General features: G+C 41.2%; 1 protein-coding gene and 1 pseudogene across 3 annotated transcripts; one reads left to right on the top strand and one right to left on the bottom strand.

Moving 5' to 3' along the window:
• The first annotated feature begins 1966 nt into the window (after positions 1-1966).
• Positions 1967-3160, top strand: LOC307049869 (small ribosomal subunit protein uS10-like; annotated as a pseudogene). Its single transcript has one exon. The product of its transcript is annotated as a small ribosomal subunit protein uS10-like (transcript).
• A 5825-nt stretch (positions 3161-8985) lies between these two features.
• Positions 8986-32187, bottom strand: MORF4L1 (mortality factor 4 like 1). 2 transcript variants are annotated; one of them, XM_079699494.1, is made up of 12 exons: positions 32107-32187; positions 27431-27477; positions 25659-25726; positions 20693-20779; positions 19805-19885; positions 16622-16647; positions 16052-16140; positions 14678-14779; positions 13423-13511; positions 11474-11646; positions 11113-11197; positions 8986-9727 (listed from the first exon to the last, which is right to left on the bottom strand). In XM_079699494.1, the coding sequence occupies exons 1-12, from the start codon at positions 32144-32146 to the stop codon at positions 9643-9645; spliced, it is 972 nt and encodes a 323-aa protein (XP_079555620.1). In that variant the 5' UTR covers positions 32147-32187; the 3' UTR covers positions 8986-9642. The 2 variants fall into 2 exon arrangements, with proteins under 2 accessions (XP_079555620.1, XP_079555621.1); XM_079699495.1 differs by lacking the exon at positions 25659-25726 and having other exon boundaries at positions 32107-32178.
• Positions 32188-50687: the final 18500 nt, after the last annotated feature.

Here is a 50687-nt window from a genome sequence, read left to right as displayed (position 1 = left end):
AAACCCAGGGCAGTGGTATAAAAGGAGTTCCATTAAAGGCAGACATGGAACAAATAGGCCCAAGATCAGTACAGTTGCTTAACATTAATCTGGAAGGTCTGGCTGCTGTGATAAGGAATAAACCACATTAACATGTGCAGACAGTATACTAATGTGGCTAAAAACATTCAAGAGGATATACATTAAAACTCAGAACTAATGAAAGGAGTTCAGAGAGTGGCTGCTTACCAGATACAGATACAAAAAAATCAAAATCCTTCGACAAAACTCAGAAGAAAAATATTTTACACTGTAGCAACAAAACTAGTAGCCAGGAATAACCACACACACATATACACAAAAGTCCTACATGAAGAAAATGATTAAATTACTAAAAACTGTAAAGGAAGACTTGAATAAATTGAGAAGCACACCATATTCTTGAATTTGAAAGATTAACAAATAAAGTGATTCTAGCCCAAAATAAAAATACAGGTTTGATACATTTCCATCTAAAATCCCAATATAATTTTTTGATACTTTCTATTTACCTGGGGGAGAAAAAGCCCAAGATGGATTTTATAACTGAGTAATGAAAATGGATTTTTTCACATATCAAAATGTATAAAATGTCAACACTTAAAAGAGTGTATCAGTTAAGAGTAGACTAACACCCAGATTATGAGAATATGAGAATTCTATACATAAGTAGCAGACAGACAAATCAATTTTTACTATTCAATAAAAGGAGCTAAGAAATTGGATAGCTATTTGGAAAAACAGTTTAACCTGAATCTTCACTCAGCATTATATCCTTTAAGTAAACTTTAAAAATTTTTTAAGTTTTAGATTTACAGAATTACTGTGAAGATAATACAAAGAGCTTCCATATATCCCACACCCAGTTTTCTCTTATTACTATCTTGCAATAGTATGTAATATTTGTTGAAATTAATGAACCAATATAACCAATGTTATTAATAATCATTTGTATTAAGTCATTCATTTTAGAGAAAGATTCTGGATGAGGTTTCAGAGAAATTCAAATTACCACAGAAAAGCAAATAACCATTTTCAAAATTAACCTCATCTGGGGGGTTTCCTAGCTCATTACAGATTATGGGCTTGGACTTGGATGCAGGCTCTCTCTCCACAAGCTCCCAGGATGTCTGCAGCCCTCAAACCACAAGGTGATCACGGATCTCCTATAAAGGGGGCTTGCAAAGGCCAATTCCCACCCTCTCCTTCAGTTACCAAACAACTACTGAGTGTCAGCTATTTGCAACTCCCGTCTTACACCAGGCTCCTGGGAGAATACAAAGATGCTCCCGGCATCCCCGCAGGCAAGACTGTTGTGAAACAGGAAAAATGACCCATGCCTTGGTGCTGTTTGGATTTAAAGAGAGCAGCAGGAAAGGTTCTATCTAACTGGGATAAAAACATTCCAAACGCACTTGAACTCCAAGGATCCAGAAGACAGTCTGGTACAGGGCAGAAGCTGCCTCATTTGTCTCAGTCACCATCTCCTTACCCCTCCACATAGGCCCTGTGCTGAGGTCTAGAGATCTGAGGTTTACGGTACTCATCTTTGGCCCTAAGGAGCTCCCATGCTGGGGGAAAAGACAGCAAAGTAAAAAATAAAACAACAACAAAATATAAGGTCCAAAGATTAAAAAGAAATGTATCACAGGAAAACCACAGATCAATGTTCCTTATCAATACAGATGCAGAAATCCTCAATAAAATGCTGCATGCAAACCAAATCCAGCAACATATAAAGATTACACACCGTCGGTTTATCCCAGGAATAAAAATTTGGTTCCACATAAGAAAATCAATGTAATATACCATATTAATAGAATATGGTATATTAATAAAGGACAAAAACTGCATCTCAACAGACACAGAAAAAGCATTTGGAAAAAAAAAACACCACCCCCCCCTTCATGATAAAATAGTCAACAAACTAGGAATAGAAGGGAACAACTTCAACCTGATAAAGGGCAGCTATGAAAAACCCACAGGATCACTCCTATGCAAGGCTGTATCGGAAGTCCTACCTGGGGCATTTAGGCTAAAAAAAGAAATCAAAGCATCCAGAATGGAAAGGAAGAAGTAAAACCATCTGTTTGCAGATGACATGATCTTGTATCTAGAAAATCCTGCTCTTTGAGGAAGATGCAGACACAGCTGCAGCCCCAGTGGAGCCCTGGACTGCCCACTTCTGCTCCTGATTCACAGCTGTGCTGTTCCATCTCCCTGAGGAGCAGTCTTTCAGGAAGCCATGACGCAGCCACGGCTTTTAAAGATACCGGAAAGACACCCACGGAACCAGAGGTGGCAATTCACCGAATCAGAATTACCCTGACCAGCCACAGTGTAAAATCTTTGGAGAAGGTGTGTGCTGTCTTGATCAGTGGTGCAAAGGCAAAGAATCTCAAAGTGAAAGGACCAGTTCAGATGCCTACCAAGACTCTTAAGAATCACTACAAGAAAAACTCCTTGTGGTGAAGTTTCTAAGATATGGGACTGTTTTCAGATGAGGATCCACAAGCAGCTGACTTGGCACAGTCCTTCTGAGATGGTTAAGCTGATTACTTTCACCAGTACTGAGCCAGGAGTCAAGGGTTGAAGTCACCACTGCAGATGCTTAAATCAATTATTTTGAGAAATTATGTTGTTTAAAAAAAGAAGAAAAAAAATCCTATGGAATTCACATACACAACACACAGAAACTACTGAATAAACAACTTCAGCAATTTTGAAGGATACAGGATGAACACACAAAGCCAACTGCATTTCTATACGCTAGCAATGAACAATTTACAACAGAATCAACAAGAATAAAAAACTTAGGAAAGAATTTAACAAAAGATGTGTAAGACTTGTACAATGAAAACTATAAAACATTATTGAAAGAAATTAAAAATGATCTAAATAAATTGAAAAACATCCTATGTTCGTGGATTGAAAGACTTAATACTGTTCAGATGGCAATACTCCCAAAACTGACCTACAGATTCAACACAATCCCTATTAAAATCCCACCTGGAAAAAAAAAAAAAAAAATCCCACCTGGCTTCTTTGCAGAAATTGACAAGCTAAAATTCACATGGAAATGCTAGAGACCCAGAATAGCCAAAACAATCCTAAAAAGGAAAAGCAAATTTGGAGGTCTCACTTATCCCAACTTTGAAACTTACTACAAAGCTACAATAATAAAGACATTGTCGTACTGACATAAGGATAGGCACAGATCAATGGGACAGACCTGAGAGTCCAGAAAGAGACCTATACATTTGTGGCTAATTTTCAACAAGGGTGCCAAGACAGTTTAATGGGAAAAAAATAATCTTTTTAACAAATGGTGCTGGGACAACTGGATATCCTCAGGCAAAATAATGAAGTTGGACCCTTACCTAACACCACATATAAAAATGAACTGAAAATGGTTCATAGACCTAAATGTAGGAGCTAAACTATAAAACTCTTAGAAGGGGCAAATCTTCATGATCTTGGATTTGGCAATGGTTTCTTAAATATGATACTAAAAGCACAGGCAACAGAAGGAAAAACAGATAAACTGGACTTTATTAAAGACTTTTGTGCTTCAAAGGACACCATGAAGAAAATGAAAAGACAGCCCACAGAATAGGAGAAAATATTTGCAAATCAAGTATCTGATAGGGATTGAGTATTAAGACTAAAGAACTACGTCTCAACAATAAAAACACAAATAACCCATTTTTAAAATGGTTAAAATATTTGGACATTTCTCCAGAGAAGATGTACAAATCACCAGTAAGTACATGAAAAGACATTCAACGCCATGAGTCAATAGGGAAATGCCAATCAAAACCACACTGAGATACCACTTCACAGCCACTGGGATGGCTATAATCAAAAGGAGGGACAATATAGTAAGTGTTGGAGGATGTGGAGAAACTGGAGCCCTCATCCACTAGTGATGAGAATGTAAAATGCTGCAGTCACTTTGGAATAGTTTGGCGGTTCCTCCAAACAGCATTATTCATAATTACCAAAGTGTGGAAATATTCATAATTACCAAAATTATTCTGGCAACAGAATAAGTAAACACATGAGTTTAGCTGAAGGCTGTGTCTGCAGGGACTGACTAGGAAACAGCCACCCTGGAGGACAGAGAGGGAGGGATTCTGCTGGCTGGTTACCAATGAGTCAGGGCTGCAGGCCAAGTCCCCTAAAGGGGATGCCCACCAAGGGTGCCCTGGCCTGCCAAGTCCAAGGCACCTGTGCCTGGCACCAAGGGAGCACAGGTGGTAAGAAAGGAAGTCTTTCCCTACAGTCCTGTGGGGCTTGAGCGTCCAAGGACAATGCTGCTCTGCTGCCTGCGACAAGGGGCAAGGTAAAAGGCCCACCCGTCTTGGGAGTCAGCAGGTTACATCAGCTTGTTGCATATACAGTGACATTTTTTTATTGGTTTTATTTCACAAGCTCCATTTGCCAGGCAATGCACCTGGGTCATGTACAGCATTCAGTCCTCACAGCACCCTATGAGGTAGACACTATTATAACCCCCACTTGCAAGTGAGGACACTGAGGCACAAGACTGGCTAAGCAACGTGCCCTGCATCACAAAATCAGTAAGTGGCCGGGTCAGGATTCGCACCCAAGTCTGTGCTCTCAGCCCCTCCACTCTGCTGCCTCTTCAAAGAGAATTTAGAATCCTTGGGATTCTTAAAACCTTTGATAGTAATTTGAATATGCTCTTAGGAGACCTGGCCTTGCCCCTGCAGGCCCATGGGTGGTAGCTGGGCACTATCCATGTCTGCCTGGGGTTTCCCTCCTCCTTGGCAGACAAGCCCTTTCTTAAACTCTCCTCAAACTACCCCACTGAGGTGTCCTTTCTCTTGCACCCTGGCTGATACAAGGGGGTATCTGAAGGGTAATATCTACTTTCTTTTTATAGTTCTTGGTATATATATTTTTAAACATTTTAAACTAAGTATTCTAATGCAGAGTGATAGAGAATTTGAGTCTTAAGCTAGAAACAGAGAATGGATGTTTATTATTATGGGAAAAATCCTTTGACTAGGCTTCCATGGTTATGTGAATCTAAAAGCAGCAAGTTGTTCTGGGGAAAGGTGATAAACATAAACAAGCCGCCTGGTTTGCTGTGTGTGGTTCAGCAAAGATTGCCTCTCCCCGGATTCCACAGTTCAGGGCGGACGTTTGCACAGGAACCCAGAGGATGAAGTTGGGGCAGCCATTGGGGTAGTCTGGGGTGGCCCTGAAGCAGGCACATGGCAGGAAAGGCCCTTAAGGTGACTCCCCCTGGAGACGGGCAGAGGCCCTGGAGGCTGACCCAAATTCAGGATCAAAAGGTTCATGGAACAGCTGAGGGAAGCCACTGAGGACTTAGGGACCCTGGCAGATGTCCTGCTCTGAGGAAGGAAGACTGAACATGTGACAGCCAAGAGAAGTTGTTCTAGGGCACCAGAGTGGGCTGCCACCACAACCCTATGCATGTGTCCCCAGAGAGTGGGCAGGCCCATGGACCATGGGGAGACCTTCACTTACACCAGCGACACCTGGGGTCACCACAGTCAATTAGTGTGCACATCTAATTTTCTGGTGTCCCAGTCCAGCTTAGGAAGGAGGACTGACCCCTGGAATTCTTTGACATCCAGGGGAAGGGTGATCTAGAGGGAGGTACAAGAATTGCTGCTTATGGACATCATAAAGGCTTGAGCATCACCTGGAAAAGTAAAAGTGAACGAGTCTGTCCCAAGTTGGTGACACAGATCATACCAGGAACCTCCAGGGTCCCAGACCAACCCGCCCATGGGGGCATCTTTGTGTCTCCAGCTCTGGGACCAGGAAAGGTAGGATGATGTCATCCTTGAATAAAAACACAGAGCTATCACCTATGCCATGAACATCATGGAGAGCATGTTGCCCTTCCTGTGCATGTTCACCAAGGCGGGTAGGGTGGGGTAAGGGTGTCAATGCTGGTACCACTGCTAGACTCACAGGATGATGAGCTCAGATCAGAGCCACAGCTCTGCCCATGGTTAACTTCATGCCAGAGAACATCAGATAAAGGAGCACCAAACCCTCAAGAGGTTTGTCTAACCTTGATCACTCCCAGGCACACCACCCGTGAATCCCACCCCCCAACCCTTCCCAAGGGCAGGAGACATCCTCGAAGGCTCAGCTGCCCTCCAGTCTCTCCCAAGGCTGCATCACAAAATACATCGATCTGTTCTTCTGAAACCACCCACATCACCTGTCATTTCTTCCTCATTTTCAATTCCTACTTTTCTAATTATTCTCAGTATCTAAATGTTGCAATATAAATAAGCAATACTTAAAAAGACTATTTTACTTTGGTTTCTTTTCTGCAGCTTTCCCCAACCTGATTCTCCCCAAAGGCTGCTGGGACCAGCCCAGCCTGGCTACCCCACTGCACGGCAATCTGACAATTGGCTCATCAAGACAGCAGGACGGTTGAAGGTGCTGTCCTCCTTCCTCTGGGTCCCCACGGGGCTGAGTTTCTGTTTCCTCTGCCCTGGCCCCAGTGAAACTCAGACATGTCCATCTGTCCATAGGGAAAGGTGTGGAAGGACCTGCACCACAAGGCTAACAGTATTTAACTTGGAATGTATGTGAGGAAGAAGAATCAACAGACTTCTGGGTTATTTTGACTTTCTTTCAACAAAGCACATACATCTTTTGTAACAAGAGTTCTGGGGCTGTTAATCTGGGGCTGTTAATCACACCCCTCTGCTTTACTGCTGGATCTCACAGCCAAGGGGCGCTTCCTGTCACCCCACCTCCACTGGCCTGCCCCACCGCACCCCTAGTCTGGACATTCCAGCCTGCATTACAAATGCAGAGGAGCAGGGGTCAGGAGCAGGGAACACGGTGAACTTGAGACCCACCCGAACTCTACAGGTGGGTCTGAGAGAGGGCCAAAGCCAGCTAGAATAACCACCTCCCTGCCATTTTAGAGAAATCAAGACAAATGTGAAAGAAGCTACCTTGTGTCATGTGGGAGTGAGGGAGGGGTGAGGGAGGCACAACTTTCCTTCCCCAAACTGCTTAAGAAGGTCAACCAGTTGGCAACACCTATTACTATCCTATGGATAAAGACAGCGAACGGGAGAAGGAAGCTTCTCCTTAAAGTCATATTCAAGGAGTTGTTTTTTTTTTTAAAGCTGTTTAAGAAATCAACATAATTATCTGTGTATATATCTGTCCCCTCTCACTTATTCTTAGGGTTTGCCACAGAGGAGTAAGGGAGGGAGGGAAGCTCTCAATATTTTTACCTGCAAACAAGCCATTCAAAACCCTTTCTTGAGTTCAATCAGTTAGCTTAATATTTGGCTCCTAGATCAGTTTGATCCTGACCTGGTTTATCTTTCTCAAAGGTAACAGTGCCCTAATTTCCAGACAGAAAATATTGTTAACCCCTCTCCTTCTCTTCCCCTGCCCCCAATAAATTACTATACAGTGAATCTCTAGTTTTTCTCAAATAGGATCTTGCACTGAGATTGTTAAAAATGCAATTACATTCTTACTTTCAAATGATTCAGAGAAATAAAAGTGTGTGGAGAGAGAGCACGTGTGTACACAAACATGGCAAAAATATTAACAAAAGGTAAATCTTATAGGTGAAGAGTATACAACTAAGTATTCATCCTACTATTCTTGCAACTTTTCTGTGGGATTGAATTTGAAATAAAAAGTTGAGAAAATTTTAAAATAAAATCGGCAGTTTTATGAACCCCATGTTGAGCCTGCTGACCCAGCATCTCTGGGAGGCAGGGCCGAGAATCTCACCACTGCCCTGGATAATGCAGTCTCAAATGGTTAAAAGAAAATATGAGGTTAAAGAGCAAGCAACAGTTAGAAAGCTCACATCATACAGAGGGGTTCTGGACTCCCACACACATCACTAACCCACTCGAGTTACTGGGAGAAAACCTAGAACTAGCAGAGGTGCCAACCCTGTAAGCTCTCCTGACCCACCAGGAGTGGCGCTGAGGGTGGCCACAGCGGGGCCAGACACAGGACCTGCCCCCATAATGCTCTACGTATTTGGGGTGGGGCTAGGAACCTCGAGGCATCTGTGTGACAGCAGTGCTTCCAGGTCAACAAGGTGGCCTTGTTAGCAAGTGGGGGAACCTCTGGAATTCAACCTCCAGTCTCAGCCTGTTCTTCCTTTGAGCTAAGTCACACCTGCTGAGCCAGCTTCTTGCCAAACCACAAAAGGGGAGGAAAGAAGATTCCAGAGCTGATTGATTCTGTCAACTCACCTGTAAAAAGCACATAACAATTGTCTGAGATGTTGTGTCAACCTATTGTCTGAGATGTTGTGTCAACCTATCAACAAACCTTCCTATCTCAGATGAAGAGACCGAGGCTCAGACAGTGAAGTGTCACGGCCAGGGGACGACAGAGCCAAATCTGGGCCCAGCTTTTGGCCAGTCGACTTCATGGTTTATAACCATTCACAAGAATATATGGACTGTATGGGAGAACAAAGAAGAAATCACAGGGGGTACTCCTAGAAGCAGAGATGAGATGCCTTTTAACTTCAAGAACTTCCACAGAACAAAGGTGAGGGATAACACATGTCAAAACCTCTCAAGGAGGCCTATATTTAAACTGGGGGAAGGAGCTCAAATTATAGGCATTGTGAATAATGTTGGTAAACACCTCAAAGCAAACAATTAGCAGAAAGCTAGCTGTCACACAGGTAAAAAAACTCCCTCAATGCTCAAAATTAATAATAATAGTCTATGAAAAGCAGAGAAATAGTCACGTGAACCTGTAACTTTTTAGCCAGAACTCAAGAGGGCAAACTACCAAAGCTGCTGGTAGGTAGATAATGAAGCCAAGCTTCTCATTCCATGAAAGGCCAAACAAGAAAATCACTCACCTGAAAAATCAGTCTAAATACAAGAAGGAATACACAATATACAAAGGTTTTGTGATGCATCCACACAAGCACACTGCTCCTTGAAATTTAAAGAAAAAATTTATTGAAGATCTGAAAAACAATTTCTAAAAGATTGACTTTTCCAGAAAACTGTAGCTACACAATGCATTGCGTCTATCATGTTAAAACGTGCATTAGACACAAATACAAAAACCATGAAACAAGCCACCATTCTTTGACAATCTGAGCAAAGATAAAATGCCTAAGGAACAACATGGATGACTTGCAAAGGATGGGCTCTTTACTGTAAGCACCATAAAAAAAAGGGGGGAGCACAAATGGATGAGTGTGTTCAGTTATACACACTGAATTGAACCTTTGGCACTAGGAATCAGAGCATTTTGTCATATAGCATTAACACATATTATAAAAGTGCGTAGTGTCAAAGGAATAGAACCACCAGCATTCAAAAGCAGCTTTGTCAACTAAGCAATAAAACACTCTACAGTACGTCTCTCTGTTGTCCATCATTGAATACACTGGTAGCAACTTTGAAATGAAAAAAGAAAAGAAAAAAGGAGCTGTAACCCCTTTTATTTTCTGTTTAAAATCAAACAGAAAACAAACATCACTTCTGTTATACACTAACATTTCCAAAGTACATCATTTGTACAAGAGAAGGACTAATAAACAAAAATGTGTTTACAGAGATCCAAACAAGCGTGAGTATAAGCGCCTCACACAGCTTTCCGATGGTACTCAGGAGGAGCCACTTCATAATCGCTGGCACTAAACAAAGTTGCAGAGTTCTTTGCCAGGTATCTAAAAATGAAATATTCATTACAAGCGTGAAAAAGAATCATATTTTGATACTAATCTCTTCTCAATTATATACAGAAGCCACACAAAGCACTTTAAAATATACTAAAATAATCACAACCTCACAGTAAAACTATGTAATTATAACTCAGGTAAATAGGGTTATATACCAAACAACACAAAAAAGGATATAGTCCAGAGTTACTCCCCGTATTTCAAATAAGCAAAGAACAGGAGTCACCAGAATACCAACCTGAGCACTTGGGCTACCTTTAAGAAACAGGTGTCTAAAAGAATAACATGTAGGTGTTTTCTTTAGCTCTCTGAAATCCATCATCTTAAATACAGATTCAGAAATTGACCAGTAATGCTCAAGTTTACACTTGGACTTAACACCATAAAAATCAAAGGGACCTGAAATGTCGAGTAGCAGAGCACTTCCATTTCGTAAAGTGGGAGCAGAAAAAGGATGTGAATGCATCACTGGTAAAGCAGACGATAAAGCTGTTTAGATTCCCAGGTTCGCATTGGTTTTAAAATTATAAAATACACGATGCCGTTTTAAGAAAATTCAAACACAACTATATAAAGTAGCAACGGAAAACTCCTTCTCTCCCAAAACTATGCCCAAAAGACAACTCACTGTTAAGTATGATCCTTATTTTTCCACATCTATTCCAAAGATTGAAAGTGTTTCTCTACACACCAGAGGAATCATACCATACTCTACTGCAATTTATTTTTTTTTTTAACTGACACAACATGGACATCTTTCTTGATTCATATATTTAGACCTACCTCATCTACTAATAACGGTTTAAAATTCTTCATTTTTTTTTTAATGCAATAAACATGCTTGGAAATCTTTGTGCCTTCAAGTATTTCTACAGGATAAGTTCCCAGAAGCCTAACTGTCTGGTCAAAGGGTAAAAGCACATTTAAAATTTTTATATGCATTGCCAAAATGCCCTCCAAAAAGCTGTAAAAAGCAGGATTGCCCTTTCCTCCATTTCTCCAAAAATATAAGCCAATCGACAAGAGGTATTTTAATTATGTTAAACATTTTAATGGCCTTTTTACTGACATTTCTGTGAATTTCCAATGTCTACTTTTCACTGTTTTGTTCATCTTTTTCATATTAAAACTCCTTTGTGTTAAAGATACCAGCCCTTTAACATGTATAACATATATTCCCTTCATCTTTAAGAGCTTACATTTGCACTTACATTGTTCCATTAACAATGTATCTACTCTTGTACCAATACCACACATTGTTCTGTTTACTTTAGTTTTATAATAACATCTATATAATGTCAATCTATCAGAGTAATTTTCAGTACACTAAACTAATTCATGTTTTTATTTCAAGCATTAATCTTTAGACTTACTTTAGAAAATCATGAAGATAATTCAGTAATAAAGCAAGGCTCTTCTCATCCAGAGGTGTATAGGCCAACATTGCTCCAATACGTACTATTTAAACAGAAGAATTTAGTCAAAGTTACATCCAAGGTAGTACTATAAGCATGTATTTTAATTACATTAGCAAACGCAACAATCACTGATTCCTTTAAAGTATATGATTTTAGAAACTGACGTTGGATTTTACTATATTAAAGTTCAAATTGGAATTAAATCATTATTTTTGAATGTTATTTTATGTTACCCCTTGATATAAATTAGGAAAGACAAAAATATTAAAGGCTCAAAAGAAAAAAAGTGAAATTGTTTTCTAAATGGCAGTATTACCAAATAATCTCAGTAGATGTGGCGCTCCATACACCTGGGACATGGGCGCATCAGGGTGATCTGCGAGGATTTCAGCATACTGTGGTCTCTCAAATTTGTAGAGCAGCTGAGTGCCCAACATTACATTGAAGTATTCCTTGATCCCTGCCACAACTTCATTAACAGCATACTCCCTGATAAATGAATAAAAATATTTACCTTCAAAGCAGGTCACTGAAAAGAATTGAGAGATCAAGATTAAGTCAACCAACATAAGGGTAACAAATTAAAAGGTGAAACTAATGACCCTGAGCCTCTACGGAACAGATTTTTAAAACAGAGATTTAATAAGAAGGCAAGGAATCAATTCCAAAAATAGACCAGTGGTGAGCAAACTATAGCCCTCAGGCTAGGGATGGTTTTCACATCTTCGAATAGTTGTATTTTAAATGGTTATATAGGTACTTAGATATAGCTTCGATTTTACCTGCAACACCTACTTATCTGGGCCCTTTAAGAAAACGTTTACCGAACTACAGTGAGGTTATCACCTCATACCTGTTAGAATGGGCATCATCAGAAAATTTACAAACAACAAATGCTGGAGAGGGTGTGGAGAAAAGGGAACCCTCTTGCACTGTTGGTGGGAATGTAAACTGATACAGCCACTATGGAGAACAGTATGGTATGGAGGTTCCTTAAAGAACTAAACTAAAAATAGAACTACCATATGATCCAGCAATCCCACTACTGGGCATATACCCAGAGAAAACCATAATTCAAAAAGACACATGCACCCCAATGTTCACTGCAGCACTATTTACAATAGCCAGGTCATGAAAGCAACCTAAATGCCCATGGACAGATGAATGGATAAAGAGGACGTGGTACATATATACAGTGGAATATCAGCCATAAAACAGAACGAAATTGGGTCATTTGTAGAGACGTGGATGGATCTAGAGACTGTCATACAGAGTGAAGTCAGAAAGAGAAATACAAATATTATATATTAACACATATATGTGGGACCTAGAAAAATGGTACAGATGAACCAGTTTGCAGGGCAGAAATAGAGACACAGATGTAGAGAACAAACGTATGGATACCAAGGCGGGGGCAGTGGCAAGGGTGGGATGAATTGGGAGATTGGAATTGACATATATACACCAATATGTATAAAGTAGATAACTAATAAGAACCTGCTGTATAAAAAATAAAATTCAAAAAAGAAAAAAAAAAAAAGAAAACATCTATCTGCCAGCCAAACCCCCTAAAGCAATAAAATTCTATTTTACTAGTTTCTGATGGTTTTTTTTTTTTAATTTATTCTATTTTTTATTTTTGGCTGCGTCGTGTCTTCGTTGCTGCGCGCAGGCTTTCTCTAGTTGAGGTGAGCGGGGCCTACCCTCCGTTGTGGTGCACGGGCTTCTCATTGCTGTGGCTTCTCTTGTTGCGGAGCACAGGGCTCTAGGCGCGCAGGCTTCAGTAGCTGTGGCTCGCGGGCTCTAGAGCGCAGGCTCAGTAGTTGTGGTGCACGGGCTTAGTTGCTCCGTGGCACGTGGGATCTTCGCAGACCAGGGATCAAACCCGTGTCCCTTGCATTGGCAGGCGTATTCTTAACCACTGCGCCACCAGGGAAGCCCCTGATGGTATTGTTTTAAAGTACACATTTCAGATAATTTATTTAGAAATAATGTTTGGGGCTTCCCTGGTGGCGCAGTGGTTGAGAATCTGCCTGCCGATGCAGGGGACATGGGTTCGTGCCCTGGTCTGGGAAGGTCCCACATGCCGCGGAGCGGCTGGGCCTGTGAGCCACGGCCGCTGAGCCTGCGCGTCTGGAGCCTGTGCTCCGCAACAGGAGAGGCCACAACACTGAGAGGCCCGCGTACCGCAAAAAAAAAAAAAAAAAAAAAAAAAAAATGTTTGAAATGTCTTTGGGTATACTTCAAAGAAATGTATATTCTTACTTATTATCTGTGTTTCCTCGAGATTTCTTGTAATTTGCATAATCCTCTAGAATGGAATCCACATTCTTCTTGGCAGGAAGATAAAAGAGCTATGAAAACAAAAATACACTTGAATACTAATATCTTCTTTTTCAAAGGAAAAGTATACTGGAAAAGCTTTAACGTAATAAAAGATGACCTAATAGTATTATAAAATAGAAAAGGGCACTGTTCAGCACTTAAAGCATGGCTAATGTGACTAACTAAAAATTTAATTTTATTTAATTTCAATAGCCAAAAGTGGCCAGTGGTTCCCATACTGGACAGCACGGCTCTGAAGACTCTATCTGTTGGACACATTACACTATTACTATTTATGGAATACACTTGCACATAAATTTACCTCTGTGATGTTATCAAGTCATCATGTATTGTATAGTATTATGTGCCAGACCCTGTCTGAAGCACTTACCTGAATATTCTCTTCATCCTCACATCAATACTATGAGGTTGGGACCCATTATTCCACTAAATGTAAACACTAAAACACAAAAAGGCCAGGTAACTTGCCCCAACTCAGTAAGTGGTAGAACTAAGCTAAACCTAGCAGTTTAGCTCCAGAGGCAAATCAAGAATCAAACGCAGTCCACATACTGTACAGTATATGACTGATGTCTATGAAGTTTCATAATCCTCACACAGTCCTTACTTCTCCCCTACCCTGCTTGTCCTATTTTAGAAATTGGTTCTTTTGTCCTGTAGAGTGCCTCATTCTGGACTTTGATGACTACCCTTGTGATGTTACATACGTACCTCATAATGTCCCTAACTCCTGTACACAAGTAATGAGACCTAGGGTCTTGTCAGATTCAGGTTCTTTTTAGAGGTCACAAATACCATGCAGGCAGTATTGTGTGCTTCCTATTACATTTCATTAGCAGCAACATATGTATGAGACAATATCCCATTTTCAAAGATAGTAAGACAGGAAATACATGCTTGTTTTTATGGATTTTCAGAATAATGTGTTCCTGACCTAGCAACTGCCAACAATGAGTTATCTTGACCTTTAAAAAAATCATTATAAACTCATCGACTTTGATATATGTACTTTGTTTTAATCCCAAGTCCTTTCTGATTATTCAGTCCCTGCATTAAAATACTCATCAGTCATACTTTCAATATTCAAGTCTACAACCTTTACCTTTAGAAAAAAATTTTTTACACTAGCAAGAACATATCATATATATTACAATCTGTGTAGCTTTCAAGTTACCTGTTTTTGCCGGGTAATTAAGTCCCAGTCATCAACAAGCCATGGTTTTAGTTCTTCAGGAATCTTTACTTTAACTTCAACTCTGTTCATGAACGTTTCCTCCTAAACAGAAAAAAAGGAAGAGTATTAAACATCTGTCCTTTCTTGCTGAGTAACAGCTCCAAAAGTGCTTTCTAAAGGCTTTTCTGAACCTTTAGAGCCTCCGGGTATAAATTAATGATTTAACTCAAATGGACTGCTGGAATTGTCATTTCAAAACTGATAAATGGAAAGATCATATAGCTAACTCCTGGGAGAAAAGAATCTTATCTTGATTCAATGTCAAAGACAGGGCTTCCCTGGTGGCGCAGTGGTTGAGAGTCCGCCTGCCGATGCAGGGGACACGGGTTCGTGCCCCGGTCTGGGAAGATCCCACATGCTGCGGAGTGGCTGGGCCCGTGAGCCATGGCCGCTGAGCCTGCGCGTCCGGAGCCTGTGCTCCGCAACGGGAGAGGCCACAACAGTGAGAAGCCCGCATAACGCAAAAATAAATAAATAAATAAATAAATAAAAATAAAAACAAAGACATTCAATGTCTTTTCATGTGAAAGCAAATATTCTTTAGCAAATTTCCTTTTCCTCTATAAATGACCACTCCAACTTGATGCATTTTAGCTTAGTATTTTCAAATTTACTGATTTTGAATACTCATACCTCCAAAGACAAGCCCAAACACGACTATCTTAAAGTTACATCTTTAATACAGAAAATTAAATGTACTGTCTTCTAATTTGTCTTCAATAACTGCCTAAAAATACCTAATTTTTAGAACATACCACTGTTTTAAACCTCAGCTTCAGAAATGTAAACGACATTGGTTAAAATTTTAAAATTCCTATTTTCAAATTCATAACTTTAGAAATTATAAACATAATAAATTAGAAATAAGACATTTTATTCACTTATGTAAGAATCCTAAACTATTGTACCCACACATACACGTGGAACTGACAGGCTTTCCTGGCATTTTTTGTGGGTTTACTAAATCATCTTGGGACACACTAAACCATTTAATGTGACCTAGCTAAGTCTATTCAGTCTAATACCAAAGAAATATTTAGTGTTGTACATGAACACAGAGCTTCACAACGAACATCTGATGATGAGTTGGGGGTAAAATCTAGCAGGAACATATCTAGTGCTACAAGTGAAATAAAGAGGTATACAAATATATCCTTTATCCAAAAAAGGGGAGTATTTTCACTTCAGTAGTTAACCATATTAGCAATGCTTTTGAGACAATCAAAGTTCTATGACTTTTACTGTGTTGTAAAATGACAAGATTAAAAATTCTAACATGCTATTATATATTCATAAACTTAAGGAAAAACTCACATTTTCAACAGTAGGATCTACGCGGGCCCTTTTCTTGCGAGGAGGCTGAGGTGTCTCACTGGTACTGCCACCATCTCCATTCCCAGGTGCTGTAAAAATTTGGGGGTCAGGAAGGGGTATTTTTAGCTTAATAAATGAGAAACTCTGTTAAGGAAACTAGTTTCATGACATACCCTCTTTTGACTTTTCCATTACATTGATTTTACTTAAATCTACATTAAAGAATCATATTCCTACCAAAAATATAACTTTTATAAACAGCTCTACCAAACATCTAGTACAAAGCGACATTTAATATTACCATCTTACATTTATTTTTAAAATGTTATTGTCTCAGGATCAGTCATTAAGTAACATGACAATAATAAACGCTTACAGGCTTCTCCATGGTAGAAAGAGTATGAGTTCTCTACTACTATGTACCTAACTCTGTAACATTGCTGTGACTCATATTTGAGACCATCAACATAAGCTTACTCTAAAACTTCATAACTTTAAAAATTTAACAGTGAATTCAAAATGCAAATATTATAAAAGGCAAAATAATTTAAACAAAGTTAATATTCTTACTTTTCTGTTTGTTCTTTTTTGTCTTCCTGAAAGGAGGGAAGAGAAAGATAAGTAATTATTGCTAGTAAAACTGCCTCTGTTTAAATTCCTTTTACCAGGTTAAGTTCACAGACAAATACTGCCTTGTTTGCTAAGATCAGGCAGGAATCTTATTTCCTGCATATTCTCATTCACTACTCAGACACAAGGACTTTAACTGATAGTTGGCTAAATCCATATCTCCCTCCACATACTAGAAAACCAAACCAAAACCACATCAGGAGACTTCCTTCCAGGGTTATATTATTCGTTTGTAAGTTTATAGCATGTTAAGTGATAAAAATATACTTCGGGATAATATTATTCCACAAACACAAAAAAAAAAGCTCCAAAGGTTAAAATATTTTCTCCCAATTACTTTAGTACCAGCATAATTTGATTTTAGATTTGTATGTTTCAGACCAATCCATTACTCCACTCTCACTGGTCCAAATTCTTTCACTTTATTTCGTCTCAACTATATTCCCTCCACTACAACACCAAACACTCTGTTCTCCCATTCGTAGAACAAAGCTAATGTCTTGGTTATCATCTCTAACAGCAACTTAACTCATGTTTATTTATATACACACTAACAAAGAGTAAATTAGTAACTTTGATTTTATACATAATTGTTTCTGCAATACAAGGAAAACAGTTTACAAAGCCCATGATTATAGATTATGCTGGAGGGACCATAACAGAACACCTGAATATTTTTACTTTTCTACAGCTTTAATACTTACAAATGTTAACTACCTGTATTTATTTAATTTAGAGCTTGGGGTTCATTTGATGACTCAACATTAACTTATGCTGGTTATAAACACAAAAATCTGGCCATCTGATATTACAGGTTTTTCCCTCCTTCTCTAAGGTTAACTTCTGTAACACTAATATTTGTTGGACAGTATTTCTGAGTCAGATTAAACCATGAACTTTTACATGTCAGGAACATGTGCGGACCAAGAGAAGCCAAGAGCCCTTACACTCCTTTCTTACCCAGTCTATACCAAACAATTAAAGAAAAAATACTGACAACTGATCTCAACTCTAAAGATCTATAAACTATACTTCAATGAATACCAGTCATAAAGACTCTTGCTTCGGCTTCCCTGGTGGCGCAGTGGTTGAGAGTCCGCCTGCCGATGCAGGGGACACGGGTTCGTGCCCCGGTCCAGGAGGATCCCACATGCCGCGGAGCAGCTGGGCCCGTGAGCCATGGCCGCTGAGCCTGCACGTCCAGAGCCTGTGCTCCGCAATGGGAGAGGCCACAACAGGGAGAGGCCCGCGTACCGCGAAAAAAAAAAAAAAGACTTTTGCTTCAACCTTCTTGCTTGTATTAATTAAACATGCAAGCTACTTTCTCAAAGTACGCAATGGATTTCATACAATAAATAAACTGCTGGTGTTGTCTGACTTCCTATTTCTAAGCCTCAGGACTAAATGTTATAATCAAAATATTAACTGTTAGATTCAATGTATTTGAAAGAATAACTGAAGCCCAAAGTCATTCTTGAGACAAGTCATGCCACTAAATAATGAACAACCAAAGTATACTTGGAAGCCAAAGCACTAATAAAATTCACGTATATTCACTATTAGTTTATAAAGAATAAGCACCCAACCTTAAGGACCTAGATGTCAACAAAAAAAGGTAAATCTGGTTCTCATATTTTCCAACCAGATGCATACATGTTTATGTATATTCAGAGAAAGCTACAGAACAATTACCAAACACTAAAGATGGTGTAAGGTATAAAACTAAACATTAAATATTAAAAATTGTATCAAAACCTCAAATCAAAATGAAAGAATTAAAAAATAAATAAATCTCCAGGTTTACTCAGTATTTTTATTTTAAAATAGATCTTCTATTCTACCAGGGCAAAGCAATACTTAAAATTACATGATGCCTTCCTAAGTACTCAGATTACAATCTTATCAAAGTGTCATGTTCCCATTAAAAGGCAGACTCCTTGAGAAAAAGACTCACCCAAAAAGGTTAAAACCCCAAACATTTCAAAATGCATCGTTACCTTCATTACTATCACCTAATTTTTAGGTAGTAAAGTCAGACTAGTTAGGTCTAAAAGCAACAGAATATAATCTCAAGGAAAACATACTTCTCTTAAATCAATCATATTTTAGAGCACGTTACTTTTGATCCTTTGAAAAGAAGCACATGACGGACCACTCATTAAACCTATCTGTTCTTAAAATATTCAAGTGGCAAGAAAAAATGATCTTTTAATAAAAATTATGATTCTTTATGTTCTTTTATTACACTACCATTCCCACACTGGCTTTCAGGTACATAAACTTATTACACTAATGTGTGTATGCATATGACTTGCACACATAGGCTTATTACCAAGATGTTCTAAATCTTAAGTGTTAACAAGGAATGGTTTTCTTTTTCTTGGGGGTTGAGAGGAGGGGGGATGATTTGAAACCTTAACATCTCACACCGTTATCATGGGTTTCAAAAGGGGAATTAAAACTAATACACATATTTAGCACTACTGAAAAAGCCAATCTATCCCCCAAATCTCAAAATTTGTGTCCTAATAATTCAACACTATACTTGTAAAAGAAAACACATTACACGTATACATATTTAATATAACTTAAAAGAAGCGTTGTAATGGACTTCCCTGGTGGTCCAGCTGTTAAAACTTCACACTTCCACTGCAGGGGGTGCGGGTTTCATCCCTGGTTAGGGAACTAAGATCCTACATGCCGCCTGGTGCGGTGAGTAAATAAGTAAATAAATAAGTAAGTAAGTAAATAAATAAATAAATAAATTTTAAACGGAGGAGGGTTGTGAATGTACTTAATGCCACCCAATTATACACTTAAAAGAGTTAAGTGGTAAATTTTCACGTTATGTATATTTTACTACATAAAGGAAATATTCCTTTACTAAATAAAGGAAAGGTGGGGGGGGGAAACTGCTAAGGACTCAGTATGTAATTAAGGAATCAGTATGTAATTAACAGGTATTTTCAGCAACCCAACACCAAGGGGGTTCTCATTGGCATTTTTCCAATCACAACAATGTTCCAGTTTTCATTTTCAATAAACCCTAACAGAAAACAATGTGTGTCAAGTTTGAGTTTCACAAACAGTATGTAAAATTAAAACAAAGATAGAGCTTCTTACACTTCAACATTTTTCTGTTGCAGACCAGAAGTCTTCTTTCCAGGGGCAGCCCCTCTCATCTTCCCCTCTGCATACTGCTCCCTTCAAAAATAATTTCAATAAAATCATCTTAAAATGAGTATTTATGTGGAAAAATAAACTGATCACTTGATTCCATTTTGAAATTTATATTCAAATTGAAGTCCCGAGCCTATACATATTGTGGTACAAAGTTTTTACTTAACAAGTTCAACAGAGAAATAATGTATTTACAAAAATCAATTCAAGAAAGGAAGAACAGTAAAAAGGCCTAGGATTCGGCTCTTCCATACTTACGAAAATTAAAATAAATGCAGAAAAAGTGACAACAGATTCTCATATAACTGAAAATTCCATTTGTTTTGAAATTCACCAATCCCAATTTTTTAAATCTGATCCCATTGTATCATTTCCATTTTCGTAATATTTCAGTTTTGAAATTAAAACAATTACCCTATAGACCACACATTCTTTCAGGGTTCCTTTTCTCAATGTGCTTTTTCAGAGGTAAGTAACAATGGGGAACCCCCCCTTCCTTTCTTATTCCTCCCCCACGAAGTGTACCTTCCAAACAGCCCAAGAGATAAGACCGTTAACAATGAGTTTGCAACTTCAGAAATTTCCAACAACATCCTGCTCTGTTTTCTACCTACCTCTAAGGACAGACTCCAGAAATTATATGTATGCTACTTCCTTTCCCCAGGAAAGGCTTTTCTGATCACTTGAAGTCAAAGTCATAACACAGTAGCTGATAGGTCCCAAGGATCATTTTAAAGGCAGGCAGCCAACGTGACTTCCATTGTGGATTTCATTTCCAAAAATTAACTTACAGGCATTTCTCCTGATATTCATGTTGCAAAACAAACTTACTGATTGGCTTTTTGAAGTTCTCGTTGTTTCTGCAAATTGGTGTCCACGTATTTGAGTACTCTGCTTTCTGGAACCCATTCATCCCAACTGAAAAAGAGAAAAGTTAAAATATCATTCAAAACTATTTCGTTATTACTCAGACTCTGTCCTCCAATTATGTTGTTAGAAATACAGGAGGCAAGACTTTGGACTTCTCTGAACTAATTTGACAAACTGGCATTACAAATTCATTCTCAACTAAAGTGAAAATCTGTTGTGTAAAAAGGCAGTAAAGGGACTTCCCTGGTGGTCCAGTAGTTAAGAACCCACCTTCCAATGGAGGGGATGCAGGTTCTATCCCTGGTCAGGGAACTAAGATCCCACATGCCACGGGGCAACTAAGTCTGCACACCAGAACCACTGAGCCATGCGCCACAACTAGAGAGCCCGCATGCTTCAACTACAGAGCCCACGCACCACAACTAGAGAAGCCCTCATGCCACAATGAAAAATCCCATGTGCCGCAACTAAGACCCAGTGCAGCCAAAGAATAAATAAATAAATGTTTTCTTAAGGCAATAAACATATTCTCAGAAGCAACATACCAAATCTAAACTGCGAGTCCAAAAACAGATTATTCAAATTGTTTTTTAAAATGGCATAAAAGCATGGCATTTAGCATAAGAGCCCCTAAGCAACTATCCTTACAGAATAAAGGTACCTAAAAGAACTTTAATTCCCAAAAAAAATGAGGCACAGGAATCCATAATAAGCTGACTTCTTAAAGAACTAAAACTAACTGGCTGGTTACCTGTGATACAGAATTACAGAACTCTCTGTGCCTTAGTTTCACCTGTAAAATGAGGATAATAGTACCTATCTCATAGGATTGTTATGAGAATTAAATAATACATATTAAAACATTTGAGAGTTTGACATAAAAAATAAACACTCAAGGTCTGTCAGAAACATATGAGGAGGTCTACAATACGGAATACCATCTAGATCAGCTCAGCTAAGACTGTAAATTGAAGTGTTACAATGGTTATCACTCACTCACAAACGAATACATCAACTTTCGAGGCAAAACCATTCTTAGTGTTGTAAACATCAAAAGATAGAACCAACCACTCTCTTACTAGTTGCTAAGGCCTTCTGGCACTTAGAAAAGCTCCTTCAAAACAACATCTTTTTTTAAAATTTTATTTTATTGATGTATAGTTGATTTACAATGTTGTGTTAATTTCTACTATACAGCAAACTGATCCAGTAATACGTATATTTTCATTCCTTTCATATTCTTTTCCATTATAGTTTACCATAGGACACTGAATATAGTTCCCTGTGCTATAGTAGGACCTTGTTGTTCAGAACAGGATTTCTGATGTGGCTTTTTTTCCAAAGGGGAAAACAAAGATAAGGTATTTCTTAGGGAATGCTGAACTTTTTGTGCAAATTTTTTCCTCCTGCTGATGGAGCTCCTTTAGTGACACAAAGAGATGTATCCTCAAAGTCTTTTATTTAATAATTTCCCACCTTTGACCTCTTATGTAAGACAGCCAAAAGAAGAATAAAAAATAAAAAGCAACCCTCAACATGATCTCCTAGAGAAAACTTTAAAACATGCATTTACCTAGAGGTCAGGAGGGGGTGGTGTACTGAGGGAGCTCCTTCAGGAACAGGAAAAAGTGCTACAATATCCTCACGTGTCTTCAAAGTTTTTTCAGAGCGCCTGGGCCTCACAGCACTTCTGATACAGACAGCATAGTACAAAGTAATCTCAGTAACTAGGTGTAGAATTTAGCTTAAGCTTTAAGATTTATTTACAAATATAATACTTAAATGTCTGTGTCAACAAATTCCAATAAGGTTTTTGAAAATTTAGAAATATCTTACTATCTATTCTGCTTTTGAAAAAGTATACATTTACTGAAGTTTAAGAAAATTCCAGTTTGGAGATTGAGCTTTTGTTGTATGCTTTTCTGAAAGTACAGTATCCTATGAACTGTACTCAAAATGAGGATCTTATTCTTATATCTGTTCCAATTCTCTCTAAATTAAAGGGAGCTAGCAAATTTTTATTTACCACAAAGTTCCATTTTAGAACCTTGCAAATTCATTCCCCTGATATAAAATGCATCTAAATAAGAACCTTGATCTAAAAACCAATTCTTGAGTTTCCTTCACATGTCAGGAGCTGAAAACCCTTGCTGAACCACAGGAAAATGAAATGACAACATGCTTTGCTCTGAAGAACACCACTACTAGGGTAGTAACTGAAGGCCAAATATCCAGAAATTTTTACATATAGCTCAAGCATAAAAGAATTTCAGAATTTTCTAAAGATAGCTTGTCATTAATTCCCAAAGTCACAATGATCCATGGCACTACTTACACAGCACTAAATAAAAACATAACATACTTGCTGGGTATTTGAACAACTCCTCCTCCTTTCTGTATGGATTTAAAGGCTTCTCTAAATACTTATTAAAGATCAAAAATTTCAAAATTCCGTATATTCATCTATACACCAAAACAACTACAAAAAACACATCCTTGTTAATATTCCTCAATACGTCTACAAAAATATAAAGATCTCCAATATTTAGTGCTATTTTTTCCTTAATTCTTTTTATAAGGAGTAATATATAAAATGAAACAAAAACCCCAAAAAACTATGTACCCTATCATTTATTTGTGTTACTAGATAACATAACAAAGGAAACAAAGGTTTATTTTCAAGCAATACTATCAGAAAATGAAAGCATTTTATGTATTTCCACAATTTCTTATAAGCTACTTAAAACCCAGTCTTCACACTGTACATACCTACATGTAATTTTATAGAAAATATTATACATGAAAGAATTAAGCACAAAAGCTGTCTTCACTGCTATTAAGACGAAATCCTAAAACAGTTAAAGTGTACACGGGGATGGGGTTAGACCTATTGCATAAATTTGCTATTTGCTTTTCTTTAATTTCCTGGATAGACTTCCCATAAATGATATGCATAAATAAGATACTCTATTTCCTACAGAGAACTGAGATTCTCTTTATATCTTGATATACTCTCAACTTTACCTGATGTTAACAAAATATTGATATATAACATATTAAGTCTACTAAAAGGCTGAAATACAGTTTTAAACACTTCATTTTTTTTAATAGGGAAGAAAAAGCCATAACTACACTGGGATCCAGAAGATAAACTTTCCTGGATATTAGACTCAATTTAGCATTAATCCTGAAATCCCATTTAAAATCATAGACGTTTACTTCTATTAAGACCAAAGGAGGGACTTCCCTGGTGGCGCAGTGGTTAAGAATCCGCCTGCCAATGCAGGGAACACGGGTTCGAGCCCTAGTCTGGGAAGGTCCTACATGCCGCTGAGCAATTGGGCCCGTGTGCCGCAACTACTGAAGCCTGCGCGCCTGGAGCCCATGCTCTGCGGCAGGAGGGGCCACTGCAGTGGGAGGCCCGTGCACCGCAATGAAGAGTGGCCCCCGCTCGCCACAACTAGGGAAGGCCCATGCGCAGCAACAAAGACCCAGCGCAGCCAAAGATAAAAATAAAATAAATTTAAAAAAAGACCAAAGGATTAAAAGCCCACAGGGTCACTCTGAGTTACTGTATTACCAACATATCATTATTATAAATATTTTAATTATCATTAACTAAAAAAATCATTTGTTGAATGCGCTTTTACACATTTTACATCTTCACCTTTCTACAATTATACTAATGGAAGAAAAAGTAAGGGTCTGGTATTTCGTCTTAGCTAAAACCATTTTGTGATAAAATTTTCTAACTAATAAATAAAACTAACTGGGTTGGTCACCTGGCTATGGGACTGTATGAAAGAAGACCAAAGTCACAGGGTCAGTAAATGTCAAGGAGAAAAGCTCCTTCCGAAGCAAGAGTATTCATCAAATCAGATGGCAGTGCTCACTTGGAGAGCTACCAGAGGATGGCTACCAGAGTATGGCTAAGGTGACACAAAGCTTTAAAATCTGCTAGAAAACAACTCCTCAAGAACTACACCTTCTGGCAGTACTATTTTTGAAGGACAAAACACCATTAGTAAAATTAAAATCCTCTCACAATAAAAATTATAGGCTATTCACTTACAAGCACCATAAATGAATTAAATTATCAAATGTGATATTTATGGGCCCCAAGAGGAAAGACCCATCACTGACAAAGAGCTCCAATGGCTAAACATTCTAGAATGGGTTCAATCTATAACCACTGTCCACTCCCCGCAACATCACTTCTAAAAAAGAAAAAAAAGTTTAACTCTTTGGGGTGCAAAATTAGGTTCTGTAACTAAATTTCTGTACCTCTGTTAAGTCATGCTAAAAAGTGAACCACATGAATTCACTTTGTAAGCATTTAATTATGCTTCCAAAGTTCAAAACATGAGCTGGCTAATACTTCCAAATCAGGCAATCTTCCCCCACCCCCTTTTCTAGGTAGAAAAAGCCAACTAGCTTTGAGTATAACTGCTTGAAATACCATATGTAGTCACTAAGTTTGTGTTAAGGCAAAAAACTCAAGCTGTCCTAAAATGTACCAAAACCAGAAAATAGTTGGGCTAATTATTATTAGACATTATACCGGAACACAAGAAATACTCCGAAGAATGTAAAATAAAATGGCTGTAGGGGACTTCCCTGGCAGTCCAGTGGTTAAGACTCCAAGCTTCCAGTGCAGGCGGCGTGGGTTTGATCCCTGGTCAGGGAACTAAGCTAAGATCCCACATGCTGCGCAGTGCAGCGCAAAAAAAAAAAAAAAAAAAAAAAAAGGCTGTATACCCTAATTTCTATTCTATTTTCATCACACTACAAATGGCTCACCTTTGCCTCAACATGTATTTACATTAAAACTGCAAGAATTAAGAAGCATATGCTTGTATCAATCTACGACACAAAGCTACCTTGTTAATTATAAATAAAACATTGCTTTTAAAGATCTAATACTCACTTTTTATTCCAACCACTGTAATGTATAAAGTATTTCACTTGTTTATCCTTTATGGCAACCTTTACACACTGAAATAAAAAAGAAAAAGTTCACTTAGAAATACTGAAGGAAATAAAAAAAAGACTACCTGGATAATTTTCAAGTATCCAATCTTTCGAAGACAAACTACACTTAAACTCTCTGGTGGCCAAAATGAACATAATAAGATGCAACTCTTTAAAAGAACATTATTTAAGCCTTCAGACTACTTAGGTATTCAGAGTTATAAAACTGCCGAACAGTCTTAAAATCTGTTGGAGTCAGTCCAACAAATCTGAAGAACCATAAGCACAAAAGGTCCCCCTAAAACCTTAAATCACTGGGCTAGATAAGCTATCCAAGAACGCTAATGAAAACAGTATTTGTGCTTTCTCTAAGTCCAATTAGCCAAAAGCTACATTATTTCAAAAATAAATTCAGCTAAAGAATTATTAAATTCCTTTTAAAAAATTAAAAATAATTTTGAATCATTAAAAAATTTCATTAGTTTACACAAGGCAATAGCTGTTCTGCTGCAGATTATCAGCAACTAGCAAAGTGACAGATGAAAAACATCTTGTGTTCTTCTTAAAAGCAGCCAAACAAATTGGATTGAATCATTAGGAGAAGTCATTAACTATGAAAAAGTGAGGACTGTCTGGATTTAAGTTTTTATCAGATGCAAATCAAGAGAACCACAATAGTTTAAGCTATTTCAATCACCATTTAAAACTGTTCCCTGGAGTGTTTCTGCTGCCAGAGCAGAAAAATCTGCCAGTCCAGTAGAGTTTGCCAGAAGTTGATACAACAAAAAAAAACATTCAAGGATATAAATGATAAACAGGACTTAGAATATACTATAAGCTGCAGCGGTAATATACCATTAAGATATACATACACACACAAAAAGTTCTTGACCATCTCCATGAATCCAGTTTCAGCCATTTTAGAACTTTAAAAACATACATCCACTATGTATTCAAAGTAAGTAAAAAGTAGTGAAAATGGTGTCACACTCACACTTTCCAGTCTTATTTTCAGAGACATAAACTATTCACCAAGAACATACGTAGAAATTGCCGTTAAATATTATACGGTTCAGCATACTGTTCTTTTTAAAAAACTACCACTGTAAAAGAAGTTGACACACCTTAAATATTTGTGCTAAAAAAGTTACCAGAAACAAAATACTAAGAACACCTTTGATTTCGTAATGCATCATTCCACTTACCTCTGGCTAAATGGAAAATCAGTTTTTATTACCTGAGCACAACACTGATACAGAGAAAAGGGAAAGGGAACCCCCCAACAATTCAAACTTTGCCAAACAATCCAACAAATAAGTTAAACGTACTCATTTTAAACGTTAGTTTTTACCTTTAACGTAACTACTCAGTGCTTACTCAGCACATTATATTTGCAAATAAAGTTAACTTTGGCAGTATTTTCTCACAAGTCATTAACTACAAAATGCTACTTTGCTCCCATTAATAGTCAATTTTCTATCTTTCCCCTCAAATGCTCTTTCCAACTACTGGACCTTTAGCAGCTCAGTAAGATGAATGGCAAGACAGCAATGCTTTATAAGACCCACTAAGAAAGCAGTAAGACACCCATAAAGAGAAGATGAGGAACTATGAATCTATGAAAATCTATGAAAAAGGTAGCTCTCACTAAAGCTACCAACCACTGAAAACTGGTATTATCCAACCAGTAATTTCAGCCAACTTTTCAAGAGAATACAAGTTTAATACCTTTGCTTCATAAAGAAGAGGCCCATGGAAGCACAGCACTCTCTCACCTGTAAAAGTAAAAAAGACAAAAAAAAAAGCACTGGGTTAGTTGTGATTTATCTTCATATATAAGAACATGCACATCTGGTTGTGATGGAGAGCCATCACACTTGTACCACGGTATTCCTCAAAAAAGTAGGCAAGGGTTTCCCTGGTGGCGCAGTGGTTGAGAGTCCGCCTGCCAATGCGGGGGACATGGGTTCGTGCCCCGGTCCGGGAGGATCCCACGTGCCGCGGAGCGGCTGGGCCCATGAGCCATGGCCGCTGGGCCTGCGCGTCCGGAGCCTGTGCTCCGTAACGGGAGAGGCCAAAGCAGTGAGAGGCCCGCGTACCGAAGAAAAAAAAAAAAAAAAAAGTAGACAAGTGGGTAAGGCAATGTATCCATCAACGCTTCAGATCAAACTTCAATACAACAAAAACACCTTAGCATCTGATGTAAACAACAAAAAGTAATCAGGATATCAATCTATTAAAATCATCAAATCATCTATCACCTGCTAAACAAATTAAATCTACTGTAGCTATCTACTGGCAGATTTGGTTTATTTTTCAATGTACTGATACATGTGGGATTTAAAGACATTTTAAGTTTAGGACCTTATGCTCTACCTGTTCCTTCTCTGCTTCCAACCGTCTTAAACTGATTAAACTAAGAAAAACACTCTGTACATAAAAATTTCAATGTGCATCAGATACAGCTGTTTTTTCTAAAAAAAGAGGTCCCACTATGTCCATGCCTTCAGTGTGTTCAATGATGTTCTGGGTGTTGGGCTGCTTCAATGGGAAAAAGAAAAGAAAAAAGAAAAAAACCCAGACAATTCTAACCTTTGGAACTTAACACTCTGTGTTGCATCTACCATTAAGACTTGCAAGACTAAATAAAATGTTAGGAACTGGAATAAGATCTGGAAGACACCCCTGCTCATCAGACAAATCAGGCAGGCAATTCCTGGCAGTACCTTAAAATATCATTTGATTGTAGAAGAAATAGACTTCTCACATTATTTTCGGTCCACTTGATTTCAACAGGCCCAGAGGTAACAAAAGTGCCAACAGAGTCAGCTTTTTCAGCTCTAAAATTAAATTAAAATAGCCTACTAGCTCATTTCTGAAGAGACTACAGGGCAGTATAGGTGACACTGACATGTAACCAAACAGTTTTGCACAATTTACTGGATTTCCTATTTTAACTATCTTCATAAGCAGTAAGAAGAGTGACTGATGAGCTACTTGGGAAGGTCACAGGGAAGGGCCCATGCTGAGGAAAGCAACTGGTAGATACCAAAGCATAGATGACAAATTCTTGTGCAGTGGTCCACTCTGAGGAACCACTGCCTGAGGCTACTAGGCCTATGCAGAAAAACTGGAGACTAGAAACAAGGAGACCGAAGACTTCTCCCAACTGTCAGGGATAAGAACAGAAAATAGGTATGAATCAAAAGCAGTGAGGAGGACAGCTAAGCCAAAGTAGAAACACTTTAAACTGACTTCCAGCATGGTGGGAGCATTAATGATAAAAGGCAATGGAGAGAGGGGTTTCTGATCAATTTTGGAATAAGTTATAGTGGCTACAGGACAACCAAACTGGACCCATCTAGTAAGCAGTTGAGTACACGTGTCTGGAGTGCAAGAGAAAGCTAGGCTGGAGCCACTGCTGAATACAGTGGACAAGAATGAGACCATGGGGCTATAGATAAGGTATAGGGCCTAAACAGCAGCACCAAAGATCAGACCTGTTTACCTAAATTTAACTCTCCAGGTACTCTCTAAAGGCACCCTGAAAATGGCCTCACTCCCCTCTCACTCCTTTTGGCCGCTGCCTCCAAAGACAATTGCACTGAGGCTAAGACCCTTTGACCTCCATTCTAGCTACCTGGCCCTAATATCCTGTTGAAAAAATATACAGTAAGTTGAAGAGCATGACCCAGGATAACAAATGCCTATTTTTTTCATGGAAGTGTTAATTGGGGAAGGAGCAAACCACAGTCTCAGATATTTTTTTAAAATCTTTCTTCACTCTTAATCCTTTCTAGTATCAAACTACAAAGGTAATTTTGCCCAATGCTCTAAAATTCCAAGGGTGATGCGATTCCAATTCCCCATCCTCCCACTCGTTTGCTTCCTGGGAACATTACTCAAATTCCAGCATCAGTCAGTCTCCTAACAAGCTAAGAGTCCTCCCCCTGACAATGGGCTAGTTGCCCAACAGCTTTCTTTACCTTATGCTTTAACATTTCAAGTGAAAGACCAAGTGGAGTGCAAAAGTCTGTACTTAAAAACTGCTTATAACATGTTGCACCATTATTAAATAAAAACTTCCATGTTTAAAAGAACCATTTAGGAAAAAAACTGTTTCTGATCATTCGTATTTCCACCATTACAGAAGCTCAATTCTTCTGCAGTGTTTTAATATAATTCTGTGAGTTCCAACAGAATATTCGTTTTTCCTTACAAGATATTCTCTGAAAATGTCTTATAAATAATTATAATTTCTTAAAGATGGTTACAACTTTGACACAAGAGTAGAAAACATGTCTGGAAAGTAATGGTAATGCTAAGTGCAGAGACTCTTGGGTAGCTTTCAAAACCTTACAGATACACTAGTTCATACTCTTCTCTAATTCACCACTATAGCAGCACATGGATTCTCCTTCGCTGTTATCACTCTTACCATCCCTCTAGTTTAGAACTAAAGCACTTCCTCCAGCAAGCCAACCTTAACTGTCCCACACCTGGGTGATCTTCCTTTGATAACCTACAGTGGGGATTAATTTTTTGTGCCATGGACCCTTCACAGTTCGGTTAAGCCTTTGGGCCTATTCGCAGAATTTTTCTACAAACACGTAAAACCGTATTACAAAAGAAACCAACTGTATTGAAATAGTTACCAAAACATTTAAAATATCACGTTCTATAGTTTTATATGAGCTCCTCAATGGATATAAACATTTAGCCACTGATCCAATAACTACCACAACTCTGAAATAATGACGAGCATACATTACATCTCAATGTATCTCCCACCACTGTAATGCTGGGACATGAAAACATACAGCTAATACTACTGTGGGGTTTTGTTTCTTTGTTTGCTTTGCTTGTTTTGTGGGGGAGGGGTTCTAACATTCACAACTGAAAAATACTAAATTTTAGTTAGACAATAGAAACCACAACTTTTTCCCGTCCAAGTTCACGGATCTTCTGAATTATAAACACTGACCCTAGATTAAGAATCCCTGCTCCAAAATATCTGGTTTAAAAAAAAAAAAGGCAATCTATATATAGAAGGTAGTCACACAGCTTCTCAGCATGAGAGAAAGCAGGTATTAAGAGTCAGTCATAGCAAAAACACGCTTGGAAACGTCTTAAATATTCCAGAGTTACAATATACTTGGGTTTTGTGTAAATGACTAACGCACATTAAAGTTTGAAAATCGCTACAATTTTTTGCAGACGTCTCGACATCTACGGTAACTAACACATCCATAATAATTAAAGGGAATTTTAAAGTGTTCTTGCTTGCCTCACAGAATTTTACTTCCATTTTAGTTTACTCCTAAATCTCCACTTTAATATAAATTATTAGATACGTTAATTGTGGAAATTCAAGAGCTGTCTTCCACTGGAAATCAGGTTCTACCGTCGGCCAAGACATGTCGATCAAAGACAATAAAAACTCAACTTTCAAATCAGTTAATCAAATACTGCTGCAATTAGTCAAACAACTGCTGTACTTAAAAGATAACAGCAAGGCAATGGGACTCATAAGTGGAAACATAATACCGCGTTCAGGTAGCTTTTATTTATTGTTTTAAGAGCAACCGCACAGCAAGAGCGCAGTCACATCCCCATAGGATCTTGGCACTCGGCTTTTCGGTAAGCAAAGAGACGCCTGCCGGCAACACAAAGCCGACCCAGACGCTCGCGCTTTTTCTCTCCAGTTCCCACCCACCTCCCTGGGGTAAGCGTCGGGGAACCGGTTCCCGCGCGGCAGCTGGCGAAGAAGGGGGCGCTGTATCTGCCCTAAAGCGGCGTCGGCGGCCGGGAGCCGGGGACCCAGGCGCCGGCGGCCATGATGGCGCGGCCATCTTGCAGCAGCCATTTTACAACGCAGTTCTCCCGCCCCGAGACGCGAAGCCCACCCCCAACAGCCGCAGCCCGGCGACTCCACCGAGCGCGACCACCTCCGGACTCGAGGCCGCCCCAGACCGCCAGGCATTGGCCGCCCACGCGGCCGGGGTGCTCCGCGCCGGCGCCCGAAACCGCCGCCGCTGCCTCCCCTCCCCCACGCCACATCACTTCCCCTGACGGCCGCCATGGCGCGCCCGTCGCCTCCCTACAATAGGTTAATTTCTCCGCGCCCTCTTCCTCAGAACAAACACTGCACTAAGGCTTTGCCACGCGGTAATGGCTCCCTCTGCCACTCTAACGCCTGCCTAACGCTTTCGCTTCACAAGGTATTTTCTCCTCGTGATGCACCGAAATAACCCGCCGCAATGCGCTTTCCCCGCACAAAGCCCTGTCCGCCGCCTCCTCCGGGCGCAGCCCTTGCCACCCCTGGCCCCCAAACCTCAACCACCCCGAGCCCGCCTCCCTCTCCTGCGCCGATAGATGCCTTTTCCCCAGGAGCTCAGACTCACCCTCCTGGAATTTAGGCTTCGGGTCCTGCTTCGGCGCCATTTATAAGTGATTCGCCGCCGCCGCCGCCTCCTCCTTCTCCCACCACCCCCGACTACCGCCCCCTACTCTCTACCCCACCCAACTGCGCGTCAGACGCGCCGTCAGCCACCGCCAACTCTACATCCTGGGCCCGATTTGCCAGCGGCCGCAGACCTCACAGCATCGCGACCCGCGCAGCCGCCGCTCCAGCCAACGGCTGCCCTCCGCGCACGCGCCCCTGCGCCCGCGCCGCCCCGGGGCACGCCGGGATTGGTAGTTCCCGGGCGATTGAAGCGCCGCGGTGTGGGGGAGGGGTGGCGGCCTCTTCCCATCCCCCACCCCGGGACCGCCTGGGGTTTTTAAAGCCGGGATTTGATTTTGCTTGTCTGTTGGAGCGTGGACAAGGGAAGGCAGTGCCCACCTTAAGAATGGGAGAGGCCCAGTTGCGGAGGCCCACGGGCAGTACAGGGCCACAATGATGTGGGCTTTGAAATGGCCTGAGAGAAAAGGCTGCTTCCTGAAGCCTACTTTCAGTAGCATCTCGAGTAGTTTCCGCCTAGAAAAGTTTCACGGCCAGCAATCTGGCCAGAAGGCGGGTAGGCAGTGGAGTCCGCGTCTAGAAGTTTCGTTGTTTAGCAAGCTCACTGACAGTTTATCTGGTGGGACTGACGGCCGTCTGTCGGGTCCTGCTCCTCCCCTTCTCCAGCCTGGGTCCTGCGGAAAAGAGGACGGAGAGGGAGACACTAGGCAGGCTGGGGGTGGGGGGACGAGCTCTGGCTTTTTGGGGTGATGGACTTCTGCCCGCCGCCCAAAGAGGCTACCGTGAATAATACCAAGTAATACCCACGCTGGGGTTCTGCACCTGCCCTATGTGTGCACTTTTTGGTCACCTGATGTCTTTGAACTGTTACTGAGTGCACACACGGTTTAAACGAATTTCCTCGCGTCGTTCCCCTGTTCAAAAAGTCTGTAGTTTGCTCACCTGCAAAATGGGGAGAATAAGGCCACCTTCCCATCGGTTTACTGTGAGACTTGCATGGAAAGGCTTAGTGCGGCGCTGAACAGTGAATCGACGCTCAGCAAACGTTAAGGATGATCAATCCCAAAGTCCTTAGCTTGGCATTTGAAGTCTTTCCACAAACAGTCCCCCACCGTCCTCCAGGCTTTGTGCTTGTCTCCATGCCTTTTCTAAACCCTCCCCTGAGCATGCTATGTATTGTGTGTGTGTGTATGTGTGTATGTGAAGACATCAGGACCTATTATGCCTGATTTCTTCAGTATGTACTTCCGAAATAGAAAGTCATTCTCCTACATACCACAATGCCATTATCACACCCACACAATTAACAATAATTCCCTAAAATCATATAATTCCCATTTCTCATTTCCTCACTTGTTCCTAAAATATTTTTATGTTTGTTTGCTTGTTGATTGTTTTTTCAAAATAGGATCCATTAAATGACAATGTATTGCATTTGGTTGTTAAATTTCTTAAGTCTTTTAAAATCTAGACAGGCAGTTCTTAAGGTAGGAGTCCATGGATACAATCAAAGCGTCCATGAACTTGGATGAGAAAAAAAATTACATCTTTAGTTTCATCAAATTCAAAGTGAAATTTAGCATTTCCTTTCATTATAAATGAAGGTAGCAAACCTTGAAAATATCAGCAGCACCTGTGGTTTTGTCACACTAAAAATAAGATGTTTTCATATCACTTTAGTTCTTGCATATATCTTAGAGATATTACTTACAGTCATTACTTTGAAATTACTGTAGTTATTAGACCTGTTGCTAGATCTTATTTAATGTATTAAAAATGAAGCATGGGGACTTCCCTGGTGGCGCAGTGGTTAAGAATCTGCCTGCCAATGCAGGGGGCACGCGTTCGGAAGATCCCACATGCCGCGGAGCAACTAAGCCCGTGCGCCACAACTACTGAGCCTGCGCTCTAGAGCCTGCGAGCCACAACTACTTAGCCCACGTGCCACAACTACTGAAGCCCGCATGCCTAGAGCCTGTGCACCACAATAAGAGAAGCGAACGCAATGAGAAGCCCACGCACTGCAACGAAGAGTAGCTCCCGCTCACCACAACTAGAGAAAGCCCGTGCGCAGCAACGAAGACCCAATGCAGCCATAAATAAATAAATAAATAAATAATTTAAAAAATGAAGCATGTACATTACCATAGTATATTTTAAGGTTTTTTGATAACTGTATTTCAATATAATTGTTTTCCTTTATAATCCTATGTTGTTGTTTTTTATTTTACACATTTAAAAACATTCTGGAAAAACAGTTCATTGGCTTCACTGGACTGCCACAGGAGTGGGAGGGGAGCCCTTGGCACAGAACAGGCCACCGACACACATAGCCTTTATCGTTAGTGGTGTTAGTATTCGTTTGCTACATTTGCTTTTTGAAAAACCTGATTCTTTTGAATCTTTGACATTCTGCATTTGTCTAATTGTTTACTTGTGGTGTTACTTAACTCACTTCTCTTTCCCTATATTTCCTATAAACTTTAGTTACATCTAAAGATTTGGTTAGATCTAAGTTGAGTGTTTTTGACAAGAATATTTTATAGGTGATGCTCTGCACTTCTCACTGCATCACATCAGGAGACACATGATGTCTGGTTGTCTCATTAGTGATGCTAAATTTGATCACTGGGCTAAGGAGGTTAAGATACTTTGGGATTTTGCATAATCAAACAGTATTTAAGTTTATGGAAATTTAAAACTATATACAAAAGCTAAGTGAATTGTACAGTGAATCATGGTGTATGCTCAACACTCAGCCTCCATAGTTACTAACATATGACCAATCTTGTGTCTTTGGTACCCAATTATTCCACCCCCACCAAAATACATACACACAAGTTCCAAATATCATGTCTATTTCATTTCTAAACAAGTGAGTACTTATCTCTAAAAGATAAGGGCATTTTAAAAACACCATACCAGAGCTTCCCTGGTGGTGCAGGGGTTGAGAATCCGCCTGCCGATACAGCGGACATGGGTTCATACCCCGGTCTGGAAAGATACCACATGCTCCAGAGCGGCTGGGCCCGTGAGCCATGGCCGCTGAGCCTGCGCGTCCAGAGCCTGTGCTCCGCAACGGGAGAGGCCACAACAGTGAGAGGCCTGCGTACTGCAAAAAAAAAAAAGTAGGCTTTTTGCAAAGGCAAGGTAGGCTTGACTGGAAAAGCCAGAACATTTTAATTTTAATTTGTGTTTTGGACTAAGAAACAGAAGTTGCCTAATGTCACTGAAATAATGGTGGCCAAGTCTTTTCTGTTTATGTTCTGTAGGAAGTACATAAAACATATGGTATTTTCCAATGTACTTTTTCAGCAGGAAAGAGCAGGAGGTGAGGTAGAATTCCTGTGGGCTGGTGTGAGCTCACTGGAGCCTTGGCTGATGGAGCGTTCAGGCTGCTGTTTGTAATACCCAAAGACAAAGCTGCAAAAATCAGCCAAGTAGTATCTTTAGGATGTTATCCTGATGTGCCAGATTCAGATTTATACTTCTTTCCAAGAAACGAGTCCTGGCTTAGGGACTTGAATAGATCAAAGCTTTAAATTGCATTCGCAGTTTGTGGAGTAACAGTAATTTTACATACTTAGTTTTAACCAATATTTCTCTTTCTCCATCTGTGTGTAGGAGGCAGATGTGGTATAGTAAAACATGGTGCTTTTAAAGGACAAAACTTGAAAGACGCTTGAGTTATTGAGAAAGGTAGGATCAGGTTTTGATTATATTCTCTGACCAGCAACTATCATAGTTATGATAGCTACTATTAAAAAAAGGATAATCTGGCCTTTGTGAGCAGATGTTGACTTGAAATTCAGGGCACACTGTTGTTGCAGATCAATTGTGCCTAATTTCAAGGGCATTGTAGACATTTTTTGGAAACAAGTTTAGTGAGAGAGAGTTCACTAACTGTTTATGTAGTCTTTTTGTCACTCACTGTACCAGCATGAGATAAATCAGAACAAGTTTTTTTTTCCTTAGTTTTTTCCCCTTAGTTACTGACTAGCTGACTTCTTTTTAAAACCTGTCGTTCACATTCATGAAATATTTGTATTTTTGTAGTTAATTTAGGTTATGTTGGTAATTTGTTACATTAAAAGTAACTTTTTGAGGTTTTCACCTCCCATTTTAAAAAATATGTATATCCCAAATAGCACATTTTTCAAACTGTTAACTCAAAGAAGACCTCATTCATCATTCTGTCTCTTTTTTTTTTTTTTTGCGGTACGCGGGCCTCTCACTGTTGTGGTCTCTCCCGTTGCGGAGCACAGGCTCCGGATGCGCAGGCTCAGCCGCCATGGCTCATGGGCCCAGCCACTCCATGGCATGTGGGATCCTCCCGGACCGGGGCACGAACCCATGTCCCCTGCATCGGCAGGCGGACTCTCAACCACTGCGCCACCAGGGAAGCCCCATTCTGTCTTTTATTACATGTTTCTGAGCTGATTTGAATTACCTGTTCAAAACAATGAATGAATGAGTGAATGAAATGTATGAATATCTATTTTTTAAAAATTACCAGCTAGCTTAGAGGATTATTTATTTCGATTAGTTCTTTCTATTTCTGTCCTCATTTAATAGCCAGCAAATTTGATATTGTTGCTTGCAAATGTAAATGTGATCTTCCACTTACGGCAATATGGCGGACGAAACATTATGGAAAAGTTCTCACTCTAAAACACTTAAAATACTGGGTGATTTACTTTAAATCCTCTTTAAATTTTATTTATTGTTTGTTTTAGATAACTAATGTGTTCAAACAATTCAAAACTTAAAAGAGGAAGACACTGAAAACATTGCACCCCCTTCTGTGCCCTCTACCTGACTCCTCCCTGACCCCTCACCACTTGTATTAGTTTCTTATTTACCTTTCCAGCTTTTGTGTAAGCAGATGCAAGCAAACATTCATATATGTATTTTTCTGTCCTTACTCAAAAGGTGGCGTTATGAATATTTCACACCTTGCTTATTTCACTCCTAGTGTATGCTGGAGACCCTCCTGTGGCGCCTCCATCATTCCTTCATACGACAGCAGAACATTATGTTAGGGGAGTGGACTGTAGATTACTTATTCTTCTACAGATGGACACTTAGCTTGTTTCCATTAATTTGCTGTTATAAACAATGCTGCATGACCATATTGTACATACCTCATATTTATGTGTATAGGCATTTCTATAGAATAAATTCCCAGAAGTGGGATGGCTGAGTCATAGGATAAGGGCTTGTAATTTTGGTGAATTCTGGGAAAATGCCTTGCTTGGGGGTTATATCATTCCATACTTCTACCAGCCAGCAGCTGAATAAGGCTGTTTACCCACTAACTAGATAACCAGGTTGCTGCCAACTTTTGCATTTTGCCCCTCTGATATGTGTGAAATGGTTTCTCAGATTTTTTTCTAGTATATTTGTAAATTGCATTTCTTTTGTGAATAAAATCAAGCATCTTTTCATTTGTTTCATGGACATTTGTAATTCATTTTTTGTGAACTATCTATTCATGTCCTTTGCCTGTGTGTCTTTTGAGTGATCATTTTTTTTTTCCTTATTGTTTCTGGGCAGAACACATACACATACACACATGCACACACATGCACTACACAGGAGAAGACAGAGGGTGTCGTGTCTGCTCTGGGTGCTGAGATGGGGAGCCTCGGCTGCTGGTGGCTCACAGCTGAGGCCTCTGCAGGCATCACCCCAGACGGAGAATGTCACCTCACCCAAGACTCTCCCCCTCCTGGGGGCGCCCCTGTCCCGTGCCTTCTTATATCTGAGTATAACAGCCTGGCCCCTCACCACAGTGTGAACACCTCTGAAGGGCCACCCCCACTGCCATGCCACCTGCCAGTTCAGCCGAGGCCCTGTTGCACCTTCATGGTGGGTCAGCTGCTGCTCCCGCCCAGTCCTGCTGCCTCACCACCACCCCCAGCACGCCCCTTCCTCAGATTTTCTCCGGAACAGACCTGGCTCAGAGATGACGCCTTGCATGTGATAAGAGTTGCAAACATTTTCCCAGATTGACATTTACCTTTGGACATTTTGTATTTAAATCTGTCCAGGACTTCTCCTTACGTTCCATGTTTTTCTCTGATTGTTCATGTACCGATTATTGGGACTTCCCTGGTGGTCCAGTGGTTAAGAATCCATGCTTCCATTGCAGGTGGCATGGGTTCGATCCCTGGTCAGGGAACTAAGGTACCACATGCAGCACAGTGAGAGAAGAAAAGAAAGAGAGAGAGAAAGAAAGAAAGGAAGAAGGGAAGGAAGAAAGGAAGAATCAAAAGCTTTAGGACTGGTAGTCCTAGAATCTACATTTTAAAAAAAAATCCCTACATGTACCAATTATTGAGGCAGTGGAGTGGGTTTGGTGCCCGCAAGTGCCCCTCCCCCTCACTGGTTATTCTTGCTTAGTTTTCCAAATGAACATTAATCTTGCCTGATTCCAAGAAGGAAAAAAAAAGCGCCTCTATTTCTTATGGGATCATATTAAATTTATAAATTAGCATAGGAAGAAATGATGATATGGAGTCTTTCAAACTGAGAACATAGTGTGTGCAGTTCTACTTTTGTGCTTTTCAGGGATATTATAATTTTTCCACATATGTGTTTTACATATCTCTTTTAAGTTTATTTCTCGGTATTTTTTCCTTTAGTTGCCATTTTAAATGGAATATTCTCTTCCATTATGTCTTCTAACTTATTTTTGTTTACACATGAAGGCTGTTTTTCATGTATGTCAATTTTGCATCCTTTGTATTTATGCAGTTCATAGACTGTGTTCGGCTCTCTGCCTCCCCCTAGTGGGGATATGGGTGCATTGCCCGTCCTGGCCCTTGTAGTTGGATGGGCCCTTTGACTAGTTCCAGCCACAGGGCTGTGAACACAAATGAGGTGTCACTTCTGAGCCAGACCGTTTGATCCTTAGTGGGAGATGCTCCAGGGCTTTCTGTGCCTCTGCTGCATTGATGGGTACTTTTAGGAGCAGCTGCTCTGTCAGCCTGAATCCTGAAGTGAGAAGGTGTGACACGAGCTCGCCGACCTACAGCAGAGTCGTGGGCTGAGCAAAAAGCAAACCTTTGTTGTGGTGGCCTCAAGGGTTTGGAGGCTGTTGCCATAAATAGCAGGTATTCCTCTGTGAATGTCCATGTCAGTGTGTTTATCTTAGCATCTTGTGGTAATTTCTGCTTTATAAAGTTTCTACTTTTTATTTAATATGCATATATTCATATTTCTTATGTCTTGTTTTAATATGTGCCTGGGATTTGTTTTAACCGGGTCTGGTAAGACACACACACAGAAATGACTGTCATGAAGCAAGAACGTTTTACCCCCAGTTCCCTAGAGGCGGGAGGCATGGCACACAGGGCCACCCAAAGAAGCACCTTCTGGCCGGAAGGCAGAGGGAGTGAGAGGGCCACATGGGCATAGGGTTTACTGTGGTTTCTGCAAGAAGGAGTGAGCAAGGCAGGGTAGGTGGGTTTAGGGTTGGCTGGTGTGAATCACTGCAGCAGGCTCCAGCGTGAAGGGGCTGCAGTGAGCTGACTCTGGCCTTGGGTGATTGGTCCAGAGCATGAGGGCCTGACTGAGGAGGAGGTTGGGGGGTGTGGGCTCTGCATTGGCTTGTTTTTCATATGAAAGCCATATTTGCCATCACTAAGAATTACAGAGTTCTGAGAAGGGCGATCTCTCCCATGTCAGCAAGACCTCAAAACTACAGAAAATAAAAAGCACGATGAATCCATCTCCACTGTGGACTGAACCCTTCAGCATTATCAAATGGCCTTCCTCATCTTACTTAATGCCTTTTGGCTTAAATTCTGCTTTGTTCAATACAGGATCATTACCCCTGTATTGCCTTTTGTTGTTGTTGTTGTTATAGTTTTATCTTTGCCTGATAAACCCGATGAACCATGGTTCCTCCCCTTTAGCTGTAACCTTTGTGAATCACTTTGCTCTAGATATATCTCCCGTATACAGCACAAGTTGGTCTTTGCTTTTTGAGGTAATGTGAAAGTCCTTTTTTTTTAAACAGCTGCATTAAACCTGTTTAAATTTATTGCTATGACAGATATGGTTGGTCTTAGTTCTGTCATATTATATTTTCTATTTATATATAAACGTTTAAATGACTTTCACTATATTTTATTAGCTTTCTATTTTTTATTGAAGTATAGTTAACTTACAATATTGTGTTAGTTTCAAGTGTACAGGAAAGTGATTCCATTATATATATACATATTTATATTTATATATAAATAGTTATATATATTTATATTTATATTATATATAAATACATTATATATTTTTGTCAGATTCTTTTCCATTATACATTATTACAAGATATTGAGTAGATTTCCCTGTGCTATACAGTAGGTTCTTGTTTTTTATCTGTTTCATATATAGTAGTGTGTATCTGTTAATCTGAAACTACTAATTTATCCCTCCCCCCCACCTTTCCCCTTTGGTAACTACAAGTTTGTTTTCTGTATCTGTGAGTCTATTTCTGTTTTGTAGATAAGTTCATTTGTGTCATATTTTAGATTCCACATATAAGTGATATCATATTTGTCTTTGTCTGACTTACTTCACTTAGTATAATAATCTATCTCTAGATCCATTCATGTTGCTGCAAATGGCATTATTTCATTCTTTTCTATGGCTGAGTAGTATTCCATTGTGTATGTATACCACATCTTTATCCATTCATCTGTCGGTGGATAGGTTGCTTCCACGTCTTGGCTGTTGTAAATAGTGCCGCTATGAACATTGTTTCCCTTTTTCTTAGAGTTGGTTCCAATTATCTGCCTCAATAAAACTAGTTTATATCTTTTTTTTTTTTTTTTTTTTTTGCAGTACGCGGGCCTCTCACTGTTGTGGCCTCGCCCGTTACGGAGCACAGGCTCTGGACGCGCAGGCTCAGCGGCCGTGGCTCACGGGCCCAGCTGCTCCGCGGCATGTGGGATCCTCCTGGACCGGGGCATGAACCCGTGTCCCCTGCATTGGCAGGCGGACTCTCAACCACTGTGCCACCAGGGAAGCCCACTAGTTTATATTTTATTCTTCCTCCCTTTCTCTCTTCTACCATCCAATTTACTTAGTAGTATATCACTCATACATTTTTAGTGTCTTCCTTTGTACTATTATATATGTTCACATATTTATATTCGATCTGCCAACTTCAAATACTATTTTGTACAGCTGAAGCATCTGTAAGTGGATTCTACTTCCTACGTTCTACCATTTTCATTTATTGCACCATTTTTGTTTTGGCAGAATATTGACATTCTCCTCTGTCATTTGTATCTGTACCTTTGCTTTTACTTAGCTGTACAGTTAAATACATTTACTACTGCCTTAATTTCCCTTTGCCAAACCTCTATGCATTCTTGGTCAGCTGGGACTCATCTAGTAGTTTTCTCAAGAAGGATCTATTTGGCTAATATTTCCTGAACTCATATACATTTTAAATGGTTTGTCTGTAACCTTATCCATGAAGAAATAGCCTAGATGGGTATAAACATTTCCTAGCTCACACTTCTTTAATTCTTTCAATATCTTGTAAAGGTGGCCCCATTATCTTCAGGCATTGAATTGGGCTGCCAGGAAGTATGTTACCAGCCTGATCGTCTTCCCTTTTCGCTGAAATAGTCAAATAATTCTCTTTATCTTTAAAACATAATAATGTTATAAGGCTATATCGTGGTATTGATTATACTAGGACAGTTTCCTTATATACAATGTGCGCCTTTCAATGTGTAGGATCAAGAATTGATGTCAGAAGTTCTATTGCTGGTCTTAGATTTCTCTCCTAAAACTGCCATCCCATCTGCTCCTGATTTTCCTTCACTTTGCCCTGATTGGATACCCAAGATCACTCTGTGATGGCTATCCATTTTTGTTTCTTAATTAATGAAAGGATATTGAGGAGATTGTTCATTTTTAATTGTTTTAGTATTTCCATTTGTGTGCACATATTTTTTTCTGTAATTATGAGATAAAGCAGAATATATGTGCATCGTACTATGTATATTTTAATTTCTTTTTTTGAGAATCAGCAGAAGAGGGAATCACAAGCCCCCAAAATGTAAACCACAGTGCCTGTCCAATGTGATTGATTTCACATGACAAATGCTTTTCCTTGTCTTAAAATTTCATGAAATTTTATTACCAAGGCATTTCATAAATTTAATTAGCATATTATTTTGTTGAGCTTGCCTGATTATAAGGAAATAATAAAACACCTCCCTATTTTTTTTTTTTTTTTTGCGGTACGTGGGCCTCTCACTGTTGTGGCCCCTCCTGTTGCGGAGCACAGGCTCCAGACGCACAGGCTCAGCAGCCATGGCTCACAGGCCTAGCCACTCCGCGGCATGTGGGATCTTCCTGGACTGGGGCACGAACCCGTGTCCCCTGCATCAGCAGGCGGACTCTCAACCACTGCACCACCAGGGAAGCCCCTCCCTATTTTTTAAATAAGTTTTCTTTTTTAATCATAGTTTTGAATTCTTTTTTCTTTTCCAATATTTTCGATTTCTTATATTGGACTCCAGTGATCTGTATGTGGCATTTCCTTCACCTATAGGCTCTATCTACCATTTCCCTATAACCCTTTGTTTCTTTATTTCTGTTTCATTTTGCTCACTTTACTAACTTTCATTTTTATGGTCCTTACTATGCTATCTGTACCTGTTTTCTCTCTGCTCCCTTATAACTGAACTTCATCTCTGAAATTATTTTAACTCTTTTTTTTTCCTTTTTTCCTTGAGTTTAGTCAGCTCCCCTTTCACATTTTCCTATGAGCTCATATATCACTGCTTCATCATTTTCCTTCATGGATGTGATGCTTTAGTGCTAAACTAAAGCACCACATACCCTTTCGAGAGACAAAACAAAATACACTGTTTAACTTGAAATTGAACCCCACTTGATGTTCCTCTTAAGACAATAAAAAATAAAATGAATTAGAAGTTTAAAGCACAAGCACGTCACCAGTAAACAGTGCTAGAGGGTAAAATCTGTACCTGCTGGTACCCCAGTCACCTGCTGTGTGTGACAGTCACAAATCGAGGCAGTGCCCGGAAGGAAACATTTGTCAGGTAGCTGCCATCTCTCAAGGCTTTGGGTTGAGGTCTTCCAGACAGTCATACTGTCCTACGAGAAAAACTGTCCTTGGAGAAATACCGCTGGAACATCACTGGAAACACTCAGGTCGGCTGCAGGAGAAAAATGAGTATTTCTAGCTGTGCAAGTTGCTCTTACAAATCAATGAGAATTCTGTGCATATAGAATCAGAGGGGAATAGAGATTGGATAGTTAACTATCATCTGTCATCATTGAACATTTGGCCTTGAAGCTGAGGATACAAACTGTAGCTAGATTGATGAGTATTCCCATAGAGATGGACTTAATCTTCAAAAGAGGGTATAAATTAAGAGAAGAAGAGCACAAGAAGAAAAATGGAGGGAATCCATGTGCTTTAAGGGCAGGGAAAGGCGAAGGAGCCAGAAGAGGGGACATGGAGTGTTCAGAATCATAGGACAAGGGGGCTGTTAAGATGTCACATTGCAGAGAGGCCTTCTGGTGTCCTCTCTATGGCCTGGTGGCCTGCTGGTGTTTAGGAGATGGCATGGGTGACACCTGAATGAGAATTTCACATAGCACAGGAGAGTCTGTGGGGAAGAGAGTAAGGACCCAGCTGGTGAAAACACTGGCGAGGTGGGGATGGAAGGGTCCAGGAAGGAGGGCAGGTCCTGTTATGGTGTCATGATGGGCGGGCAGGGGAGAGGGAGGTTTCAAGGGCGGTCAGCAGCCAGGAGCTGAAACAAGGTCAGGTTCAAGGGAGCTGTGGTCCCAGAAGCTTAGGTTTTGATCAAGACAGACCTGGCTTTGAATCTCAGTTGTGTCCCTTACCATCTGGATTTCAACCATAAGTGATAGAAGTTAGGTGTAAGCGAAAAGTTATCACGAATGGTCCTAACACTGACGGCTTTCCGCGTGATGAGAACTTTACAAACGTAGTCTCCTTGCCTCACTTACCCCGCCTAAGAACTTTCATTAGGTGGATTTTATTATCCCAATTGCACAGAAACGTACCCCGAGGCTTCGTGGGGTGGCATGTGTATAGCCACTGTCACAGAAGTAGCTGGGAGGTGGGGCCAGGCCCAGAGCCTGAGTCTTGACTGCGCTGCTGGACCCATCCCCCCTCTAATGAGTGTGCTGGCTTCAGGGCTCACAGCCTGTGGTGCCCCAGTCACCCAGCTGTGAATTCTGTGTGGCCTCCGCCGGTTCCATCACTATGATGCTGTCACCACGGTGGGCCTTGGTGCCCTTCCACCTCATCTTCCCTCCATGTGACATCTTTGGGTACTTTCAAGACTTAACAGTGGAGAAGATGAAAGCCGACCTTGAAATGTATGCTCTCTGAGCACCAAACCCTGCTCCCAGGCCACCAGGGCCCTCCTCCTGCCCCTCTCCTCTAGATTTCCTGTTTTTAGTACAACCTGTACAACCACAAGTGTCAAGCTCATCCCTGGGGCACCCGCCATCCACACGTCTGTCAGTCACCACTGGCATTCCTATTTGTCCTGAGCTGCCGTCTTTGGAATTGTGCAGAGCAGGAAAGCAGATCTCGAGGGGCTCTGACCCCCTAAATGTCTGATGAGTGTGTCTGTCTTCCGTCCGTCTTGCCTTCTTCCCTCTCAGTGGCCTCTTGGACCCTTTCCACGTGCACGGACCCTCGCGTCCTGGATCCTTGAGGAGTTCTTTAAAATCTTGGAAGCGAGCATTTGGGAAGCACTGGGGCCTTGTGGACAGTGCCGCCCCCTCCTCCCCTCCATCTTCGCTCTCACCCGACACTTACTGGATCTCCATTTGCTAAAAGGTGCAGCCCAGGTTAGAGCCAGAATGCTCACTGGTTAGGGATACGGGCAGGTGTGTAGCGAAGTAAACAGGAGCCCAGGGCAGTGATGGGACAAGACAACAGAGGCCTGAGCAAGTGGGAAAAACCAGGGAGTGAGAGGTCCCTGGGTGGGAGAGCAGAGTGGACCGGCCTTTGCTAATGGCTGGACACGTGGTTCCCGGCGTCGCCCTAGCTGATGCTCTAACAGAGGCACGTGGAGGGAACACCCTCTCCCCCCACCCTGGAGCTCTGGTTCATGGAGGCCACGAGTGATAACCATGGTCCTGACTGCCTGTGATGGGAATGGGGATGGGGCTCTGGAAAGGGTCTCCTGTTGGGAATGGGCTGGAACAGCAGGACGGGCTCTTTCCTGTGCGTGGGAGAAGCATGGTGGGCTGGCCCCTGGGAGCAGCAGCTGGGGGGCCACAGCTCTGCCAGGACTGGGTCTTGTGTCCATGGGCAGCCCTGCAGGGGAGATGCAGCTCGGTGGAAAGGACTGGATTGGAGGGTTCACATGCAAACCCCATGGTGTAGCAACCCTCTAAGGCTCCATTTCTGTTTGTGAGGCGCCAGGACAGTGCCTGTTCCCTGTGGGGCTGGGGGATGATGACACCCCTGGCTCCACCCAGGTGCTCCACGTGGGCTGGTTCCCTTCCCAGCCAGGATCCGTTGTGCTGGTGTCATTGTTAATATGCACTCCCGTATTAACGTGTCTGCATTTCGTGATAGGATCACGGTCCGTGTGCCTCTCTTCCACCTCGACTCTCCTTGACCTTCCTCCCGGATACGGGTTCAGCCCTCCCTGGAGCCCCTGCCACCCTCGGCCCTGCTTTAGAGCAAGGTGCCCACTCAGGTCATCACCCCGGCTAAGGAATAATGTCCCTAAAGTCAGGGCCTTGTCTTGCCATTCTTGGACCATGCCCTGGAACGTGGGTGCCCATTGGATAGACACGAGCACTTAGACTTGAAAGTGCGTTTGTGGTCACACAGGCAGTGTATGTACACTGTGATTGTTAGTTGTGTTTAAGAGTGAAAGTGTACACTTGCATTTCTGCTTTAACTGGTTCCCCTAAACTGACTCTGTCATTGCTACCACCCTGCACGACACAACTACTAACAGTAACAGGGCTGCTTTCCACCCACGTCCCCACCTGTCATCACTTACAAAAACACCCCCAGACCCTGCTGGGGTTTTGTACAATAACCCGGATGGTTTCGTTTGCTTTTCTTTCCCACTGAGATGTGCAAATCTGCTTCTATGGTGTCTTTGTTAGCTGACTGTGGAGGAAAAAAATATGATTAAATTGTAAATGTCCATGTGATAGAATTTAAACATTCTGGTTGATAGCATCAAGTCTGTTGCAGGAAAAAATAGAAAGACCAGAGGGAGATGCTCAGATATTATTTTAGACATTCGAAGGCTCATTCTATTGTCTATACCACATAATTCAGCATATCGTTAGTGAATATAGTGAATACCTGCAATTCGAAGTTAATCGGGAGAGGGTAAGATTTTATTTGCTCTTTAAAATTAAAGCTAAGCTTTTGGGCTTCCCTGGTGGCGCAGTGGTTGAGAGTCCGCCTGCCGATGCAGGGGACACGGGTTCGTGCCCCGGTCCGGGAAGATCCCACATGCCACGGAGCGGCTGGGCCCGTGAGCCATGGCCGCTGAGCCTGCGCGTCCGGAGCCTGTGCTGTGCAACGGGAGAGGCCACAACAGTGAGAGGCCCACGTACCGCAAAAAAATAAAATAAAATAAAATAATAAAATTAAATTAAATTAAAGCTAAGCTTTTAATTCTTTGCCTTTAAAAAGTGCATGATGCCTAACGGAATCGGATGCGGTGTGTGCTGCCTCCTTCCTTCCATTAGAAGGCCACCAAGTCTCAGAGTCAGGGATTAGAGGCCCCACACCGAGCTCCAGCCCCCCATCAGCTCCCCCTCGTGCTGCAAACCCCCAGCACCCATCCTGCTAAGTGCTGCCTGGGGTGGGCACACCTGTCCTGCCTGGGGTCTCACCCAGTCCAGCGCCTGAGCTCTGAGGTCGCCTCCCACCGAGGCTCGCACACAGAGAGCCTCCCGGAGCCTCTGCCCTCCCCAAACTAAGCTTCAAGGAAAAGGTGAAATACTGAGCGAAAGCGCAGAGAAAATGTGGGAGTTCTTTTCATTCATTTTTTTTTTTACTCTGTGTTTTGCTCCCTTCAGAGAGTGAGCTGTATGACTTGGTTTTCGGAGGCATGGAGGGTCCTGCAGGATGTGCGAATCTAAAGCCGGGTCAGCAGGTATGTCACCTACTTCAGAGGGAACATCAGGTGTGGGTGTGAAATTCTACTCTACATCAGGTGTGGGTGTGAAATTCTACCCTTAGAGAGTACACATCAGGCCATTTTACCCCTCTGAAAAATAAGAACTAAAACAAGGACCCTACTGTACAGCCCAGGGAACTACTATGTTCACTATCTTGTAATAACCTATAATGGAAAAGCATCTGAAAAAAGTAGATCTATATACGTGTATGTATAACTGAATCTCTTTGCTGTACACCTGAAACATTGTAAATCAACTATACTTCAATTTTTTAAAAAGTTTCTTTTCAGGGTAATGAAAATGTTCTGGGATTGTATAGTGTTGATGGCTGCACAACTCTGAATATACTAAAAACCATTGAGTGAAAAACCAAAAATAAGAGGGAATTCCCTGGTGGTCCAGTGGTTAGGACTTGGTGCTTTCACTGCTGGGGCCTGGATTCAATCCCTGGTCAAGGAACTAAGGTCCTGCAAGTCATGCGGTGTGGCCAAAAAAAAAAAAAAAAAAAAAATAGAAAAGAACATAAAGAAAAATGAACAAGAACTACTGGTGGGGAGTTCGTGAGTGAACACGTGCTAACAGAGACCCTTCTTTGCTTGGTTCTTTCCTAGGATGTGACCACTATTCATGCATCAGTATTGTAATCTCATGTCATTTCTCGTCTCCAGGCAAAATCTGGGCCCTGATGGCCGCTCTGAATGACCATGGGCAGCTCCGACAGGTACGCACAGCCTGTGTTTCAATCTGGGTAATTTCTATTGACCTATCTTACTGCTCACAGATTCTTTCCTCAGCTGTGTAAAGTCTACTGATCAGCCCCTCAAAGTCATTCTTTATCTCTATTATTGTGGGGTTTTTTTATTTCTAGCATTTAAATTTGACTCTTTCTTATAGATTTTTTTCTCTCTGCAGAAATTAACCATCAAATTCTGCATGGTGTCTGCCTTTTCTATTAGAGTCTTCAACTTATTAATCAGTTATTTTAAATCAGGTCTAATAGTTTCAACACCTGTGTCATATCTGCCTCGATCTGTCATTTGTCCCGTCTCTTGTCAACGTGCTGGTTTTCTCTGGTCTTTCCTTATGCCAAAAATGTTTTGTTGAGAGCCATCCATCTTGAGTAGGGCAATAAAGACTAAGGTATATCATTTTGATTCCTTTCCTTTTGCTGCATGGGGTTGGGATCAGTCTAGTCAGGACCTGATGCAACGCTGGTTACCCAGCCTTCAAAGGCCTCTAGTTATATCTTGTGTTTACGGTAGGGATGGTATTTCTCACTGTCTGCTGCGCCTCACTTCGGCAAGGGTCTCTCTCCATATTCTTGCCCCGTTTCTAGCATTAGATTGCTATTACTCGCAGCTTGTTAGCCTGGGTGTGGGAGGGGAGCACAGAAGGGTAATGTTTCTATTATTCTGATTAAGCCTCTCTCTTAGGCAGGTGCTGTGTCCCTGGATCTGGGCGGAGGGAGTGACCTCCCCCAGCTGTACTTCTGGTCTCAGCACATATTCCTGCCCCTCCCCCAGGGAAAAAGATGTTTATTCCCTATTTCCTGCTCCCACCCCAAGCTTTACTGGGGAAAGGCCCAGTGCCCTAAGACCAACGGTGTGTGTTGCCCTGTCCTCTGTGGTCTCTTCCACAGTACAGATGGGAAAGGTCCGTGAAGGACACTTTCTCAGAATTCTGGCCAGTCTTTTTGTGAGCACAGGTCAGGTCCCATGGAGAGGCGCCTGTATTTGTGAATTTACCTTATGTCTGTGGCCCCCAGGGTCCTGTATTCTTTCACTAGGCTACACCCTTCCTTTACCAATTTTAGCTGAATTCTTAAGGGGGTCCAACTGAGTCTGCCCTTATTAAGTTCATGTCCATCCCTCCTCAAAGGCACCTGTTTTTCCTTCGATTTGGGGCTAGCCAGTTGCCTGTGACTTCAGCTCTCAGACGGGTTAAAGGAAAGTTGTCAGAACTTCCCTGGTGGCGCAGTGGTTAAGAATCCGCCTGCCAATTCAGGGGACACAGGTTTGAGCCCTGGTCCAGGAAGATCCCACATGCTGCAGAGCAACTAAGCCCATGCGCCACAACTACTGAGCCTGCACTCTAGAGCCTGCGCGCTACAACTACTGATACCCACACGCCACAACTACTGAAGCCCTCGTGCCTAGAGCCCGCCCACCGCAACAAAGAGTAGCCCCCGCTCACCACAACTAGAGAAAAGCCCGCACGCAGCAACGAAAACCCAATGCAGCCAAAATAAATAAATAAATTTATTTAAATAAAAAAGAGAGTTGTGAATCTGCAGTTTGTCTAGATTATTGTTGTAATACTGGTGGGACATTGCTCCTTCAGCTTTTTACATCCCAAACAGAAACCAGAGGTCCCCATTCTTTTTTGGAAAATAAGTACTGAAAATTGGATGCTGCTTCAGTTACCCCTTGTCCAGGCTAGTTTGAAATGATGCCTATATGTTTCCAGGTTAAAAGATAGGAGAGAGTTTTTTCAAAGGGGGAAAAAAAGTTTGCAGGCTTATTTTGAAAAGCATTTGCTGTTCTGGACATTTGCCACCAGAGGGCAAGCCGCTGCATCACTCCTCCTCTCACTGGGTGAGGCCAGGTTTCCAACAGGGAAAAGTAAGTGTGTAAAGTGACAGGCAGAAGCACCGGAAGTACCTGAGGCTCACAGAGGGCCTGTTCTCGAGGCAGCCCTAGGCTGTACAGCTACAAGTGGGGCTCCTGGGCCCTGCAGCCTCAGCCCTGACCAGCGGGCCACAGCTGTGCCCTCTGCATACAGGATGCCTTCCGACATCCAGGCTGAGAGGCTGCCAGGAGCCTGCTGGGTGGTCAGGCTCTAGCACCTTCAGGTGATTCCAGCCTTCGGCTTTGTGTATTGGGGTGGGGGGTCAAGGTGGGGAGCCCAGGAAGTCCATTCCAGCCCAGCTACTGAGTGTAGGAATTCCCAGCAACCCTTTGGTAGGGAGGCTGAGGGGGGCTGTACAGCTGTACTACTTTAGCTGGTGTATCTGAAACAAATAAACCAAAATCATAGTGGCTTCATGTGATAGAAGTTTGGTTCTCCTGCAAATAAAGTCTAAAACCGGTGTTCCTAAAACAGGCAGGTCCCCTCCAAGTGGGGAGTTGGGAGCCCACTCCTGATGCCTTCCAGGGCCACCGTCATCAGAAGGCACCACGGTGGGAAGGGGTGTAGGGGAGAAGGACCACCCACGCCTAACCACTTCGCCCGGGGCTTCCGCTCATGCCCCACGGGCGCAAGTCAGCACGTGTTCTTTCCTAACGCTAGGGTGGGGACTGGGAAATGTAGCCGGCCTGGGCAGAC

This window comes from Hyperoodon ampullatus (genome assembly GCF_949752795.1).
Source record: "Hyperoodon ampullatus genome assembly, chromosome: 3".
NCBI lineage: Eukaryota > Metazoa > Chordata > Mammalia > Artiodactyla > Ziphiidae > Hyperoodon > Hyperoodon ampullatus.
The sequence above is the reverse complement of the archived record's forward strand: the minus strand, read 5'-3'. Positions and strand labels throughout refer to the sequence as shown.

What these genes read in the sequence shown, in the direction of transcription:
- MORF4L1 (XM_079699494.1), bottom strand. Translation starts at nt 32,146, where the DNA reads ATGGCGCCGAAGCAGGACCCGAAGCCTAAATTCCAGGAGG. An exon ending in TAATTACCCGGCAAAAACAG is followed by an intron (nt 13,512 to 14,677) that starts GTAACTTGAAAG and finishes TTGTTTTCATAG; the next exon opens with CTCTTTTATCTTCCTGCCAA. An exon ending in TATCTTCATGATTTTCTAAA is followed by an intron (nt 9,728 to 11,112) that starts GTAAGTCTAAAG and finishes TTTCATTTTTAG; the next exon opens with ATACCTGGCAAAGAACTCTG.